Source organism: Impatiens glandulifera, chromosome 2 (assembly GCF_907164915.1).
Source record: "Impatiens glandulifera chromosome 2, dImpGla2.1, whole genome shotgun sequence".
In the NCBI taxonomy this organism is placed as follows: domain Eukaryota; kingdom Viridiplantae; phylum Streptophyta; class Magnoliopsida; order Ericales; family Balsaminaceae; genus Impatiens; species Impatiens glandulifera.
Window position 1 is genome coordinate 25,676,331 of NC_061863.1, and position 72,089 is coordinate 25,748,419.

The 72,089-nt window shown below is 32.8% G+C and overlaps 2 protein-coding genes, 1 long non-coding RNA gene and 1 other non-coding gene across 6 annotated transcripts; 1 reads left to right on the plus strand and 3 right to left on the minus strand.

Annotated features, from left to right (window-relative positions):
* Positions 1 to 12,271: 12,271 nt before the first annotated feature.
* LOC124924578 lies at positions 12,272 to 12,915 on the minus strand. Of its 2 annotated transcripts, none has more exons than XR_007098301.1 (3): positions 12,881 to 12,915; positions 12,651 to 12,736; positions 12,272 to 12,313 (listed from the first exon to the last, which is right to left on the minus strand). It is a non-coding gene; the product is annotated as an uncharacterized LOC124924578 (long non-coding RNA). The 2 variants fall into 2 exon arrangements; XR_007098302.1 differs by having other exon boundaries at positions 12,655 to 12,736; positions 12,881 to 12,911.
* A 3,190-nt stretch (positions 12,916 to 16,105) lies between these two features.
* LOC124926348 (putative ATP synthase protein YMF19) lies at positions 16,106 to 16,908 on the plus strand. Its single transcript, XM_047466554.1, has one exon. The coding sequence runs from the start codon at positions 16,495 to 16,497 to the stop codon at positions 16,891 to 16,893; it is 399 nt and encodes a 132-aa protein (XP_047322510.1). The 5' UTR covers positions 16,106 to 16,494; the 3' UTR covers positions 16,894 to 16,908.
* Positions 16,909 to 22,680: 5,772 nt separating this feature from the next.
* Positions 22,681 to 52,109, minus strand: LOC124924098 (fatty acid amide hydrolase-like). 2 transcript variants are annotated; one of them, XM_047464154.1, is made up of 20 exons: positions 51,972 to 52,057; positions 51,784 to 51,893; positions 51,649 to 51,709; positions 51,321 to 51,511; positions 51,118 to 51,247; positions 50,813 to 50,890; positions 50,592 to 50,739; positions 49,965 to 50,077; positions 49,795 to 49,870; positions 49,268 to 49,339; positions 48,566 to 48,617; positions 46,901 to 46,981; positions 46,745 to 46,828; positions 46,517 to 46,620; positions 46,194 to 46,286; positions 39,245 to 39,313; positions 38,959 to 39,023; positions 38,725 to 38,786; positions 38,046 to 38,141; positions 22,681 to 22,953 (listed from the first exon to the last, which is right to left on the minus strand). In XM_047464154.1, the coding sequence occupies exons 1-20, from the start codon at positions 52,048 to 52,050 to the stop codon at positions 22,888 to 22,890; spliced, it is 1,830 nt and encodes a 609-aa protein (XP_047320110.1). In that variant the 5' UTR covers positions 52,051 to 52,057; the 3' UTR covers positions 22,681 to 22,887. The 2 variants fall into 2 exon arrangements, with proteins under 2 accessions (XP_047320110.1, XP_047320109.1); XM_047464153.1 differs by lacking the exon at positions 22,681 to 22,953 and adding an exon at positions 37,316 to 37,727 and having other exon boundaries at positions 51,972 to 52,109.
* A 10,627-nt stretch (positions 52,110 to 62,736) lies between these two features.
* Positions 62,737 to 62,809, minus strand: TRNAF-GAA. The gene has a single exon. It is a non-coding gene; the product is annotated as a tRNA-Phe (tRNA).
* Between the last annotated feature and the right edge of the window lie 9,280 nt (positions 62,810 to 72,089).

Below are 72,089 nucleotides of genomic sequence, written 5' to 3' on the forward strand. Positions count from 1 at the left end.
GTAAGAGATCATACATGTTCAATTGTGACGAGGCGAGATATGAAAGGCAAACAGCGAGAGAATGAAAGGCAAGCACCATCATGGGTTATTGGGGAATGCATGAAGAGAAAGTACATGGACCATCACCATGACCACATGCCTAAAAAATAATCGAAGACATGCAAAGAAGTTATGGAATAAAGATGAGTTATAATAAGGCTTGGAGGTCTAGGGAAAATGCCCTAATGACGGTGCGAGGAACTGTAGAGGATTCATATGGTAAATTTCCATTATACTTGTACATATTGGAGATGAATAATCCGGGTACCATAACAGACATGCAGATGGATGAGCATGGCCATTTCAGGTATATGTTCATGTCCCTAGGCCTCTCAATTAGGGGTTTCAGAACCGGTTGTCGTCATGTATTGTGCGTCGATGTTAGTCTTCTTAAGCACAAGGTTGAAGGTCAACTATTGGTGGCTATAACATTGGATGCAAATGAGCAACTATATCCTATTGCTTTTGGCGTCGTTGATTCAGAGAATAATAATTCATGGACATATTTCATTCAACAACTAAGAGTGGTTGATCTCGTCTTCGTATCCGATAGACACTCAAGTATTGTCAATGCATTGTGCTTAGTTTTTCCAGACGCATATCACGGTGCATGCAAATACCACATCAAGATGAATATTATGGCCAAATTTAAAATTGATCACTGCCACACAGAGTTTGAATTGTCTTCTCGTGCATACGCAGTCTCAATGTTTAATAGGTATTTTGACAAGATCAAGATTAAGGACCCTTGTATAGTTGTCTATTTGACATATATTGGGATGGAGAGATGAAGTCGTGCATTTTTCCCCGGTAAATGATACAATCAAATGACAAATAATTACGTCGAATACTTTAATAGTCAGAGTAGGGAAGCTAGAAAGTATCATATAACAATCTTAGATGACTATTTAAAATTCACAATACAAAAATAGTTTCATAATAGAAGAGAAAATGCGGGCAATCACAAAGAACGTTTATCTCAATATTAAGTCAAATTGCGATTTGATTTTTTCCTAACAACCTGATTCTTTCTCTCTTACATTACACACCTACTGCAAAATAAGGAATCGTTCGTTGAAAACTATGTCGTCACTGAGTTCAATGGTGCCTCTTTCTGATTATAAGGGACATAGTTAATCATTATTCCTTTGATTCATGGAAAGAGATAGATAAGAACATAGTTTTTCTAATTGATGAAAAATTGAAATGACAATTTTTTATTCTCTAACATACAAAAATGAGTTAGTTTGACTAATTTTTATATGTTTAAGAGTCCAAAAATAATGATTATAGTTTAGAGACGCAAATAAAGAGATTTCGATAATGTATGATGTTTGATTACACACAAGGAAATGACATTAACACTATGTCACTCCATCTCCATCTGTCCTTTCCGAAAATATGATTTTCATATTTCTATTTGTTTTTTCCAACCCTTATTTTTATTTCTAACTGCAGAAAAACAAATAATAATTATATCATACATCTAGTTTCTTAATAATCAGATTTGAGATTTGTACATGTGTACAGTTATATAATGAACTAATCATAACATGTATTATTATTATAAGATAGTCAAATAAATTAGTTATATGTGCATGTTATTATTTTAATTTTTAGGAGAATTATTTTGTTCATTTATAAAAAAGCATTATCAATAAAGGAATTTATAAAATGATTTATTTAGAAAATAATTTATTAATAAAATAATTTATTTATTAGTATTTTAAAATTGAATAAAAATAATTAAAAGATCAATATATTTTATTTCAATTTGATAGGTAGAGGCATAATCCAATTTATTTTAAAAATTTTATTTCAATCAAAACCCAAATTGAATGGGCCGAAAGGAAACCGAATTATTTATAATTTTATTAAGTTCGGGCTTTACTCTTTACCACCCATTTTTTTTTTAAAAAAAATAACATAAAATAAAGTAATAGACCGCTAAATCTAACTAGGCCTAACGAAAAGCCTTAATCCCAAATCAATTGGTTGTTTTATTATTTATTTTACACTCTAGACTCTTGGTCTATTTAGAATAGAGGAATATGATTTTTCATCAACTTTATATTATTTTACTGTATCTATTTTTATTAATATATAATGATAAACATATATATATATATATATATAATATTTTTAATAATATATATAATGATATAAAAAAATTAAAATAAAAGATATTTTAATTAATAAATTATTAATTAAAAAAAATATATAAAGCCTCTATTTGGTTGTAGGTATAACACTATAGGTATAGGATAATAATATGTATAGTAAATTTAATTGGTTGTTTGGTTTCTAATTACGTATTTATATCTAGTACAAATTACCCTAAACTCGGTATAATTTTGTAAACGTATAAAAGTAGGTATAAACTTTACTAATTTTTTCTTCCTTAATTAACCTTACATATAAAATAAAAAATTCTAAACATACCTTCATTTTTCATCTATCATTTTATCTCTCTTCATTCCAAATCCATTTCTTCTTCTTTAACCTATGTGAAAATCCAGTCAATTTCAAGATCAACCGAAGGAGGTTAGCTTATCCTTACTTTTGCAGAAGAAGATACTAGGAGTTAAAATGATACTTTGTAGTTGGACAATGTCGTAAGGGTGATAATAATCTTCTTGAAGATGAAGCGGTTGCTGACTTTTGCCTTCAATTATTAATTACAGTCACTGAATAACCGCGACAGAATTATGTTTTTTTGGCAGTGTGTTTTTGAACTCATAGCTAATATTGTCTATTCAACTTCAATGTCCTATTCTTTGGTGGAAAAGGCTCTTTTTGAGCTACTGAAAATTTGTCATCGACTGCTTCCATTTAAGGAAGATCTAACTGCCGAGTTTCTTAAGTCACTGTAAGTTTAATTGAAGCTCAATGCCAATGTGTATTGTGAACAATGTGTATTGTGAACAGATAATCCAGGAAGTTATGCAACTGAAATGTAATTTAGGTCAAATCTAATGTATGTTGGCGAACGATAACTGTTGGGAAAAACCCTAACAGAAACACAAAAGAAGAAAACAAAAGAAAGAACACTAACAAAATTTGATAACGGAGTTCGGCCAAAATGTTGCCTACGTCTCCGAACACTAAGGCTATCAATTAATAAGGAAAAAGAGATACAAATTTGGGTGCCATAAACCAAAGAGGGGAGAGTTTCTTTTATACACTAAGAAACTTCCCCAACTCCCATCATCTTCCGATGTGGGATTTATGCTAATTGTGAATATAGTTTCTTTTATATACTAAGAAACTTCTTTCACTCCCATCATCTTTGTGGGATTCTAATTGTGCCAAAAACAACAATAACTTCCCTCGTCTCCATCACTGCACAAGATTTGTAGATCTGTTTGTCAGATCCATAGTTCTGATGGGAGGCTAAGTTTTCTATCTAGAAAAATTATGTGGTGCTTCTGAAGATAAAGAAGGTTTAGGAATAGGGGAGATGTGGTTGATGTTGTTGTAGGGTGAGGAAAGTATATTTGGACCAAAGAAAACAAATTAGAAACCATGTTATATTAATGTTGCATATGAGCTTGATCGGAGCAGACGTGATTACTCTCCATATGGTGGATGTGTTTTGATTTGGTGATATTTAAAGTTATAGAAGATTTGTTAGAAATTATGGAAGAAAAGTCACCAAAGGATTGCAGTGACGTAAAAAAGTCTCTTTCATTGCATGTGAAGTTAATATCTAAAGTATTGTTGTATTCCTGAAGGATTTGTGGATGAAATTGAGAGAAAGTAGATATGGTATGAGTTATTAGAATTGATTAAGGGGAGAAGTTACAGAAATTGGTTCAGGATGTTCTGAAAACATTCTTATAGAAATGAAGTCTTGTGAAATACTTCGTCACCCAGACTGCAATCACCCTTTGTGGTAGTTAACATGGTTGAAGAAGATAGATCTAATATTGCAAAAGAATAAGTGTTTTCTAGTAATAAATTGAAAGGTTGAAGCACATGAAAAACAAGTTAAGTATAATATCAAAGATTGTTTTTAATTTCATTTGGTGAGATTACTACACCTCATCATTTAATGAAAAATTTCACCAAGTTACATTTTAAGTACATAAAAGTGTAGACAAAATATTTGGATCTTAATTTTAAAAGTTTTATAGAATGGCTTATACAAATATATAAATTTTGAATTAGCAGGTAATTTCATTTTGGAAAAAATCATGACCATATCTTATATTTAAGATAATCAAATTTGATTTGTATAAATTTTTTTTTCTTTGAATTTATATTGAATCTAAACTAAAAACATTTTTATTTATTAATATTGGAATCCGATAAATCGATCCATACTGATAGGTATATAGGATAGGTAATATGTTAGAAAATTTCACATTATACAATAATCGAATCAGCATAATTCTTCGTAATGATAATAATAATAAAAAATGTAATAATAAAATAAATATATAATAATATAACATTACTATTAATTTTAAAATATTTATATGATAAATAAATATAATTTTTATTGATTTAAATATAATTAATAATAAAAACTAAATAAAATAAATATAAAATAATAATTAAAATAATTTATATAAATGTAAGGGTAAAATAGTCTTTTATTATTTTTTTTACTTTTTTTATATCACTAACCAAACACAAAATTATAAATCATATACAATTTATACACTTTTCTATATTCAATTAAACACATATAACCTATATAATTTATAGGTCTTAATACCCTATATAACTTATACCTCCTTATAACTTGTAATTAATACACGATAAAGTATTTATTTGATCTATATACTCTCTTCCCGTCCATCCATGTCCTCCTTAATTCTTGGATCATTATCTGTCACTAGTAAAATACCCTACGTTGTACGGAAAAAAATATAAATGAAGTTTTTATATGATATTTAATTCAATATGTTTATATATAATAAAAAAAATATTTATATAAAATTAATATATATTTATATTAAAAGAAAATATATATACATATATGAACTTACAATATTTTAATTTTTTATAAACGAACTTATATGAACTAAATATTCTTATATAAATATAAACATGAACTTACACTATTTTAATTTTTTTATTAATTTTATAAGTTTGGTTCTTTTTAATGTTAAAGAATGAAATTTTTTAATGTAAATTTAGTGGTGTTCTGCAAAATGTGTTCATAACAATTATTAAGAAATACTAAATCGTTGGAATAAGCTAAATTTAACCTCTTCAACAAAAACGGTGTCACCCTCCATTACACCAAGTTTAGACAAAGACTTCTATACCAACTTGCTTCTAAGATGTGCTGAAATCTTCTTTTTAAATCTATGTAATTGTAATGAAAAATGATTAGTTATGTTTACATGTTGTGTAGATGAAAGTTAAGATTTTAATTCCATTTAGGCCATCTGGTCCATTAGAGTCATTCCATGTCATCTCCATCTGCAAAATGTGTTTTCATAACTCAATCATTAAGAAGATACAAAATCGTTGAAAGAAGAAAAACCTAAATTTAACCTCTCCAACAAAAACGGTGTCACCTCCTTTACACCAAAATTTAGACAAAGACTTGTATACTCCGCATACTTCCAATACGTGCTGAAATCTGATACAACTAAAATCATTTCATAACACACTCTTCACAATTAACTACATTATAACTGTCACTTTATTCTCGTCACTATATTTAACCATAATATTTTTCTCTCTTGTATCAAAATCTTCTTTCTGAATCTATGCAACTGTAATGAAAAGTGGTCAGTTATACAATTAGCAATTCAAGTTTAGTAATAAAAAGAGAATCCAACATAAAAAATAAAGGGTTTATGTTTTGTATCATCATCACAACCAAAAATATGTTTATAGGTTCATTCATAAACACTTTTGCATTATATTTCTGAAAAAACGTTAATAAATTTATGGATACAAAAAGATGTATTTGGCTGAGATACAATGAAAATAGAAACCTCCCACTCTGAAAGAGAGTAATATTTGAAAACAAATTTGTATCTAAACATTAATATGATACTTCAAATATTCTAGAGACATTAAGATTTCTTTTAAAAAAAGGTAAGACCTTGATTTATATTGTTTCTCTTTGAGCCAATATGAGTTTATAATCTGCATATATCATTTCTAGTGTACCATTTCTCGTGACAACACTCATACAAAAACATTTAATACCATGTCCTTCAAAATTTCCTTGAATGATACTCATTTTTCACGTGCTTCTGGATGATCCATTTTATTATAAACTATCAAACATCTTTCTGAATCTATGCAACTGAAATGAAAAGTTGTCAGTTATATAATTATCAATTTATGTTTAGTAATGAAAAGAGAATCTAACATAAAAAATAAAGAGTTTATGCTTTGTATCATCATCACAAACAAAAATATGTTTATAGATTCATTCATAAACACGTGTATAATATACTTCTGAAAAACTGTTAATAAATTTATAGATAGAAAAAGATGTTCATAGTTGAGATACAATGAAAATTGAGACATCCCACTCTAAAAGAGAGCAATATTTGGAAATAATTTTGTATCTAAACATTAATATAAGATTTTAAATATTTTAGAGATATTAAGATTTTTTTTAAATAAAGGGTAAGAACTTTATTTATATTGTCTTCTCTTTGAGCCAGTATGAGTTCATAAGCTACAGGTATCACTTTGTGGGTACCTTTTCCAGTGGCAGCACTAATACAAAAAATATATAATGTCACGTCCTTTAATATTTTCCTTAAATGATGCTCATTTCTCATATGCTTCGGAAAGATCAATTTATTTATAATCTACCCAACATGGTTTTTCAGAAAGCTCTAGAATAAACAATTATATTTTAAGCCGAACTAAATCATATTCGTATTCTGACTGTTCAGATGAACCATCAATAACTTGTACCTGATTTTCATAATGGTTATAAATAAGTAGCAGCACAGTATGATGACATTAATGAATATATAGTTTCATTTTACCAAAACAAAACATCTTTCTATGTGACTAAGAAATTCATGAATTAAACCAAAACCTTGCTGAGCTCCCTCGAGTAAATCAGGCAAATTTGTGACAACAATTGTTATGTCATAATCGAATTAAACAATGCCTAGAGTTGGAAATAAAGTGATGAATTTTTATATAATCTCATAATTAACCCTAGATTCAATTATAAAAAGGTTTAAAATTGGCTCAAACTTTAAGCAATTAGGAAGAATAAAATTTATTTAGACAACTTTTAGAAATCAAAAGTTGAGAAAATGGTGGAAGGTGCACTCTCCTCTGAAAATTATATAAAAGTTTTATTTATTAAAGGAGATGAGAAAGTAATAATCTCTTTGTCATTTCGTCGAACACTTGGTATCCTACAACTATCACGTCACTCCTCCGATTCTTCTCATCTCTCCTCTTCCTCGTCGTCTTCATCGCCATCGTTGTCTCATCAGGGGAAGAAGACGATGCACTCACCATCTACGATGTCCTGCAACAAAACAATTTTCTGGTAAGTCGTCTACCAAAAAGTGTAACAGAATACAAGATCAATCGAAACTCAGAAAAATCAATGTGTACCTTAAAGATATATGTAGTTACAGCGTGGAAGGTTAGTAGAAGACGACGCGATGAACGTCACATCCTCCTGTGCATCAATCTCATCTGGATTGAATTAAACATTAAAAATAATTGGAGCCCCGAGAAATCTATCCAATAATATAAAGAGAAAATAAAATATAAATTAATTATTAAAGTTATAAAAAGAAAATAAAAAATATTAATTAAAAAGAAAAAAATTAATATATAAAAAAATAATTATGATAATAATAATAATAATTCTCAAATTTTCTCTTATATAATTACTAATTTAATATATATATATATATATATATATATATATATAAAGATGAGAAAATAAATTAGGAAAGTAAATTAATATATATAAATTATGGGTGAGAGAAATGTTATTTGTTTTTAAAATATTTAATTTTTAAATAAATAAAAAATACATATAATTTTTTATTTTATTAAAAAAAATATATAATTTATTTGTGTGAAAATATAAAAAAAAATTAAGGTTTTTATTGGATAACAGGTAGTTTTGAATTTCAGGATTTATTCGAAATATTTAATATTTTGAATAATGAGGTTGATGTTTTATTGGTTATTTTGTGTGTTGTTCTATTATTTGCCGGCGCAGTTGCTATATCTGCACAATTCCCTCTTTATGTGTGGTTACCCGATGCTATGGAGGGATCTACTCCTATTTCAGCGCTTATCCATGCTGCTAGCAGCGGGCATTTTTCTTGTAACTCGTATTCTTCCTCTTTTCATAACCATACCTTATATAATGAATTTAATCTCGTTAATTGGTATAATAACATTATTTTTAGGAGTCACTTTAGCTCTGGCTCAAAAAGACATTAAGAGGGGTTTAGCCTATTCTACAATGTCTCAATTGGGTTATATGATGTTTACTTTAGGTATGGGATCCTATCGAATTGCTTTATTTCATTTAATTACTCATGCTTATTCGAAATTGCATTATTGTTTTTAGCATCTGGTTCGGTTATTCATTCAATGGAAGCTATTGTTGGATATTCGTCAGATAAAAGTCAGAATATGATTCTTATTGGGGGGTTTAACAAAATACGTGTCAATTATAAAAAAAGCCCTTTTTTTAGGTACACTCTTTATTTGTGGTATTCCACCCCTTGCTTGTTTTTGGTCTAAAGATGAAATTCTTAATGATAGTTGGTTGTATTCACATATTTTTGCAATAATAGCTCTGTTCACAACAGGATTAACTGCTCATTTTTCTACTTCTTCTTCCAAGTGCAGGATAACCCCAAGGGATTGTGGGTTTTTTTCTACCAATTGGGGCTCTCCCTTCCCACCCCCATGGGGATGGTTTACAGGGTTCATAATTACTCCTCTTACTACGGGACGCTTCCCTAGCCAACACTTAGATCCGACTCTACCCAAATGTAGGTGTTCTACGAAGTTATTATATATATATCCCAAATTTTAAAAAAAAAATAATAATAATATAGTTGTTTGGGTTCAATTCTTTATAATACATATTTATATAAAATAAATTAGACCAACTTAAGTCCCTTAACAATAATTTGATTTTTTTTTACATTAAATACAAGCTCCATAATTTTAATTATTTATTTTATACCCAACAAATAATTATATGAAAATCAAAATACCATTAATTAATCACTCCACATAATCCACAATCAATAGGATAATAAAAGCTTTATTGACTTTTTTTTTAAACGGATAAAGATTGTTGTTAATTTTCCATTAAAACAATTATGTTAAAAGTTATGATTATTGATTTGTACTTTATAATCTCAATAAAAATTATCCATATTAATCTGTTTTAAGAAATATATAATTTTTCTAGATAAGACTCTCATAAAATAAAAAGTGAATTTTATTAATAAAAATATATTTCATCATAATTATCGTTAATTACATTTAAGAATTATTGAAAATATGATTGAAAAGTAAAAAAAAAACGATTTTTTTTTTTTACATTTAAAAAGTAATCCTTCAATTTTTATTTCTTAAAAATCATTTTAGAAATAGTCTTAATGACTGTTTAAAATAATAATAATTTCTTTAAAATTAATACACAAAATAACTATATATCACCAAAAACAACTTTGCATAACCATGATAGCACCATTATCGCCAAAACCTAATAAAAAAAATCAAAGTTGTTTAATCTTGAATCCAATGAACCCATCATCTCCATCAAAACATCAATTGAAATATTAAAAATCAACATATTAAAGTGACGACTAAAAGGACTTGAAACCAACCAAACAAATCGGGAATTATTATATATATATATATATATATATATATATATAGTCTCTAGATAACTTTGCTCTCATCTGTATTTGAATAACAAAATAAGACTTAAAAGAGACGAAACATAATAGAAAAGAAAAGTTATATTTCAAGAACTAATAAAAATATATGATAAGAAGTTTAGACTTATCATATGTGGTAGCTCAAGAGTTCATACCACATTACACAAATATGGATCTTCTTAAGGTTATAATAATATTTATTATCAGTTAATTTTATTTATAATAATTAGTTATAAATTAGAATAAAACTGAATTAATTAGAGGTTATAATAATATTTATTATCCATTAGTGTGAACATATTCAATGTAATGTAAGTATATTTTTTTTACAATTTAAATCTCCTAAATAGTTTAATAATAATTTCTTTAAAATTAATACACAAAATAACTATATATCACCAAAAACAACTTTGCATAACCATGATAGCACCATTATCGCCAAAACCTAATAAAAAAATCAAAGTTGATTAATCTTGAATCCAATGAACCCATCATCTCCATCAAAACATCAATTGAAATATTAAAAATCAACATATTAAAGTGACGACTAAAAGGACTTGAAACCAACCAAACAAATCGGGAATTATTATATATATATATAGTCTCTAGATAACTTTGCTCTCATCTGTATTTGAATAACAAAATAAGACTTAAAAGAGACGAAACATAATAGAGAAGAAAAGTTATATTTCAAGAACTAATAAAAATATATGATAAGAAGTTTAGACTTATCATATGTGGTAGCTCAAGAGTTCATACCACATTACACAAATATGGATCTTCTTAAGGTTATAATAATATTTATTATCAGTTAATTTTATTTATAATAATTAGTTATAAATTAGAATAAAACTGAATTAATTAGAGGTTATAATAATATTTATTATCCATTAGTGTGAACATATTCAATGTAATGTAAGTATATTTTTTTTTACAATTTAAATCTCCTAAATAGTTTTCATAATTAATATTAATATTTAATACAAATCTCAAATGACTTTTTAGATGAGAATGTTTATTATATTTGAATTTTTTTATAAATAATCAAATTATTTAGATGAAATATTTAATAAAAAAATATTAATATATATAGATGGTAGGTTATATTTATTGAGTTTATTTTTATTAACATTTTTTTAATAAAAATAGGAGTATCAAAAACTAAAATATACCATAAAATTAGTAGATAAAAATAGTACTTGCACAATAAAATTAAATTCATAAAACACATTATTATTTCATTAAAATTATGAGTATTAAACAAATTATTCCAAGTTAGTGTATACATAAGAAATCTAAAGCTAAACACAATTATCTCAAAATTAAAATATTTTAAGTAAACAAACATTTAGACAATAGCTTGCATCTAGAAGTATAATGGCATATAATGGCACTACAACAAAAAGGACTTTCGGCGACGCTTAAAAAGACTTCTGCCAACCCTTAAAAGCGTCGCCAAAAAGATCACCGACCCTTATTCTTGCGTCGCCAAAAGCAGGGTGGGCGTAAGTTTTAACAACGCTTATTTAAGCGTCGGTAACATCATTTAAGCGTCACCAAAAGTATTTTTATTTTTTAACAATTTTATTTTATATTTTTATATTTTTATTATTTTAAATTAAAAATAACATTTAAAATATCATTTTTTACTCATTATTAATATTTTAAATAATACAAAATAAATATAATTCATCTCAATAATATTATCTCTTAAAATCATATTAATAGTTAAATAAAAAAAAATTAAATAAAAGGCAAATTTCGTATACTAAAATAATTATATAAAAATATAAAAACAACAATTACTCCATTAAAATTTTAATAAATCCCACTTTTAGGGCACCAACTCTACGACACCTCTAAACACAAGAACTGATATTTGATCAACAACTTGTAATTAGATTTTGCCTGAATTAATTATGTGGTCTATTTCCTGCAATGAGATTCAAAGAAGAAACATTTCATTGCTCTTGACAACAAAAACAAACAGTAAATACAAAGTAAATTTTCTTTAACTAAATGAAAAAAACAAAGTAAATTTACTTTAACTTGAGAAAAAAAAATGTCAAACACGTCACTCTTTTTCTTAAATACTCTCAACAAAGTGTTTGAAGAATTTATCGCACCAATGTAGTCCAAAAGAGAATCCAACAATTGAGATAAGTAAATCTCTATAACTTACTCAATCTTCACACATATAAAGCAATAAATCTTAATTAGGATAATTAAATCTGCAACTCAACATATGATATAACCTTTTGGCAGCATTAATAATTGGTAAGTAAAGAGATTTACTCAACTAAAGCTAATGTTAACCTGCATAAGTAGCTCTAACACCAATCCAAGTAAAACCAGTCTTTCATGTTCCAATGGAAGTTGTATGTTGTTATATTTTTCTATTGAAAGTAGAGGAAATAAAACTCAACAGTTCCACTTATAAGTATCAACATCTATAATTGGTATCAAGAACTCTCTTGGGACCATACTTTGTTAGAAGACCTTTAATTAGTGAATACATAAACTTCCTTTCATTGAAATCAACAAGAAAAAAATTATAAGAATTATAAATTTAACAGATAAGTTCACATATAACTAGTTATAGACCATAGACCTATATGAACAATAACATTTTTAATCATTGATTATTCTACTGCAGATCTGAGCTCATTTTAAGCATCCTAAATGAATGAAAACAATATCAAATGGACATGAAATACAAATGTATTAGATTACCAACTTTGATGATTTAGAAGTTTTGAAAACTTAATCTCAGGAAGAAGGGATCCCTTGCTAAGAGTTGGACGCTCATAAGGAGCAACCTGAAAGCCAGAAAAGGTCCATCATCACAAGTACCAATAGTGATGACCAAAATGAACGAAACCAAAATCAAATCATCATCACTCCAATAACAAATTAACAATATACATGAAAAAGACAACAGATGCAAGGAAAGTCATACATACCGCTTCTTTAAAAATAATTGCAAGTTCACCTAGCTTAACACCCTGCTTTTAGAACTCTCTAAAAGTATGACCCTACAATAATAATACAATATTGCATCAATTCATTTTGGTGGGTTAGCAAAAAATATGGTGGAAAGAAGAAAGTTTTCAGTCATATGAAGCCAAAATGTGCAATATGTTTGACATCAGTTGGAAGCCAGAAGCCCAATTTCAGTCTCTCGTTCCTCCTTCATAACTACAACACAAATATTGATATATGATATCACCTGAGAATAACATAATTAAGGTATACAATGGATTCGATATCTTCGTCCTATATCAAACTTAATTAGAGTACGATAATATCGAAATTGTGCAACTTAAACCAGTGTTCCCGCCTAGGATGACGTATTTGAAGCTTTTCTCCGCCATTGATTCACTGCTCGTTGGCTGGTTTATCGATTCAGATAAGAAAACAAATTGAAAATGCAGATCAACATAGCTTTTCAATTTTATTGTAATTCTGTTATAAATGGAATGCATAATAAACATGAAAATCACCATAGCGTGGATTTGCAAAGGCTTGTTCGATCTTGGGTTATTGGTTTATTGATTCAGATAAGAAAACAAATTGAAAATGCAGATCAACATAGCTTTTCAATTTTATTGTAATTCTGTTATAAATGGAATGCATAATAAACATGAAAATCACCATAGCGTGGATTTGCAAAGGCTTGTTCGATCTTGGGTTATTTGAATAACCAACGATTATTTCAAAATAACCTTGTTGGGAGTATATATGTTATTGTAAATTAGGGTATATTTATATTAGATAATCTGACATGAATTATTGACTAAATTTAATACCTGATATTAGCCAAAATGTATGAGTTTTGCATCAAAAAACTCTTCTGACATGTATGCACTATGTTCTTTTTCTTCTGCTACAGTATGGAACCCTTGGGCATGCCTTACCTGTTGTATACAATATATAATAATTAACCAACCAGATGGCATGTTTTCAGATTGCAAAAAACATAATAAACTGGATATAATTTATACTTATTATTTCAGGTCCTGAAGACATGTCCTAATGTCTCACACTGCTTAAAGAGTAAGATGATTTTATATCTCTTATGACAGGCTTAGCAAAATAACTCATAAATTGAACATCTTACAAGTTTTTAACTCTACACTCTTTGTTGGATAGCTCTTGTCAGCTTCGAAGAGGTAACAGCCGAACAAAAATTGAAAGCTGCAGAGTTTGGTTTGTCAGTACACACTGGGGATGATTTTCTGTAGTTGGTGAGTTTCTATTTTATATGATCAAATCCATATTAGTACTTCCTCAATTGAGAGAGTTGTAGAGAATCAGGGATATCTAAATTTTAGGTAGGCATATCTTTTGGTTATTGGTTATTGTTGATGATGTTAATAAAGATAGTATGAGCCAATATATTGGCAATTGATTAATGATATGACAATACTAAAGTGTTAGAATTTTAGAATTATTCACTTGGATCTGGTTCTCAGATAAAGTAAAAATTTCATGGGTAACTGGTCAATTGGATCTTATACGGTAGACATTTGAAGGTTGCACGATTTTCGGTGGTGTATCCCAACCAATACAAATTTCATATCAAATATATTTAGTTTTGTATACAAAAATTCATTAGCAAGTTTTGAGTCATCCATATCCATTCAGATACCAAAGTTCTTAACAAATAAAATGAGATGCTAACTCCACTAACTAGGTGAACTGTTTTATAACAATGTTTTATAACGATGAAGTGAGTATATATTAGTTATACTGACAGTATCATCCATGTCTGCAACTTAACAGAAATTATCCATCACAACAACAAAAACTCAAACATATATTAAGAATTATCAGTGCACGGGTTAATAAAACTCCTCTGCCTCTCTGTTTTAATTTTAATTTGATTGAATTGAACTGTATACTACTATTTTAAAACAGCTCTCACTTGACCTAGATTTTGAGCTAAAGATAAGGATTATGGCAGAATTTGAATCTTCTGGTCTGCTTTCAGATCTAAGAACAATACAGATAATATAAGTTCAATTCTAATATAGCCTAATTAATCAATATTAGCAAGTTATGCAGATCAGGGCGATCAAATCAAACAAGGACGAAACTATGATCTGGATGCTGATAAATACGTGAAGAATAGGAGATTGACATGTAAAATGAATCGTTTAAATGATATAGCAATGGAAAATAAAGAAATAGAGATTACCGGAGAAGAGAAAGCATAGGAGAAGTTAGCAGCAGGATAAAAATGATGCAAATTTACAAAGAGAAGGATTTTCTGCTTTCGGTAAGCACCAACTTTATGAATCCACCCGTCGTTCTGCAATTTAGCTTTCGAAGCTCTTTATCCAGATCCTTAGTCATACCTTGAATCTCTCCCTCTTCGACTATATGACCTAAAATGAGAAACAAATGGAAAAAGAAAGGGGAAGCGAGAGCAGGAAGGGACCGTGAGTGAGATGGAGAGCTTCCAAAAGCCCAAATTGCTGCCTGTTTAAACCCTAAAAAAACTTCAGCCTCTTGTGAACACTTATAAAATTCTAAAAAATAACTGTCAATTAAATTAATTACTCAATTTCAATATATTATTTAATATATAAGTTTTTGTTTCTTTTTATATTACTTAATTTGGTGAACGTAAATGAGTTAAAATCTATTTTTAAATTAATTTTAATATTATTTGATTTAGAAAAATTCCAAATTTATATAATATATATTTAGTTAATTTTTTTACATATAAATAATTAAATAAAATTAATTTTAAATTTGAATCATTTAAATACAAAATTATATATATATATATATATATATTATTTTCATATATAATTAATAATTAAACTAATTTATTGAGTTAAAAAATAAATAATTTAAATTATATAAAAGTTATCCTATATAATAAAGGTTGGCAAAATTCAACTTTTGTTTAACTTTTGCCAACGCTTAATATGCGTTGGCAATGATGTGTGGCAGAAAGCATGTTTTGTTGTAGTGTGGCTGAAAGTACCTGAAATAAACCAAATAAAATCAAGAATTAATGTAATAGAAAAATTTTAAAAATCTTTTACAAATGAATTTTATGATAAAATGATCTAAATTTTACTAACTTACCAATGCTCACACCTTCAGGCATGCATACCAGGCTTCCCTTCCGGTTCAGGTAAAATTTGAATCACAGAAAGCGCCTTTCGGGTGCCTACTTGAGGCTGATGCGTATGCAGCGGCATCTGTATTTTCGCATGTGGTACACATAGAAAGTATTGCAGAGACGGGCTGGCTAGACTCTTATCGAAATTTCGTATAGTATAGAAAGATGTTTATGGTCTATCTGATACCTATCTATCTAGTACGATCGATCCAGTCATTCAGTCTCTTCGCCAGGTCTTTATGGAATTCTATTCTATTAGAGCAGGTCGGTCTAGGTGGTTGCTATTGCTCCTGATAAATTCGTTCTTTCGTTTGTGCATCTTTCTCCCATGCTTTCCGTTGGTTAACAACCAACCACAGCTCTCTATAGTTCTTTACTACTCGTATAGGCTTGACGGAGTTAAGCTGTCTCGAGGGAATCATTTTTTCTCAATCAATCATGCCTCAACTGGATAAATTCATTTATTTTACACAATTCTTCTGGTCATGCCTTTTCCTCTTTACTTTCTATATTGCCATATGCAATGATGGAGATGGAGTACTTGGGATCAGCAGAATTCTAAAACTACGGAACCAACTGGTTTCACACCGCGATAACAACATTCGGAGCAATGACCCCAAGAGTTTTGAAGATATCTTGAGAAAAAGTTTGAGCACCGGTGTATCCTATATGTACTCCAGTTTATTCGATGTATCCCAATGGTGTAAGGCCGTCGACTTATTGGGAAAAAGGAGGAAAAAAACTTCTTTCTCTTCTTTCTCTGAAATAAGTGGCTCACGAGGAATGGAAAGAAAAGGGTCAGGGATTTGCCGACGGAGGCGACCCCTTTTCTTCTAAGAATAGGAAAGCCCTCTCATTATGTGCTGAGTCAGCCCCCGCAACCTTCATGATTATCACCAAAAACAACTTTGCATAACCATGATAGCACCATTATCGCCAAAACCTAATAAAAAAATCAAAGTTGTTTAATCTTGAATCCAATGAACCCATCATCTCCATCAAAACATCAATTGAAATATTAAAAATCAACATATTAAAGTGATGACTAAAAGGATTTGAAACCAACCAAACAAACCGGGAATTATTATATATATATATATATATAGTCTCTAGATAACTTTGCTCTCATCTGTCTTTGAATAACAAAATAAGACTTAAGGAGAGACGAAACATATATAATAGAGAAGAAAAGTTATATTTCAAGAACTAATAAAAATATATGATAAGAAGTTTAGACTTGAGCTCAAGAGTTCATACCACATTACACAAATATGGATCTTCTTTGAAATAACTGAAAGCCTCGTTCTCCCTATGAAAATGACAACATTACGTCTACAAAAACTTAAGAAAAAATAGACATTGCATCAATAACAAATAAGAATGAAAGAAGAGAGAGAAATATATATATTTAAGAAAGAGAAAATACCTATGATAATGATATTGATTATTTTGGAGAGAGCGTGATTAATATATATAATATTTTAGACGAGAATCATTAGGTTTATTTTTAAAATAATTAATAAAAAAATATTAATATATATATATAAAAGAGTAACAGACATAGAATAATTAATGATGAAAGTTAATAGAATTGATGAAAAAATATATATTTTATATATTATTAGTGTGAATATATATATGGTAAGAGATAGAAATACAATTAATTGATAAAGATAAATGAAGAGAGAGAAAAAAAAAAATATATATATATATATATATATATATATATATATATAAGAAAGAGAAAATACTATAATGATGTGAATAATTTTGGAGAGAGCGTGATGTACACCTCCAACCTTTTAAATTAAGCGTTATTAGATATATATAGATTCCGTCTCACAGTATAAGTACAACAAAACCATTGTAACAAAATTCAAATAAAATAAATATTTTTAACCTTCAAAGTAATATAAATGATTTCATTACCTCAAGTTCCAAAATCAATTAATAGATTTTCTTTAATCTCTCTATTCTAAAATAACACAATATATCAAGGGATGGATGGAGTTGTTATAAAATGCTAACTTTAGATAAAAACAATTAAAGTTTTGTTTGTTTGATATCAAAATGATTCTCTTTTGTGAAAAGCAATATGCCTTATATATAAGTAGGTTCGGTTCGGTTTAACAAATTCAAGTCCTACCGATTTATTAAAAAAAATGAATTCAATTCTTCTATGATTTTTTAGAGGTTTCTTAAGTCGGTATAATCAATTTTTTGGATAAATAACCTGGTTGTTAATTAGATAATGTTCGTTTGAGCAGCTGAGATCTGAAAAACAAATAACCCAACACCGAACTGAGCTAAGGGTTATGGTAGTTAGTTAAGGACACTATTTTCCAAACACAAGATAGACTGAAGCAATGGTTCTTGGCCTAGACTAGAAGACCCTTGGTGTTATAAAATTAGGGTAGCTAGTTAAGACACTATTTTCCAAAGAACAAAATATCGAACTAAACCAAAGGTTCTCGACTCAAACCGGGACACCCTTAGTATTGTAAAATTAGGGTTGCTAGTTAGGACACTATTTTCCAAATAACACAAACTCATTTGGCAACATAGTTCAAAGTTGGTTGTTGTACGTGTTGATGCCTATTGGAGTTTTAGAAATTCTAGATCTCAGATCATAAACAATCAAGATTTCTTATGTTTGGGTGTTTCTTCCTTTGGGCAATTTGAAACTTTCAAAACTATGTATTGTTTGATAATAAGCAATTATGTTATATTCAATGCTTATTTGTTTTATTGCATAATCTATAAAGGAATGACAATCATTTCTTTAAATACAATCCTTAAATACATCTAAGAAAATAACACATTAATTTATATCCTTTTATATATATATATATATATATATATATATATATATATATATATATATATATATATATATATATATATATATATATATATTAAACAAAACGTGTCTTTCCGTTACGTCGACACGACACAGCTTGTCACAAGTGCACAATGGTAAATGATGGTGATAAAAAAAAGTATTTAAGAACGTTTGAGTAAAATCACCCTCTCGTTTTGATTAACACAAATTTCTTTAATTTCTTTATAATAGGTCATTTATTTATGGGAAGAATGTCAATTTTGTTTATAAAGTTAGAGCGAGATGTTAATTTTGTTTATAAAGTCGCAAAATTCTAATTTTGTATATAAAGTTGTCAAAATGTGTCAAAAATAAATAAAATAACAGCAGCCATTTAACGGGATTAAATTTGTAACCACGTGGTATCCACGTATTTATTTTATATATTTAATTTTTTTTAAACGAACCTCAGTAAATAAATCAATAAATCCTAATTACCTCGTTTTTATTTTATTTAAACGAGTGATGTTGTGTGCTCCGGTGAAGATGAAGAGAAAAGTCAGAGAAAGAGCTCTGATGAGAGCTCGACATGCGACCTGCATTGTGGTCGGCGTCTCGTTGGAGAAGAAGGTGAGAGAAGAGAGAACATAGCGGTTGTGAGTAGAGCTCTGCGAGTGTTTAAAACATATATAAAATTGGAGGGTTACGACGACGGTTGCTTGTAAAGAGGGTGAAGATGGCGGCGACGACCACTGCTGGTGAAGAGGGCGGCGACGGCCACTGCTGGTGAAGAGGGCAGCAACGGCCATGGCTGATGAAGAGATTGACGATGGCGGCTGCTGGTGAACTGGCTAATTAGTTCGGTAAAAAAAGACAGGATAATTTTATTATTGATTTATTTACTAAGGTTCGTTTTAAACAATATATATATATATATATAATAAATACGTGGATGACACGTTGGTACAAATTTAACCCCGTTAAATGACTGCCGTTATTTTTTTTTTTTTGGACATATTATAACAACTTTATATACAAAAATAGAATTTTGTGACTTTATAAACAAAATTAACACCCGCTTGAAATTGACATTCTTCCCATTTATTTATTAGGTTAAGCAAACTCATACATAAAATCTACCCCACATCAATTATATGAAAGGATAGTTTCTGAAGAGATAGTCAATAATCTCCACTTCCCCACATATAAGAGGCATTTTGTATCCAGAATGTTCATATATAATTTTTGAAGACGATAATGTGTTGTCAACCTTCCCCGAAAAGCAAGTCAAAGAATGAATTGATTTTGTGGAATGTTTTTTGACCACGCATTACGATGACAGTCAATAGGTTGTCCTGTAGTGCGAGCAATATCCCAAGCCAAACCCAAATTGAATTTTCGGTCCACCTTCCAAATCTAAGAATCCCTACTGTCGTGAAGTTGAAGAATATTAACAAGATCAAGGATTCTGATACCCTTGAGAATTCACTTGAGAAGTGTGTTATATTTCCCGTTTTTCACATCATAGACCGTAGTAGCTAGCTTTACAATCTCTCCTAATTTGGACCCGCTCGAACTTCATATTTGAGAAGATTGGTTGGACTATGGGTTGTACCAAAAGAGGGTATCTTTGCCATCACCAAAATAAGTATGTATCATCTTGCCTGCCCTTTGTTTGAACTTGAGGTGAAGAACTTTTTGAGGGATCAAGCCATGCCATTCTTGATTGTGCAAATTCAATTACTAGTTTAGTGTTTCATAAATTTTGAATTCACTCATCGAATCCACAGTAAATCTTGTTTTTTGAAGGGCCTAAAATTATCTATAAGAGATAATCTCGTTCCATTGCACACATTTATCATGTTAATATCCCTTTCTCCTCTTGGACTACAAACATGCTCCCAAAAATATTATATTTATATTCTTAGCTAAATCTCGTTTAATATAGACGGTAAAAAATCGAAAAAAAAATCATATTCCATTTTTTTTAAGTTTTGTCTTTACCTTTTCATTGTTGAAAATGTTTGTTCCGTAGTGGCGGTAAAATAAATATAACTTTAAAACTAAATAAATATTTTATTATGAAAAAATAGAAATAAAAATTAAGTCATGCCGATAAATTCTGAAGATTCAAAACATAATTAAATCAAATAAATTATAAATATCATAATTAAGTTAATCAATATATCAACTAAGAAAATGTAAATAAGAAAGAAAAATATATATTTTTTTAAAAAGGATGTGATTCTAACTTTTTAAGAATTAGAAAAATAAATAAGAGAATTTAAATGAAAATAACTAGATAATAGATAATTAGTAATAATAAAATTTAAAATATTCTTCCAAAAGATTTGTAGATAAATTGTGAAAGAATCAATCATAAAAAAAAATGTAGAATTAGGTTATATCTTTTAAATATATAAAGAAAAATTAAGACTACTTCTGTACATAAATCCCTCATCCCAATTGACTTTCTAACTCTATGTCCATGGCCGTCGAAGTAACTCGAAAGATTATCGAGTGAGTTCATTCATTCCCTTCCTTGAAGGAAAATTTGATTAACCGAATAACTAATTATATCCATGGTAATTCTTTTGACCAACTCATTTGTCCCGCTTAAGATAATCGTTTTGTGGTCCATCTCATGAACGAGTTTTTGACTTTCTGAATGAATGGCATGCAACGCAAAAATGTAATTATTTGGACGAAAGAGGAATTTCAAGGTAACAAACCGAGACGGTGCCCTCCTAGATGCCGAGAATATGGTTAGATTCCCACTTTTATTTCCTCCTTGACACCACCCTAGAACAACAAAAGATTTGTAACACTAGAAAAAAAAAGAGTTAATAATTCATAACAGTACTAATAAAATCCACGTTAGTATGAGTCGCAATGAGAATAATCATAGAATAAAAACGTAACCATTTGTTACTTACCAAAAATAAAAACAAACATACCATCAACATATGTTATGCCACACCTAATATGCTGACAGCTCCCAATATATTAAAATGGTTCAATGTCCAATTATGAAACCCTAGTGGCCACTTCCTAAAATAAAAAGAATTCAGCTTTAAAAAAAAATAGCCCAGATATATACGAGGCCTTTGGGACATTATGTTAGGCATTTGTCCCATCAAATAGCCTATCATGTACATTTAAGCTCTTAATTTAAATTTTGTTTGGTGGGTAAACCAAAAAAGTCTTTTTATTAGGTTTCTCTCTTTATAATAATGAATAGGGAGTTTCACAACTAATAAATTTAATAGAAACTTATTTATTAATTAGATGTGTGGTCCCAATCTAAATTGAAGAGTCTATTTCTATAAGTCTTATAGTGTTTAATTCTTTGAATAGGCTAACACACATACACACATTGAATTGAATGGTTATGTTTGTTCACCGCGTCACTCTTGGTAGGTGAAATAAAATTAGTATTTTAGTTATCCTCCCGTTCTGGTTCTAGGAGATCTAGAATTGCTCAAGCTATTATATGATCTACCAAAAATGATAATTCAGATGGAGAACATCTTCTTCTTTATCAGACTGGTGTCGAACATTCATCCTAGAGAAAATATTAACTACTACCACAAATTCACAGAAATTGGAACCTTATATAATAAGGATTGTATAGGAAGAGAAACATATAAAATCATAACACAAACAACAATAATCTTCATTTATAACACCCCATAAATTACGCTCATTTCTATTTTATTTCAATGCAAGCTTATAACACACCATAAGTTATACCCATTTTATAACACACCATAAGTTACACCCATTTTATAACACCCCATAAATTACACACATTTGTATTTTATTTCAATGCAAGTTTATAACACACCATAAATTACACCCATTTTATAACACAACAATAAAATGAATTTGAGATCCTTAAACAAACAAGTAAGTAAACCTTTTGTTTTTTTTATTAAGAAATTGCAACCGATCGGTCGAATGACATGGTTACTCTCCTTAGCTACTCATTTCTTCATTCCAATAAGAAATCAGCTGGACCTCTTTAAAATGTCATAAAAGATTTTAGGTTTCTTCTTAGGCTCCATATTGAGTTCCTGCATGTATTAATGGTGTTTCATTATAATATAAGCCATTGCATTAGTAAGACAAGAAGATTATAACATGTGATTCCCATTTTTATAATCAAGCAATATCACTTTTCAGCCTCAAGTTTATTTTTTATGAGCTCACTTTATATATTTTGAATGTACCTCAAATACAATGCAAGAACTATAACTATAGGTTGTTTGAGTTGGATTTGAATTATAGTCTTATGTGATATGATATTAAAAATTAAAATATTTTGATAACAAGTGATGAGTAAATTCTACTAACTAAATTGTTTTTGATGAATTGGTTAAATGTAGGAATAGTAGTACCTCAACTGCAGCAGTTAAACGCAGAATTGTAGCTTCGGCCCAAGGGCGACCTATGAATTGAAATTTTATTAAAACTGTTTTTATTAACTCTATCATAGTTAATGCAACTTTCTCTTTTTTTTTATGAGAATGCCCGGTTATTAAGACTTGAAGCCTTTACAGACATGTTATCTATCATTGGGCCGAGTCTTCAAACAAAAGAAAATTATATACTGTTAAACAAGGTATGTTTCAAGTAAAAACTTCCATATAAATAATGAAAATTTAGAAAATGTAAAAACAAATTCAACTGGGCCCTTGTATAGATTTTAAACTGGCAAGTCTAAAAAGAGGGTGGCTCTCATACCCAGTTGTTGGGGCCGGTCACAATTAATTGACATCCACTTTGTTGAATATCTCTGTGTGATAGTACATCAGCCTTCGCCTGTCATAAAAGACACACAAGTGAGAAGTAATCTAGAAAGAAAGAAAAAAAATATGTTAGAAATCTCTCTTGGACACTACATTGTGTGTCACACTATAAGCCAAAATCTCTATTGGGTTAAAATTAGACACAGAAGTGAAAAGATGTAGTATGCTTATTTGATAATAACTATTCAAAATTAAATAAATAAATAAATGCCCTGATTAAGGAAAAATGAAAAATATATTCAAGATGGAATTATATATTTTTGCATTATTACATCTTGTTTTATTCCAATATTGTAGCAATTTGGTATTCAAGATAAAATTGTGTTTATTTGATATTATTACGGCCGGTATGAGTTTTAGTTTTCATAGTAATTTAGGAAATAAGTTTGAGACATATTTGTTCTTTTTTATATTACATTATTACAGCTTTTATTATTTCATCTTTTTATCAGTTTAGGAAACAAGTGTGAAGAGTACTCTTACACTATTTTCACGTTTGTTTTGAATTTTTCACTCTTAAAAAATGGGTCTGATGACTCAAATCAACATGCTGATCACCATAGGTGTAAACATCACAATTTGAACTGTGTAAATATTTCTTCACTTAATTAAATATTTATTTGAATTTATTAAATTATTAATCACTAAGTACTATTATTAACATATTATTTTCATTTTTCTAATCAAGCAATATCACTTTTCATCTTGAGTTTATATATTTTTTTATCAGCTCACTTTATATGTTTTGAATGTACCTCAAATACAATATGCAAGAACTAGATTGTTTGAGTTGGATTTGAATTATAGTCTTCTGTGATATCATATTAAAAATTAAAATATTTAGATAGCAAGTGTTCAGTAAATTCTACTAAATAAATTGTTTTTGATGAATTGATTAAATGTAGGAATAGTAGTACCTCAACTCTCAACTGCAGAAGCAGCCAAACGCAGAATTGTAGGACCAAGGGCGACCTATGAATTGTAGACCTATTGGCAGTCTTTACTTATCATATCCAACCTGATGATCAGTAGATTTTAAACATGTTAGGGTGTTGTTAGGTAAAAAACATAAATATGAAAAAAACATTAATATTAGTTGGTTGAAGATCTTAGTACATCTACAAGATTGAAAATACTAAGTTAATCTAATCATTAATGATTTTAACTGAATTTGAAAATTGTTATATTATCAGAAAAAAATGGGAGTGTTGTTACAAGGATTCAATACTACCCAATCAGAAAGAAAAAAATGGAATTTTATTAAACTGCTTTTATTAACTCTATCATAGTTAATGTAACTCTCTCTTTTATTTTATTTTTTTGTTTCTGAGAATGTCCGGTTATTAAGACTTGAAGCTATGACTTTATGGACATTTTCTCTATCACTCACGCGTATTTTGCTCACTCACGCGTATTGCTCAATGAGTAGGAGTTTCCTACTAGGCTTAATGGAAATATAATGTGCCAAGAATTGCTCACAAGTTTATTTTAATGAACCTATTGGATAGGGGCTCCTATCCATTAAATCCATTGCAGCAAACTTCTTGGAAAGTTACTGCATTGGATTTCCATGAAACCCTAGCAGGAAACTCCTTCTCAGTTCTGGTTCACGTCATCTTCAAAAAGCAAAAATATAAGTAAATAAAAATCGTGAGTGAAGCAACAAAACATTACAATACGCGTATATTTATCATTGAACTATTCTCAAAGAACGTGGCAGTACCCGTCTCAAAAATGTTTCTTGATGTGGGATCATAAAACTTATATGTTGTAAATGGATTTTTAAAACCAAACGGGATGCTAATGGTAATGTGGAGAGGTATAAAGCACGTCTTGTAGCTAAAGGTTATACTCAGAAAAAGGGAATTGACTATAAAGAGACTTTCTCTTTGGTTTCTTCGAAAGACTCTTTTAGGACAATCATGGCTCTAGTGGCACATTTTGATTTGGAGCTTCATCAGATGGATGTAAAGATAGCGTTTCTGAATGGTGACAATGATGAAACAATCTATATGGTACAACCTGAAAGTTTTGAGGTCGATGACCCGAAACAAATGGTTTGTAAATTAAAAAAATCTATCTATGGACTAAAACAAGTGTCTCGCTAGTGGTATCACAGATTTCATCAAATAATTATTTCATACGGTTTTGAAATGAATGTAGTTGATGATTGTGTTTATCAAAAGTTTAGTGGGAGTAAATTTATTTTTTTGGTTTTGTATGTGGATGACATTCTACTTGCCACAAACGATATGAGCTTCTTGCACGAAACTAAGAAATTTCTTTCGAATAACTTTGAAATGAAAGATCTTGTTGAAGCATCTTTTGTATTAGGGATCCAAATATACCGTGAAAGATCTCAGTATATTCTTGGGTTATCTAAAAGGAGCTATATCGATAAAGTGCTTGAACGATTTGGCATGCAGAATTGCAAACTAGGAAATACCCCAATTGCCAAAGGAGACAAATCCAGTCTAAATCAATGTCCAAAATCAAGTTTAGACATCCAGGAAATGCAAAAGATTTCATATGCTTCTGTAGTTGGAAGTCTTATGTATGCACAAGTATGTACACGTCCGGATATTGCGTTCATAGTTGGTGTGTTAGGCAGATATCTCAATAATCCTGGAATGGATCACTGGAAAGAAGCTAAAAGGGTGATTAGATACCTAAAGAAAACAAATGATTATATGCTCACATATAGGAGGTCAGACCATTTGGAGATCGTTGGGTATTTTGACTCCAATTTTGCGGGTTGCCCAGACAGTAGGAGATCTATATCTGGCTGCGTTTATACATTGGCTGGAGGAGCCATTTCTTGGCGTAGTGCCAAAGATACACTTGTTACCAGCTCTACTATGGAGGCTGAATTTGTGGCATGTTTTGAAGCATCACATCAGGGAATTTGGTTAAAGAATTTTGTCACAAGGCTGCGCATTATTCCGGGGGTCGAAAGACCTATTAAGATTTTTTGTGACAATAATTCAGCTTTTTTGTATTCCAATAACAATAGGAGCTCGTCAAAGTCAAAGCATATTGACATTAAGTTCTTACGTGTGAAAAAAAATGGTACAAAGTGGTCAGATTTGCATCGAGCATTTAGAAACAAAATATATGTTAACACCTAACTAAAGGTGTAACACCTATGGTATTTTACGGGCATACTGCACGTATGGGTGTGTTACAATTTAAGGAAGCTTCATTATAGTGGGAGAGTATGCTACAATTAATTTTTTTGTCAATTGTGCGATGTTTTCTAAAGCACTTTTCTGATCAGAAATAAAGTTTATTTTTGACACTTTTGTACATTATATTCAAAGATAACGTTCTCATTAAGTTTGGACCAGAGAAAATTGACATATTCAGGTTACATTAATGTGATTTTCTCTCTACATGTTTGATAATTGATCTATGTCGTTTGATTGCAGTAGTATCACTGATTATTGTTAGTTTAGCCATAAATATGACAAATGCTTCTTTAGTCCTATATTGCTATGATTGATGGACGAGATTGTTATAAGCCCTTTATTTTTATTGACTGATAAATTGAGCTCTTGAAGAATAATGTGTTCATTCGGATACATATTAATTCCAGTGGGAGATTGTTGGATTTTGGATTTAAATATATATGTAGAACATATTATTAGATTAAAGTCATGGGCTTAATGATTATGAAATGAATAATTGTAGATACACGTTTAGTATTTGTTTATTTGGTGACGTGACAAAACAAGTATTAATAATATGGTGGGCATTCTTATATTGTGGGCTTTAACAATATATGGGCTTCAACTAGGGTTAGGTCCCTGAGACAAGTATTATTTAAGAAACAGGAGAGGGAGATTCAAATAAGAACTCTCACGCCTTCTCTCTCAACTCTCCTTCGTTTTCTTGTCCTTTGATTTCCCCCGTCAATATCAGAGGAGAACGGATAATACTTAGTCTTGGAAGACCTAGCCGTTCCTTTCAAGAACAGATCAATCCGGATCTACAATGGGATCATCTTCAGGTACGCTTCCGTTGCATTATAATTATAGTCTATATTAATGATTAGGATAATGATAAACATTCTATCAGGACTAACTTCTGGATCATACAATTTAGGGGGTAATATAGCATCTCCATGTTGTCTGCGTGAGTATGTCACCAAATTCGGTCCATCCAGTCTACCAGATTTCAAACATGGTTCTCCACTAGAAGGTGCTTTCCTTTCCTCTTGTAAATATGATTCTCCACTATAAGGTGATTCCCTCTCCTCTTGTCTTGGAAAAGTAAGAGGGTCGATGGGAGTGGAAGAAGACTCCATGTTTATTTCTTCTTTTTCTAAACTCTCCCCCTGAAGAGGTAAACATGAGTTGGAGGTGTAATAAGGAGTTGACTCCCAGAAAGTGACATCATGACTAACAAACACTTATTTAGTGGGAGGATGATAGCATTTGTACCCTTTCTGAGTTGGAGAGTAACCGATAAAGACACATTTTAGAGCCCGAGGATCTAACTTTCCACGCAATGGAGCAGAGTTATAAACAAAATAGACACATCTAAAGACACGAAGTGGGAGAGGATGTTTTAAAGTATGTGGGAGAAATGATGTTGGAGTCTTGAACTTAAGAACAATAGAGGGAAGACGGTTAATTAAATATGATGCAGTTAAAACTACATCTCCCCATAGGAAGCTAGGAACATGCATAGTAAACATAAGAGACCTAACAACCTCCAAAAGATGACCATTCTTTATCTATGCTTTCCCATTTTGCTCAGAAGTTTTGACACATATAGTAAGATGCACAATGTCATGAGAAGATTAGTAAGACTCAAAATTCCCATTAATAACTCTATACCATTGTCGGTTCGTAAGATTTGTATAACAGCTTGAAATTGTGTATAAATCATAGCATGAAATAATTTAAAGCATTCAAATACTTCATTTTTGTGACGAAGTAAGTAAATTCAGGTGAGACGCGTATGACAAACAATAAAAGTGACAAACCATCTATAACCGGAACGACCAGTAACCCGAGACAAACCCCAAACATTAGAATGAATGACAAAAAATGGAGTCATGCTCCTTTGATTACTAATAGGGTAACTGGAACGTTTGTGTTTCGCAAGTTCACATGGTTCACACATAAAGTCAGACCTACTATATTTCTTAGTTAAAGTAGGAAAAGGATGTTCTAATACACCAAATGAGGGATGACCACAACGTCTATGCCATGAATGCAAAAATTCTAACAGAGAGTTAGTTGATACTTGGTGGACCATCGGTGAAGAAGTAGGCACATCCTCTAAGACATATAAGTCATTGCAAACTTTACTCCTACGAATCGTCTGACCGGTTGTTATGTCTTGAAAAACATAGTGAGAAGGGAAGAATGTGTTAGGATCGGGGACGCCCTTGGAGGACCGGGGTGTTTCCGGTTTCAGAAAGGGTGGCCGCTTACAACACACACACCACTTTGGTGATAGTCCGGTTAAAGACTAAAACCGTTCTCAGCACTGCACAAACTGTCACAGACTCTTGAACCGAGTTCAAGGGCGGAAATGTCTGTTTCAGGTTGAAGCAACGTATGCGACTTTTAGATGATGTTTTAGAAGGAGTCGGTTTGATGGATATGAGTGACCGGTTTATGGAGTACTATTAGTTTGAGGTTAGGTAATGAAAGCAACGAAAGAACACGAGACAAGGATTTTTATGGATGTTCGGAGCAAACTCTCCTACGTCACCCCTTCTTCTCAGATTATGAGAAGGATCTCCACTAACTTTTGTAGTTACAACAACACTGTCGGTCGAGCTCAACTTCGCTACTCGCCAGTTACACCAAACTCACTCTTTGATGTAATACAATAACTCAACACAACACAATACAGAAAGCTTCCGGTTTCAGACACACCGGTTTGGAATATAAACGTTTATCTCTCTAGAACTTATCGCTTGACTTGTATTGAATGATTTTCTTGCTTTTTCGATTCACATTAAATGAAGACGCTTCATCTTCCTTATATAGCTGAGAAGAGCTAACGGTCACTTTCTTCTCTCTCTTTCGGATTGGTTGATCATTATCACGCCTGTTGCAGAGAGGTTGCTTGCACGTTTCACCTTCCTCAACACCTGGCAGTCATGCAGGCAGCTCTGAGTAGAAGATGACATAGCCGGTTTTCAGATTTGGACACGTGTTGGACATCCACCTTAGGTTGTCAACTTCAGATCAATAAAGCATCGTTGCTTTCCTCGCATGCTTCCGATCGAATCCGATCTTCTTTTATTCTTTCAAGACACGTTTCTTTCGTCATGGTACGTCACTCTTGAAGTTTGAATCTTCCGGTTTTGTGTTTTGTGCAGTATGATCCGGCTGGTATGTAAGCTTTTGTCTTTACTGACCGGTCGCTTGAGAAAGTGAAAACCGGTTCCTCTGATCTTTAACTTGATCACTTGAAACTGGTTTCTTTGAAGTAGCAGCAACCGGTTTTGATACGCCAACCGGTTCATACGGTTTTGATCTGTATCTGCACATGAAAGTTGACAACTGTTTAGTTCGTCTGGCCGGTTCCAAAAATTAACTTACTTAATTTTTCTATCAATTTCTCCCTTTTTGATTATTTAGAATAAATATTCAAAACACGTAATGTGTGGCCGGTTTGAAAATTAACTTACTTAATTTTTCTATCAATTTCTCCCTTTTTGATTATTTAGAATAAATATTCAAAACTCGTAATGTGTGGCCGGTTTGAAAAACTTTATTTAGAGACTTGAGTGTGAAGAAAATGTTTCAAAGACGTGTGTTTGATTTTCGAAGAGGGTGTGTGAAAACTAGCGAAGAGAAATATGATAAAATATCCGAGTTCAGAAACATAGTTAAACAAAGACTGTTTTGAAAGACGAAAATAGAAAGATTAAGGCTTGGATGGTCCCCCCTTGTGAAGCTCTTTTTCCAGTTCTTTCTCAAGCTGTCTTCTTTCTTCCTCTTCTCTTGCCTTCCACTTCCTGTCGCGTCTTTCAGCGTCAATCAGCATTCCGGCCCATACGCTTTTGATTTGTTCTAAACCGGTTTTGATACGCCAACCGGTTCATACGGTTTTGATCTGTATCTGCACATGAAAGTTGACAATTGTTTAGTTCGTCTGGCCGGTTCCAAAAATTAACTTACTTAATTTTTCTATCAATTTCTCCCTTTTTGATTATTTAGAATAAATATTCAAAACACGTAATGTGTGGCCGGTTTGAAAATTAACTTACTTAATTTTTCTATCAATTTCTCCCTTTTTGATTATTTAGAATAAATATTCAAAACACGTAATGTGTGGCCGGTTTGAAAATTAACTTACTTAATTTTTCTATCAATTTCTCCCTTTTTGATTATTTAGAATAAATATTCAAAACTCGTAATGTGTGGCCGGTTTGAAAAACTTTATTTAGAGACTTGAGTGTGAAGAAAATGTTTCAAAGACGTGTGTTTGATTTTCGAAGAGGGTGTGTGAAAACTAACGAAGAGAAATATGATAAAATATCTGAGTTCAAAAACATAGTTAAACAAAGACTGTTTTGAAAGACGAAAATAGAAAGATTAAGGCTTGGATGGTCCCCCCTTGTGAAGCTCTTTTTCTAGTTCTTTCTCAAGCTGTCTTCTTTCTTCCTCTTCTCTTACCTTCCACTCCACCGCCTCCTCCACCAAAACCAGTCTGCGCCAATTTTGGGTTCAGCAAAAAGACTCCCGGTCATTCAAGCGTATGGGCCGGAATGCTGATTGACGCTGAAAGACGCGACAGGGAGTGGAAGGCAAGAGAAGAGGAAGAAAGAAGACAGCTTGAGAAAGAACTGGAAAAAGAGCTTCATAAGGGGGGACCATCCAAGCCTTAATCTTTCTATTTTCGTCTTTCAAAACAGTCTTTGTTTAACTATGTTTCTGAACTCGGATATTTTATCATATTTCTCTTCGCTAGTTTTCACACACCCTCTTCGAAAATCAAACACACGTCTTTGAAACATTTTCTTCACACTCAAGTCTCTAAATAAAGTTTTTCAAACTGGCCACACATTACGAGTTTTGAATATTTATTCTAAATAATCAAAAAGGGAGAAATTGATAGAAAAATTAAGTAAGTTAATTTTCAAACCGGCCACACATTACGTGTTTTGAATATTTATTCTAAATAATCAAAAAGGGAGAAATTGATAGAATGTTACCGAGCAATTTAGAGACTCTGTAATACGTTTAACATATAAAAAATTTGAAGTGAATGATGGAACATGTAAGACAGAGTTCAAAGGTAACTTAGAAGAAATCTGAATAGACCCTTTTTCTAGAATATGTATAAGGGGTCCATCTGCAACCCAAACTGTATTCTGTTGAGATAAATAAGAGCTAAACAAACTAGAAGAATTTGTCATATGGTTAGAGGCTCCTGAATCGATGATCCAAGAGTTAGAAGAAGACTGTGAGCTTGTTAAGGCAAAAGCCATCTCGGAATGGGCAGGATGAGAGGATGTGGAAGAAGCAGAAGAGTTGGATAGCAAGTTGCGAAGAGCACTCATCTCCGAAACTGTCAAAGGAACCTCCGTTATAGGTGGAGGAGTATCCATACTAGAAATTTGTGTCTCCACTGAAAGGTGAATAACTGCAAGCAATCCTCAAGAACAAACCCAATAGTAATTAGAGAGGAAGGGGAAAACGAAAAAGAAACACTAACCCTAATTCCATAGCTCTGATACCATGTTACGAATGAAAGGATTCAATAATAGAGTTTTCCATAATTACAGTCTCTCCAATAGATGGAGACTATATATAGAGATAAGAGGTTTAAAACTTAATGCATCTGGGTCTTAATAAATATATAGGTCTTAATACTAATACCCTAAATATATAAATATTATACAATATTAACCTATTATTTTAACGAATTATATCATACATCTAGTTTCTTAATAATCAGATTTGTACATGTGTACAGTTATATAATGAACTAATCATAACATGTATTATTATTATAAGATATCATAACATGTATTATTATTATAAGATAGTCAAATTAATTAGTTATATATGCATGTGTTTAGGTCAAGTTATTCATGTATTTATTTTAATTTTTAGGAGAATTATTTTGTTCATTTATAAAAAGCATTATCAATAAAGGAATTTATAAAATGATTTATTTAGAAACAAATTCATTAATAAAATAATTTATTTATTAGTATTTTAAAATTGGATAAAAATAATTAAAAGATTAATATATTTTATTTCAATTTGATAGGTAGAGGCATAATCCAATTTATTTTAAAAGATTTATTTCAAACAAAACTCAAATTGAATGGGCTGGAAGGAAACCGAATTATTTATAATTTTATTAAGTTCGACTTTACTCTTTACACTATATGCAAACCCATTTTTTTTAAAAGAATTAACATAAAATAGAGTAATAGACCCCTAAATTGAACTAAGCCTAACGAAAAGCCTAAAACCCAAATCAATTTGTTATTTTATTATTTATTTTACACTCTGGGACTATTCATTTTTAGAATAGAGGAATATAATTTTGTTCATCAACTTTATATTATTTTACTGTATCTATGTTTATTAATATATAATGATAAACATATATATATATATATATATATATATATATATATATATATAATTTTTAATATTATATATAATGATAAAAAAAAAATCAAAATAAAAGATATTTTAATTAATGAATTATTAATTAAAAAAATATATAAAGTGTTTATTTGATCTATATACTCTAGATCTCTTCTTCTCGTCCATCCATGTCATCCTTAATTCTTGGATCATTATCCGTCATTCCGTCTCATAGCACAAGTACAACAAAACCATTGTAACAAAATTCAAATAAAATAAATATTTTTTACCTTCAAAGTAATATAAATGATTTGATGTACCTCAAGTCCCAAAATCAATTAATAGATCTTCTTTAATCTCTCTATTCTCAAATAACACAATATATCAAGGGATGGAGTTGGTATAGAATGCTAACTTTAGATAAAAACAATTAAAGTTTTGTTTGTTTGATATCAAAATGATTCTCTTTTGTGAAAAACAATATGCCTTATATATAAGTAGTTTCGGTTCGGTTTAACAAATTCAAGTCCTACCGATTTATTAAAAAATTTGAATTCAATTCTTCTATGATTTTGTAGAGGTTTCTTAAGTCGGTATAATCAATTTTTTGGATAAATAACCTGATTGTTAATTAGATAATGTTGGTTTGAGCAGCTGAGATCTGAAAAACAAATAACCCAACACCAACTGAGCTAAGGGTTATGGTAGTTAGTTAAGGACACTATTTTCCAAACACAAGATAGACTGAAGCAATGGTCTTGGCCTAGACTAGAAGACCCTTGGTGTTGTAAAATTAGGGTAGCTAGTTAAGACACTATTTTCCAAAGAACACAATATCGAACTGAACCAAGGGTTCTCGACTCAGACCGGGAGATCCTTAGTATAGTAAAATTAGGGTTGCTAGTTAGGACACTATTTTCCAAATAACACAAACTCATTTGGCAACATAGTTCAAAGTTGGTTGTTGTATGTGTTGATACCTATTGGAGTTTCAGAAATTCTAGATCTCAGATCATAAACAATCAAGATTTCTTATGTTTGGTTGATTCTTCCTTTGGGTATTTTGAAACTTTCAAAACTATGTATTGTTTGATAATGAGCAATTATGTTATATTCAATGCTTATTTGTTTTATTGCAAAATCTATAAAGGAATAACAATCATTTCTTTAAATACAATCCTTAAATACATCTAAGAAAATAACACATTAATTTATATCCTTTTATATATATATATATATATATATATATATATATATATATATATATATATATATATATATATATATATATATATATTTATAAAACAAAACTTATCTTTCTGTTGCGTCGTCGACACGACACAGCTTGTTACAAGTGCACAATGGTAAATGATGGTGATAAAAAAAAAGTATTTTAGAACATTTGAGTAAAAATCACTCTCTCGTTTTGATTAACACAAATTTCTTTAATTTCTTTATATTACGTCATTCATTTAATAGGTTAAACAAACTCATACATAAAATCTACCCCATCAATTATATGAAAGGGCAGTTTCTAAAGAGATAATCAACAATAGTCTCCTCTTCCCCAACATATAAGAGGCATTTTGTATCAGGAATGTTCATATAGAATTTTTGAAGACGATCATGTGATGTCAACCTTCCCCGAAAAGCAAGTCAAAGAATGAATTGGTTTTGTGGAATGTTTTTTGGGCCACGCATTACGATGCCAGTCAATAGGTTGTCCTCTAGTGCGAGCAATATCCCAAGCCAAACCCAAATTGAATTTTTCGTCACTTTCCACTTTCCACTTTCCAAATCTAAGAATCCCTACTTTGGTGAAGTTGAAGAATATTAACATGATCAAGGATTCTGATACCCTTGAGAATTTGCTTGAGAAATGTGTTATATTCCCCGTTTTTCACATCATAGACCGTAGTAGCTAGTTTTACAATCTCTCCTAATTTGGACCCGCTCGAACTTCATATTTGAGAAGATTGGTTGGACTATGGGTTGTACCAAAAGAGGGTATCTTTGCCATCACCAAAATAAGTATGTATCATCTTGCCTGCGCTTTGTTTGAACTTGAAGTGAAGAACTTTTTGAGGGATCAAGCCATGCCATTCTTGATTGTGCAAATTCAATTACTAGTTTAGTGTTTCATAAATTTTGAATTCACTCATCGAATCCACAGTAAATCTTGTTTTTTGAAGGGCCTAAAATTATCTATAGGAGATAATCTCGTTCCATTGCACACATTTATCATGTTAATACCCCTTTCTCCTCTTGGACTAGAAACATGCTTCCAAAAATATTTTATTTATATTTATATTCTTAGCTAAATCTCGTTTAATATAGACGGTAAAAAATCGACAAAAAATCATATTCTATTTTTTTTTTTTAAGTTTTGTCTTTACCTTTTCATTGTTGAAAATGTTTGTCCCGTAGTGGCGGTAAAATAAATATAACTTTAAAACTAAATAAATATTTTATTATGAAAAAATAAAAATAAAAATTAAGTCATGCTGATAAATTCTGAAGATTCTAATATTTAATCAAAAACATAATTAAATCAAATAAATTATAAATATCATAATTAAGTTAATCAATATATCAACTAAGAAAATGTAAATAAGAAAGAAAAATATATTTTTTTTTAAAAAGATGTGATTCTAACTTTTTAAGAATTAGAAAAATAAATAAGAGAATTTAAATGAAAATAACTAGATAATAAATAATTAGTAATAATAAAATTTAAAATATTCTTCAAAAAGATTTGTAGATAAATTGTGAAAGAATCAATCATAAAAAAAATGTAGAATTAGGTTATGTCTTTTAAATATATAAAGAAAAATTAAGACTACTTCGGTACATAAATCCCTCCTCCCAATTGACTTTCTAACTCTATGTCCATGGCCGTCGAAGTCTCTCGAAAGATTATCGAGTGAGTTCCTTCATTCCCTTCCTCGGAGGAAAGTTTGATTAACCCAATAACTAATTATATCCATGGTAATTCTTTTGACCAACTCATTTGTCCCGCTTAAGATAATCGTTTTGTGGCCCATCTCATGAACGAGTTTTTGACTTTCTGAATGAATGGCATGCAACGCAAAAATGTAATTATTTGGACGAAAGAGGAATTTCAAGGTAACAAACCGAGATGGTGCCCTCCTTGATGCCGAGAATATGGTAGATTCCCACTTTTATTTCCTCCTTAACACCACCCTAGAACAACAAAAGATTTGTAACACTAGAAAAAAAAGAGTTAATAATTCATAACAGTACTAATAGAATCCACGTTAGTATGAGTCGCAACGAGAATAATCATAGAATAAAAACGTAACCATTTGTTACTTACCAAAAATAAAAACAAACATACCATCAACATATGCTATGCCACACCTAATATGCTGACAGCTCCCAATATATGAAAATGGTTCACTGTCCAATTATGAAACCCTAGTGGCCACTTCCTAAAATAAAAAGAATTCAGCTTTAAAAAAAAAATAGCCCAGATATATACGAGGCCTTTGGGACATTATGTTAGGCATTTGTCCCATCAAATAGCCTATCATGTACATTTAAGCTCTTAATTTAAATTTTGTTTGGTGGGTAAACCAAAAAAGTCTTTTTATTAGGTTTCTCTCTTTATAATAATGAATAGGGAGTTTCACAACTAATAAATTTAATAGAAACCTATTTATTAATTAGATGTGTGGTTTCAATCTAAATTGAAGAGTCTATTTCTATAAGTCTTATAATGTTTAATTCTTTGAATAGGCTAACACACATTAAATGGTTATGTTTGTTCACCGCGTCACTCTTGGTAGGTGAAATAAAATTAGTATTTTAGTTATCCTCCCGTTCTGGTTCTAGGAGATCTAGAATTGCTCAAACTATTATATGATCTACCAAAAATGATAATTCAGATGGAGAACATCTTCTTCTTTATCAGACTGGTGTGTTGAACATTCATCCTAGAGAAAATATTAACTACTACCACAGATTCACAGAAATTGGAACCATATAATAAGGTTTGTATAGGAAGAGAAACATATAAAATCATAACACAAACAACGATAATCTTCATTTATAACACCCCATAAACTACACCCATTTCTATTTTATTTCAATGCAAGCTTATAACACACCATAAGTTACACCCATTATATAACACACCATAAGTTACACCCATTTTATAACACACCATAAATTACACACATTTGTATTTTATTTCAATGCAAGTTTATAACACACCATAAGTTACACTCATTTTATAACACAACAATAAAATGAATTTGAGATCCTTAAACAAACAAGTAAACCTTTTAATTTTTTTATTAAGAAATTGCATCCGATCGATCGAATGACATGGTTAGTCTCCCTAGCTACTCATTTCTTCATTCCAATAAGAAATCAGCTGGTCCTCTTTAAAATGTCATAAAAGATTTTAGGTTTCTTCTTAGGCTCCAGATTGAGCTCCTGCAAGTATTAATGGTGTTTCATTATAATATAAACCATTGCATTAGTAAGACAAGAAGATTATAACATATGATTCCCATTTTTCTAATCAAGCAATATCACTTTTCAGCCTTAAGTTTATTTTTTATCAGCTCAATTTATATGTTTTGAATGTACCTCAAATACAATGCAAGAATTATAGGTTGTTTGAGTTGAATTTGAATTATAGTCTTATGTGATATGATATTAAAAATTAAAATATTTAGATAACAAGTAATGAGTAAATTCTACTAACTAAATTGTTTTTGATGAATTGGTTAAATGTAGGAATAGTAGTACCTCAACTGCAGCAGCCAAACGCAGAATTGTAGCTTCGGCCCAAGGGCGACCTATGAATTGTAGACCTATTGGCAGTCCTTGCTTATCATATCCAACCTGATGATCAGTAGATTTTAAACATGGTAGGGTGTTGTTAGGTCAAAAACATAAATATGAGAAAAACAATATTAGTTGGTTGAAGAAGATTTTAGTATATGTTTACTTTCAACATCTACCAGGATTGAAAATGCTTGAGTTAATCTAATCATTAATGATTTTAATTGAATTTGACAATGGTTATATTATGAGAAAAAAAATGGGAGTGTTGCTACATGGATTCAATACTACCCAATCAGAAAGAAAAAATTGGAATTTTATTACACTGCTTTTATTAACTCTATCATAGTTAATGCAACTTTCGCTTTATTTTTATTTTTTTTGTTTCTGAGAATGCCCGGTTGTTAAGACTTGAAGCCATGACTTTACGGACATGTTCTCTATCACTGAGCTGAGTCTTCAAACAAAAGCAATATTTACAACCTTTAAATAGCACTTGCGTGCACTTATTCAGATTGGGCTTTTGGAGTAACATAAAGAATATACCGGGGAAACTTATACACTTAATTAGAAATAGATGGAAAGTGTATGAGTAATCATGTCATTCTTAATTTCTAGGATGGAGTTTCAAAATACAACTTACAGGGACAGATATGGCTGGAAATCCAAGAAGATTTGCTGTTATAACAAATCGCATAAGATTACCTGAAAATTGGAGATAACATTATGAAAATTCCAGAAAGCATAAAGGATGCCACTAAATGAAATAAAAAATAAACATTGCTTTTTGTCGGAACTAGTTTGTACCTAAAATTATAATTAGGTCATCATTTGTGGATTATACTAATTGCAAGTTTAATGTACATGTTTCATTTACCTGTGACCTGCAAATTAGTCTCTCCATATTTAAGAGCATCAGATGGTATTACTGGCGCCGTCATACTGAGTACATGAAACAAATATTTTTTTTATGAAAGTTACCACATGAAGATCTCATGATCATTTCTTCCTCAAATAAGGAAATTATAGTCATAGAATATGTGCACATGCATACTGTTAAACAAGGTATATTTCAAGTAAAAATCTCAAGATATAGAATGAAAATTTAGAAAATGTGTATAGATTTTAAACTGGCAAGTCTAAAAAGAGGGTGGCTCTCATACCCAGTTGTTGGGGTCACAATGACATCCACTTTGTTGAATATCTCTGTGTGATAGTACATCAGCCTTCGCCTGTCATAACAGACACAGGAGTGAGAAATAATCTAGAAAGAAAGAAAAAAAAAATGTTATATGTTGGAATGTTAGTTTTGGGATAGTTTGGGGGGTTATTTGTAAGAGTGCTTTTATGCCTCTATATAACTCTAGTCTTTCATTTAGTAAGAAGTGCTTTTTCTTTTTTATATAAAACTACTTGGTATCAGAGCTAGGTTTCAGATCTAGGGTTTTGTATCTAAAAACTGTGCAACAGCCGCCAGCCTCACCAGACCTCCGCCGCCCCTATCAGGACCTACGCCCACCAGGGGCGCCGCCGCCTTGCTAGGGGGAGAACTGACCCGCCGGTGAGGGTTTGGATCTGGTCTCCTTGATGTTTTGAGATCAAGAACGGGTTAAAAGGAAGAGGAAGAAGTTCGAGATAATGAGTTTTAGATCTTACGGGTTAAAGATCGTGTGATCGTGGTTTTGGGGAAGAAGAAAGATTTGACTCAATCTCGTGTAGATCAGAGTCGGATCGATGACAGGTGAGGGTTCGAACATGGGTCTTGCGATGAAAGAGGCCTTGGAAAAACTGAGTGGTGATGAGATCGCAATGTTGATGCGAGCATTCAGCTTTGCCTCTAGTGACACGGCACCGAAACCAACCCCAGCACCAACACCTAGGGTGGAGCTTCCCCCGATTGATGTGAAACTCGATGGTCCAGCTTCGTATCTGCGCTGGTCACGTCGAGTGCGATACACACTAGTAGGGAGGAAATTAGAGGGGCACTTGACTGGAGCGGTTACTAAGCCGGTTGAGGGTACTCCAGCATGGGATGATTGGAGGTCCATTCACATGCTGGAGTATGTCTGGCTCTTAAACTCGATGACTACACCGATTGCGGCCAATGTTGATGGTATGGAGGATGTGCGGTGTGTCTGGGAGAAGCTGAAGAAGACTTATGATGGAGTGGGGAACAACCTGAGGGTTTACCAGGTCCAAGGGGAGATCGCTGCTTGTGTACAGGGGGAAAGGACTGTTCAGGAGTATGCCATAGAGCTGGAGCGCTTGTGGCTGGATCATGACTACTGCACGAGGACATTGTGTTGCACTGATCCTGCGTGCAGGAAGACTGAGGCTTGCATGCAGGATAGGACCATGGGGTTTCTCAGAGGTCTGGCCCCAACCTTTGAGCAGAGGACTGCAATGTTATTGGCTCAGCCGAAGATTCCCTCGCTTGAGGAGGCAGTCTCGGCCATGATACAGGAGGAGACCCGGATTGAGCTCCAAGCCGGGGCAGGGGGACTTCCAGGGGTGAAGTCAACCCTAGCTGTCTCCAACTCAGGTGGTTCCAGGTTTAGAGGTGAGACCCGGGAGTGCTACAATTGTGGAGAGGTAGGCCACTGGATATCGGCTTGCACCAAGTCACCAATGTTGATGCGAGCATTCAGCTTTGCCTCTAGTGACACGGCACCGAAACCAACCCCAGCACCAACACCTAGGGTGGAGCTTCCCCCGATTGATGTGAAACTCGATGGTCCAGCTTCGTATCTGCGCTGGTCACGTCGAGTGCGATACACACTAGTAAGGAGGAAATTAGAGGGGCACTTGACTGGAGCGGTTACTAAGCCGGTTGAGGGTACTCCAGAATGGGATGATTGGAGGTCCATTCACATGCTGGTGTATGTCTGGCTCTTAAACTCGATTACTACACCGATTGCGGCCAATGTTGATGGTATGGAGGATGTGCGGTGTGTCTGGGAGAAGCTGAAGAAGACTTATGATGGAGTGGGGAACAACCTGAGGGTTTACCAGGTCCAAGGGGAGATCGCTGCTTGTGTACAGGGGGAAAGGACTGTTCAGGAGTATGCCATAGAGCTGGAGCGCTTGTGGCTGGATCATGACTAATGCACGAGGACATTGTGTTGCACTGATCCTGCGTGCAGGAAGACTGAGGCTTGCATGCAGGATAGGACCATGGGGTTTCTCAGAGGTCTGGCCCCAACCTTTGAGCAGAGGACTGCAATGTTATTGGCTCAGCCGAAGATTCCCTCGCTTGAGGAGGCAGTCTCGGCCATGATACAGGAGGAGACCCGGATTGAGCTCCAAGCCGGGGCAGGGGGACTTCCAGGGGTGAAGTCAACCCTAGCTGTCTCCAACTCAGGTGGTTCCAGGTTTAGAGGTGAGACCCGGGAGTGCTACAATTGTGGAGAGGTAGGCCACTTGATATCGGCTTGCACCAAGTCACCAAAGGCGAGGAACTCCGGTGGACGTGGTCAGTCTGGTGAGCGCGGTCGTGGCCGTGGCCGTGGCCGCAGAGGAGGTGGAAGAGGGGGCTACCGGGCAAACCTGATGGTAGCAGATGAAGATAATGGAGATGGTGTGCAGGAGGAGGAGCTCTCTGCGGAGGATCAGGAGCTCTTGAGATCCTACTCCCAACTTCTTAGGAGAAAGGGAAGAGGTGCGGCAGAGAATGCATCTACCTCGGGTAACATTGCCACTTATGCTCATTCAGTTGCAGGTACTAGTGACACCCATGCTCTTGCCTCTATATCTACCGTTGGTTCACCATGGATTATTGATTCTGGTGCTTCCAGACATGTTACGGGTACTGTTGGAGAATTTTCTTCTTATACTCACCTGGAAATCCCTGAGAGTATTCGAACAGCCGATGGTACGGCCCAACCCGTAGTGGGTAAGGGTACTGTGCGATGTACTGACTCCTTGACTTTGTCCAATGTTTTGCATGCTCCATCTTTTCCAGTAAATCTCTTATCCATTAGTGCTACTATCCTCCAACTGAAATGTGTTGTCACTTTTGATATTCCCAAGGTGATCTTCCAGGAGAAGGGAACGGGCAGGAGGCTTGGGACTGGCACATGGCGTAATGGCTTGTGGTTTCTTGAGAGAAAAGAGATGGACTCAGCCCTCGCATCTGTGGTGGAGAGATCTGGAGGAGTGAGGAGTAGTGTGGAAGACTTGTTGTTGCTCTACCATAGGCGAATGGGTCATTCTTCTTTTAATCTGTTAAGTCGTTTATATCCAGCTATGTTGAAAAAAGCTAATAAAGAGAGACTGGTTTGTGATGCTTGTGAGTTTGGCAAGCACACTAGGAGTTCGTATGTCAGTACATGTAGTAGGAGCACCTGTAGTTTTGATTTGATACATTCTGATGTGTGGGGGCCTTGTTCCACAACTTCTGTTAATGGTTTTCGATATTTTGTGTCTTTCATTGATTGCTTTTCTCGTACTACTTGGCTGTATTTGATGAAAAACAAGAATGATGTGTCTGCTTGTTTTAAAAATTTTCACAAAGGGGTTCAGACTCAATACGGGGCAGTAGTGAAGGTATTGAGGTCTGACAATGGGACAGAGTACACAAACAATGAGTTCAGAGAGTACTTATCCTCTCAGGGAATCCTGCATCAGACCACGTGTCCGTACACACCAGAACAGAATGGGGTGGCAGAAAGAAAGAAAGAACAGGCATCTCCTTGAGGTAGCAAGAAGTATGATGATCTCAATGAATGTACCAAAGTACTTGTGGGGACAGGCAGTCCTGACAGCAGCGAGACTGATCAATAGGATGCCCTCACGTGTGTTGGAGTGGAAGTCCCCGCTTGAGTTATTGAAAGGTGAGATTAGTGATAGTCTCCCCTTGAAGGTATTTGGTTGTGTGTGCTTTGTGCAGAACAACAGACCAAATGTGGGAAAACTTGATCCGCGAGCGGTTAAATGTATCTTTGTGGGATACTCGGCTACTCAAAAAGGCTACACATGTTGGAGCCCAGTGGAGAGGAGGTTTTTTGTTAGTATGGATGTCACGTTTCGAGAACATGAGCCATACTATTCTTCCCAGGATACATCACCCTTTGGAGACTCGCTTGATAATGGAGGTATGAGGCGAGAGGGGGAGAGTAGCAGTGGTAGTGAGAGGAGGATGGTGGGCGTGAGCGATGTCCCTTGTGCACCGACAGGTGAGGAGGTGCCAGAACGAGGCGGGGATGACCCCGATAACGGTGGTACTCAAGCTCAAGGGGAGCTGCGAGTATACATGAGGCGAAGGAGGCAGATTGAGGATACCATGCCTACAGTGCCGCTTGTGTCAAGTCCCTTGTCCCTGCCTACCCCGACTTCTGAGACACCACTCGCTGAAGAGGAGTACACAGGTGATATGATTCCTCCCTCTTCCATTCCCACTCAAATGTCCGTAAGGAGGACTCCTCGCCTCAATGCGGGAGTTCCCCCTGATCGATACGGTTTCCCACATGATATTGCCCAATTTGTTTCTTACTCTCACATCTCACCTGCACACGGAGCATTCATTGCATCTCTGGACATTGTCTCTATCCCTAAGTGTTGGCAGGTTGCTAAGAAGGATCCAAAGTGGAAAGCCGCCATGCTTGAGGAACTTGAGGCTCTCGCAAAGAACAAAACCTGGAAGCTTGTGCCATTACCACCAGGGAAGAAGGCGGTTGGATGCAAGTGGGTTTTCACTGTGAAGCAAAGTCCAGAGGGTCGGGTTGAGCGTTACAAGGCCCGGTTGGTGGCAAAAGGGTACAGTCAGACGTACGGTATTGACTATGATGAGACTTTTGCACCCGTGGCGAAGATGAGTACAGTGCGGACACTTGTTTCCTTAGCAGCGAATGAGAGTTGGAGGTTACATCAACTTGATGTGAAGAATGCTTTTCTTCATGGTGAGTTGTTGGAGGAGGTATACATGGAGGTCCCACAGGGTTTTGGCACGAAACAAACGGAGGGTAAAGTGTGCAGACTTAATAAATCTCTTTATGGGCTGAAGCAGTCCCCTCGAGCCTGGTTTGACAGGTTTAGGAGGGCTATGGTAGGCATGGGGTACCGGCAGACCAATGCAGATCATACAGTGTTCTTCAGGCGACATGAAGTTCACATTACGATGCTGGCAGTGTATGTGGACGACATGATTATCACTGGTAATGATGAGGGTGAGATTGCATTATTGAAGAAGAGGTTGAGTAAGGAGTTTGAAGTGAAAGACTTGGGGCAACTCAAATATTTCCTTGGGATTGAGATAGCTCATGGTGCAGAGGGGATTGTCTTATCTCAAAGGAAGTATGTGCTGGATTTACTTACAGAGACAGGTATGCTTGGGTGCAAGCCTGCGGTGGCCCCGATCGATCAAAAGTCTAAGCTAAGTGCTGAGGCAGGAGAGCCAGTTGATAAGGAGAGGTACCAGAGGTTAGTTGGTCGCTTGATTTATTTGAGCCACACTCGTCCTGACATCTCCTTTGCGGTGAGTGTGGTGAGTCGCTACATGCATGACCCTAGGGAGGGTCACATGGATGCGGTGTACCAGATCCTGAGATACTTGAAGAGTGCACCAGGCAAGGGGTTGATCTTTCGCAAGAATGGGCATTTGAGTATTGAGGGATATTGTGATTCAGACTGGGCTAGTTGTGCCGATGACAGGAAGTCCACGTCTGGATATTGCATGTTTGTAGGAGGCAATCTGGTCTCCTGGAAGAGCAAGAAACAGTCGGTAGTTGCGAGATCCACAGCTGAGGCAGAGTACAGGGCTATGGCTTTAGGTGTTGCAGAGATGATATGGTTGAGAGCTCTGTTGGTGGAGCTCAAAATGGACCAAGAGGCACAAATGAAGCTGTGGTGCGACAATAAGTCAGCTATTAGCATTGCTAATAACCCTGTGCAGCATGACAGGACCAAGCATGTGGAGATTGACAGATTTTTCATCAAGGAAAAACTGAATAGCGGACTACTTAAACTAGGATATGTAACTACAAGAGAGCAAGTGGCTGACTGTCTCACTAAAGGGCTTAGTTCGTTAGAATTGTCGAGACTATGTGACAAGATGGGCCTTGTGGATATCTTTCGTTCGTAGGCTCATCTTGAGGGGGAGTGTTGGAATGTTAGTTTTGGGATAGTTTGGGGGGTTATTTGTAAGAGTGCTTTTATGCCTCTATATAACTCTAGTCTTTCATTTAGTAAGAAGTGCTTTTTCCTTTTTTATATAAAACTACTTTATAAAACTCTCTTGGCCACTTCACCAAAATCTCTATTTGGCTAAAATTAGTCAAACCCTATTTTCGGCTATCTTTCTTGGGCCATCTACATCAATCCACACAAAATTCATTCAGCATAAAGGACCCTTTAGGCCATGTCTCTTTTGGGCTACACCTCATTTGGTGGTAGAGCACCTCAAATTGACCCACACAAAAAAAAAAATATCTGACATTTAGGCTGAAACGAGAATTTGACCATCGGTTCGGCGATTGTCTTTAATAGTCACACATTTTTTTAGTTGAGTCAACATCGCCTCCTGTTTAGGCTGGAATTTACCACCTAGCTGGAGGGGGAGTTTGTAAATAACCACTTAAGCTTGCTTAATCCAAAGCCACCTTTGCCTTTCAAAGAATAATTTACTCGAACTGGTTGGGAGTTGTTTGTCTTTCCAACAAAGCTCATTATGTTAATCTAGGTAGTTGCTTTTATCATTTATTTAAGTCTTCTAATATAGCCTATAAACAGTAACATCCTTTGTAATGCAAAATCAATCCAAATATATCAAGAAATCATCTTCACAACAAAATTCTACAGGAACATATGTAAACACAAGCTCCTGCATAGTTGTTGTTCAGAGATATGCAGATATCTGTATAATGTAGAGTGAAGATGGAACATTTAACAAGAACATCATCCACCTGTCTGGAATGTACAGAATGGGGAGCAAAATTCATTCATACAAATCACAGACCAGAAACTGCTCTTTTACAGTCTAGATTTGATCTTTAATGTATGCACTTATTGGTCAAGTAGTATAGTTTACTTAGGTTCATGTATTGATCTCTCACTTATTTACATATTAATTGTATCATGCAGTTTAGATGTAGTATGCTTAGAGACTATCTTACTCACCTGATGCGCTGGGCAGCAACATAGTCAGAAGCTGTGAATGACTGGAAAAGGGCCAGATTAGTGCGAGTATCATAACTAAGTTTCACATCATTCCTACAGGAGAGCAAATTATTGACAGTTTACAAGTGATACTAAATGGTATGGTTCAGAAAATTAGTTCTGCACTTATATAAGTGCAACAAATAAGTTTAGAAGAAAGAGTAGCTTTGCAAAGATTATTGAAGTTATCAGAAAATGTCATAAAATTTGTGTCTTTTATCTCCTTAGACCTAACTGCAAATCAGGAACTATTATACAGAGACAGAAGAAAGGAAGAAGAGTACCCATCATTGCAATGGGGAACGAGGGAGCAAAGTGATTCAGAGCCTATAGACACCATATGAGCAGTGCGCATCTCATCCAGCTCAGGTACTACGATTTCCATCATCTAACCATGAAGATAGAAGGATGAATCAGTACTATAATAATTCTTTTTCCTTTTGCTTGATGTTCATCATAATTTTATTAAAACAATTTTGTACATTGCATACAAATGTTTTTCATGCACTTACTTTGCAACCATACTTTTCTATAAGCACCTGAAGAACTCTGTCACATTTTTCAGAGATTTCAGGAGAAAAAACATCATTAAACCACTGCAGCAAAAATAAGATTATTAAGTGGCCTGGTTTCTGAAAAGGCGACAAAGAATCAAGCGAATGTATTACCTTGGTGTACTTCCCTAATTTTATTGAAGCCAGAACATCTATGTTCTCACTTGACGATAAATCGGGCAAACATGGAGGGGACTGCAAACAAGTTTGAAGTGCATTAATTATCATCCAAGGCTCCATGAAAGTAAGGAGTCATAGTTTAGAGCAAACGAATTCACATTTTCAAGCCTCCTGAGATATTTAAAAATATGGAAGTAATATAAATATTTTCATATGAAGTTGAAAGCAGAGTTTAGAAGTTTTATTAGAGAATCAATCTGTTTGTCTTACAAGGATGCTATATAATGAAATCTAACCAAGTGAAACCCACAAAAAAATTATGACTAACTAATATGAAATTATTGGAATAGATAAAAGTATTTCCTTGTTATATATAAAATATTCTTCTTGTATATTTTCATGTTATCTGTGGTTAACATTGGATTTTATAAACATGGTCTAATTACTTCTTTAGTACAGATTTTGGACAGGAATAAAATTAGGTTAGAAGTTCATTTCTGTAATGTTTGAATTAAAAATTTCTGTTAACACTAGTCCTTGTGATAAGCATCTATACTCATCTTTTACTAGAGAGAGTAAATAATTTGTTACATTGTAGTATATAGTAGTAGTATAGCCTAGCATGTAAAAGAATAAATCAGTGAAAACTGTTTTAATTCCAAGGTCAGATGGCCAGTGGTGGTTAGAGTATATTTCATTCTTGTTAATAATGTGGCTGATGATGTGGACAAGCGGTTATGGGTTGGCAGTTAGCAGCAATTAAAGGGAAGAGTAAGGTATAACAAATTAGAAAGGAGTCTTAGTCTTTCTCCATTATTCTCCAAGTTTCATCCTCTCTTCTATTGGTCATTCTCTTCCTTCTCCCTTATATTCATCTGAAAGTAGTCAAGGAACTTACATAATTTGATAGGGAAGAGTAGTTGACTATAGCCACTTAGAGGATGAGGAATATGGAAAAAGAAAGAAACATAGATGGACGGACAATGGATGTCAATAAAAAAACTACAATGTGTTATTAGGTTTTATTATTTGTAATATGATAATAATGTTGTATCCTGCCCTGGGAGGCTGGGACACATGTTTTCTATCGAGTGGGTGTCTTTGAGTACAATAGTGGTAGCTGTAAGAAAAAAAATGTTAGGCATCACAATGAGCTACTGCTGGTATGTAGGGTGAGCAGTCTACTGGTTTTGCTTTCAGTAGAAATATTGGGTTGGAAGGGGGTTTGTAATTTAGTAAGATTAAAAAATACATACAAAGTTAGAACATATGCAAACTGAAAGAACAAAACTAAAGATGCTCAACTACCCCCTTTATTTGGTCCACTTTTCTTTCTTAAGCTTTCAACGCACTGTTCTTCAAATTATTGATGTAATCTATGATATAAATATTAATTTATTTTCCTTCTCTAAATAAATTATCATTGGTGTGCTTTTATACTTATCTTTGAGACTCTGAAATGTTGTTTACGCATCCAATATGTCTAGGTATTTTAGTCATATTCAACTACATACTTTATCTAATTCATAAAACACTGTTTCTTTTGTTTGTACAAAAAAGTTAAGCTAATAGGTTATATGACCATTTACAGGAATTTGGAACAAAATCTACACCAATATTGGAACTAAGCATTGAACATGCAATATGTCAAAACATTACCGGTTTCAAACTGATTCTATCTGCAGGAGAGGAACCAAGTATCGCTGAATACCTTCAATATAGATCAAATTTGTAAAAACATCTTTCAAAATCTATGCTAAGTTATTTCTGAAATCTGAGCAGCAATAAAATTTATAACTCAAATAAAGAAACTTTAAAAAAATAGGTATTTTTTGTAGTCATCAGTTTCTTCTATAATCAATTCTATTGTCACTGCTTATAAGGAGTAATAACTGAATAAATCAATGAGCTGCAAGAGGTTTAACCTACTAATCTTTCACACAGCTGTTTATCAAAGAAGAGGAAGAAGACATTGAATAAACAAACATATATGCTAAATGTAGACATTAATGAAAAATGGCCAATTGTCTTAATGCATACTTTAAAAAAAATGTTGGGTGTCTATGGTAGGCACTGCTTTGAGGAAATAATGATGATAAATATTTTGATTCTTGAAATCTTCTCATATCTAGAGAGGCTGATCATGGTATGGATGCTAACAGAGAAGATTATTTAAAGGCAAGAAGCAATGAACAATTTACAAAAACTCATTGTCAAGGTAGCAAAATGGGAAGGCCGACAAACATAAGACAGTCGGATATTCCAGATAACTTGAGAAACAAAATGGGTTTATCAACACTGTGCGAACTGCAAATATATGTCAATCCCTGCCATCTAATACAATAAGCCCAAGCCACTTACACAAGAATGACATCTTCAACATTTGATGCAATTGGTCCTATAATCTCCACTGTTCCAGCATCACACAAGGCCCTAAAAGAACAACTTAGAAGATAAATCATCTAGCACAGAGAATGCTATTATCATTAATTTGGTAAATTAACTAAATGTTATCAACTAAGTTAAGTTTTCTTGAATTGAATTTATGAAGTTAAACTATCATACAGATTCCATGATAATTTATTCAAGCTAATATTCAACCGGTAAGTGGAAAGATGTGTGCAGATTTCTGAGGAAGACATGGATAAAAAATTATTGGCTGACTGCCCTTGCCGCACAAAAAAAGAATAGTTAACTGACATGATATCAAATCAATAGAATCACAAGGCTCGTCAGATACATTAAACTGAATGCGCATACAAAATTATTTAATATTAGTGCCACACAGACCATAAAAAATTGTTAGTTAATGATGAGTTTGTTTTCCGGAATACATGATCTTTTCACCTGGCAAATAGTACAATCACAATACATTTTAAAGTATTTACCCATTCATGTCTGTCCGTCCATAAGTAGTCTTCAATCCCACCACACCACAGAGAGAAGAAGGAATACGAACAGAACCTGTCTTTTGCGATAATTAATGGAAGAGTTAGTCAATGATTTCAAGTAAAAAATTAAAGGCCATAATTAGACATGATATATGTGTCTGCTTGACCTCCTCCATCTGTTCCTAGTGCAGCTGAACAAATGCCAGCAGCAACAATTGCTGCAGGACCTGAAGAAGATCCACCTGTATACCTCTCTGGAGCATGTGGATTTCTAGTTGTTCTGTCATTATCATAAATTTTCATCATATTATAGTAAATTGAAATAAACTATTTATCAGAATATGTATATACATATATATATATAGAGAGAGATAACGAACTCACACATCAGAATGACATTTGACAAAGGTGAAGGGTTATCTTATGTATGACTGATCATAGTAATTTTTGTGCAACCAAAAATGTGGGATAATCCAGTCTAGCATTTCAAAAGCGAAAGAAATAATATATGCCAGCCTTCCCCAGTAGAAGTATTCCGCATATAATAATATCCTTTTGGAAGAATATGTAACCCTTTGATTTTTTATATAATATTTCATTCTCAGTTGAACCATAGCTTTGATACTCATTTTATAGTTATTATACCTTGTTGTTAAGCATGAATGCAGCCAATCAGTTCTGCGCGTTTATGTATAGATAAAGTGATATTGGCCTACACATGATTTGAAATATTCCCAATTGTTCCTAAACCTAGTTCAGAGCTTGTATGTATAGCTAATGTAACATAGGCTTACCCATGATTTGAATTATTCCCAGTTGTTCCCAAACCTAGCTCGTGCATGTTTCCTTTCCCCACAAAAACCACACCACAGCTGCGCAATCTTGAAACAGAAACTGCATCCTTCTTAACAGGACGCACTGCATGAAACCATGTCGTGCCTCCTGATTGACAAAGGAGATGGTAATTAATTGTTTTAACACAATACAAATGACCAATCAAATGTGTAAGCATTACCCTTTGATGGATGAGGTAAACAATCTATATCATCCTTAATGGTCATGAAAATTCCATCCAAGATTGATAATGGATTTCCTGCACAGTTTTAGCTACTCAATATTAGGAAACATCTACCCTTTTTTTCTAGCAAAGCTCCCATGCTATGGAGTTCAGGATCAAGGATAATTATCTAATTTAAGAAACATCTACAATTTTTCATAGCAAAGTATCCACGCACTAAATTTCAGGGGCAACAATAATATGAAATTTAGACAAAAAAATAAATGAAAACAAGCTGAATACTGTAAAGGCAACTGACATACCTTCCTTAAACCTTAGTGTAGAAGCAGTTGCTTGCTTTCTTACTTCTTCAGGATCAAAAGAGATTAACATGGGCATTGGAGGCTCATTGTTGGCAAACTCTTCCATTACTGATATGATACGCTCAGCAACCTATACTACCATAATGAGATTCCTCTAGTAAAAACCATCTTGGAATTAGACTGTTATCACAATGGCGACTTACCATAGATGGAGTAGTAAACTTAGACCTATAGGCATATGCATAGTCGCGTATAGTCCAGTAACGGAATGATATATTGGTGTGATCCACCCAACAGGTAGCAGCATCATAGTGTTTGAGACACTTGAAGCCTAATCCAACTCGATCTTCAGGCTTCCCATCTTCTTCTAGAGCAATAACACTGGGCTCTGGTTCTGAAGTCAAATCACAAATGCATAATGACTTAATTTTTCAAGTATCGCATACTTATGACTTGATTTAATTTAAAATAGTATTTTATCTCTATCAAATAGTAACAAGAAGATTGCAATTAATTATAACATAAACAAACCTTGAGGAGGAAATTCAGGTTTAAACATAGGTATCTCCGGCATCACACTTTTCTTCAAAATCTGTCAATTTGAGGTGGTCAGATACAGGTTAACTAATTTAAAAAAATATATATATTTGAATCCTGTAATGAGACCTCATCAGTTCTATTTTGCTTCTTTATATGCGATATGATCAGAGGACCAATAGCTGGCATTTCAATCAACCTGACGAACAACTTGAGAGTTGTTCCAGTCAAATGTGGAGCTGCAATAAAATCATCTAATTAAGCAACCGACCGACCAATACACTATTGAATTGTAGCAGAGAAGGGAAACTACAGACCTTGAATAGCCTCGGTTTCATACTTGATTTCCGCAAGGTCAACTTCGTTCGCCGGCAACATCACTCGGCTCTTTCCCATTTTCTAACCGCTGATAAGCAATATCAACTCTCAGTTTTCGAATCAACTAGACAAGAATCAAAGGCATAACTTCAGTTCGATTTCACGTACCTGATACCTCTGGCTCGCTCTGTTGATGAGAACTGCAATAGAATGAAAACTTCAAAGCAAACACACAAGTTGTTGTTTTCGCGGTTTGCTGTCATATTTATTGAAGAATTCATTATTAATACATTTTAATTTTTTTTACCTATTTATTTTCATTATTCAAACCCTAAAAATTTGTATTTTTCGTCTCCTTTAACTTATTTTCTATTTTATTATTTTTCCAACAAATATGAGAGGAGACTAAAGCATTTATGTTATCAAATGAATTATTTTAATTAATAAATTAAGTGATATAAATAATAAAAAAAATAAATAAATAAATATTTAATTATAATTAATTTATAAAAAAAAATTCTAATATAAAAGAGTTGTACGATCTTGATCTAAATGGAGAAATCTCGTATAATTCCAGAATTAGCAAAGTAAGATATTTACACAAATTATCATTACCATTTAATTATATTTGGGAGTTTAGTTAATTAAACTATTAAAATATATATCTTTTAAATATACATATATATATTTGTAAGGGTTAGTTGGAAATTTTAATTATGTTGTGGTTGGAATAGAAATTTAAACTATTGTCATAGGTAAATTGATTCTGAAGCTATATATAAAGAAAATGGGGAAATTTGATCAAATGAAAAAAAAAAAAAAAAAAAAAAAAAAAAAAAAAAAAAAAAAAAAAAAAAAAAAAAAAAAAAAAAAAAAAAAAAAAAAAAAAAAAAAAAGTGTCATTCCCATATTTAACCTCAAAAAAATCCATTTTTATAAAAAAAAATTCTTTTTATATTTACTAACTTTTTCCTTTTTTTTTTCCCTTTTTTCTCTTCCTTTTCCCCCTATTTCCTTTTCCCTTCCCGTTTTCCTCTATTCACTTTCCCCCGCGACCAATGGCTTCCCCACCCCCGCGACCATTGCCCGCCGACCATTTCTTCCGGTCCCTTTCTTCTTGCCGAGTAGCCGGACGATCGCCAAGCACCAGCCGGACGTTCTTCCTTTCTCGTTCTCGTTCTAATCATTCAGAGACTGAGGTTAGTTCTCCTTTCTCGTTCTAATAATTCAGTTTAGTTTAGTTTAGGGATTGTTGATTACTGTAATGTGTCTAGATTACTGAAGTTTAGTTTAGGGATTGCTTCATTTCGGAAATGCTTAGTTAGTTTAGGGATTGTTGATTTGGGAAACCCGCTGATTTTAATGAGTATGAAGTTTAGTTTAGTTCGACTACTTCATTTCGGAAACCTAGATTACTGATGATTTTAATGGTTTTAGGGTTTAGTTAGGTTTGAAATACTTAGTTAGTTATAGGGTTAGTTTTACTGTTTTAGAATAATCTGAATGGTTGGTTTGTGAACATTTTCACATGGGGCAATTGAATTGTGTGGGCTTGGCCGTGAATGGGGCGAGGATCGTGGGGCTTGAGCGTGGGGCGTGGGTTTGGGCGTGGGGCGAGGGGTGAGTGCGTGGGGTAGGGCTTGGGCTTGGACGTGGATCGTGGGGGCGTGGGGATTGTGCGTGGGGCGTAGGCTTAGGCTTGGGCTTGGGCGTGGGCTTGGGCGTGAGCTTGGGCGTGGGCTTGGGCTTGGGCGTGGGCTGGGGCGTGGGGCGTAGGCTTGGGCGTGGAGCGTGGGCTTGTGCGTACCACGCAATATGTAAAACCAGTGTTCTAAACGGCGGTAGGCGGCGGCGGTGCGGTTAGTGACTGCCTACTGCCTCGGGTGCCTAGGCGATTGAATATAATATAAATAAATTTAAATATAAATATAATAAAGATGTTTTATAATTACTATTTTTGGCATTTTACCTAACATAGTATTCCTTAACATAGTAACATTTAACAAAAATAAGTATGTAAGCATAATTAATCTTCTAAATCTTCAATGTATGCACCATCAGCTACATTCATAATTCTCTCATCATCGGACTCAAAATCAACATTTTCTTCATGTTCCTCTTCTGATGTATCTAAATCCTCGTCAAGTTCTCTAATAGTGATTCTCCTTTCACTCCTCCTTGGTCTTAGTACTTCATCTGCCCCTGAAGCCTCTGCCACCATCTTCCAAGTAAGTCCTGAACCTGGCTCAACCTCATCTTCATCGCCACCCTCAACAAGCCAATCTTGAGCTTCACTAGCTTGAGAACATAAAAGCAAATCTCCACCAGTTTCTCTTTTACTTTTCTTCTTCATAAGATTGGCGTTGAATTTGACATATACTAGATCATTCAACCTTGATGTCTCAAGTCTATTCCTCTTCTTAGTATGTATCTAATCAATTATTAAATTATAAATAAAAATAATAATAGTTAATGAATAATAAAACTATAATTTATAAAAAAAATACCTACCCTTCAAATTGGCTCCAATTTCTTTCACACCCCGATGAACTAATAGTCAATGAAAGAAATCTCATTGCCATTCTTTGCAAGTTTGGAGTGTCACCACCATAATTGGACCACCATCCAACTTCAAAAATAAAGAGGAAATGAATAAATGGTAAAAGTGACCTATAATATGTTAAGTGTTAATGGATAATAATAAGGATAATTGGATAAGAGATTTACCCGGATCAAAATCATGATACACATCCACCTTCTCATATGCTGCAATCGCCATTTTCCTACTAAAATTTCCAGATTTGTTCTTATACTTCAACAATTTGATATAGCTTAAAGTAGATTTAACTGATAACCTAGCTATAAGTGAGAGATACCTTGATTTAAGTGAAGAATAGAATATAATGGAGGTGAGAATGAGATTCACAAGTATTAGGTGAGTAAGAATTTAACGATAAGGAAGAAGAAGATAAGAGATAGAAAATATAGAGAGAGAAGTTAACCTTAGAGGTTTCTGTAAAAATGTCGGGGTACCCCTTGCAGATTATGATCTCCTCTTTATATACCCATCCTCTGCCATAATTAACTTCCCGCTAATTCCATATATTTTGCTAATACCTTATTAATACTTATTTATTTCCTTAGAAATAATTATTTATTAAGTATTCCATATTCTGGCTAATTGCCTTATTTATAATTATTTATTTTGCATAATTAAAAAGAAAACTGCTGACATGAGTTACGTCTACCCGTCAGCTTATTTTAGGGTTAGGAAACCTAACCCTAACAATCCCTTGTAACATTAGCCTCCCCTTCAACGTTTGTTCGACCACGAACAACACAATTAAAATGAGAAGCTGATTTGTTGCCAACCAATCCGAGTTCTGGGAATTCTGATTCCAACCAAGAGTCATCCTCCCATGTAGCATCATCGTCCGTTGAATTAGACCAACGAACTAAATATTGACCAATGCTGTGTCCATCTTTCCAAACAACTTTTTCATCCAAAATAGCAATAGGAACAGCTGTTGACTGAGTTTGTAGGGATGGAACATGTGGCATAGCCACTGCATTTCCTACTTTCTTTTTAAGTTGCGACACATGAATCACATTGTGCATCTTAGCTGTAGCAGGAATATCCAATTTGTAAGCCACTTGTCCCACTCGCTCTATAATTCGGAAAGGTCCATAGAACTTTGGGCTAAGTTTATGAGTCTTCCCTCTGATTGACGTATGTCGATAAGGCTGTAGTTTAACGAACACCCAATCATCCACTGCCAAAACACAGTCCACTCGTTTCTTGTCTGCTTGTTGCTTCATTCGATGTTGGGCTCTGTGAAGATGAAATCGCAACAATTTAAGAGCTTCCTCTCTGGCTGATAAACTTCTATCCACTGCTTCTACTCTGGAATCACCGACCAAGTAAGGATAGTGAACCGGAGGTGGCTGACCATAGACAATCTCATATGGTGATGATAGTGCAGCCGAATGAAAATTTTTATTGTACCACCATTCGGCTAAAGGAAGCCATTTAGCCCATGTTTGCGGTTTTTGACCAGCCATACATCGCAGATATGTCTCCACACTTCTATTTACCACTTCTGTCTGACCATCGGTCTGAGGATGATACGCTGTTGACATCGCTTGGGTAATTCCCTGTAATTTGCATAATTCCTTCCAAAACGTACTGACGAATATCTTATCTCTGTCGCTGACGATAGTGAGTGGCATACCATGTAACTTGAATATATGATCCAGAAAGACCTGAGCAACACTACTTGCTGAATAGGGGTGTCCCATACTAATAAAATGTGCCATCTTTGAAAGCCGATCAACTACGACTAAAATAACTGTATGCCCTTGTGATTTTGGTAATCCTTCTATAAAATCCATAGATATGTCACTCCAAATAGAATTAGGAATCGCCAATGGTTGTAGTAAACCCTTCGTTCCTTGATTTTCCCATTTTTGTTGCTGACATTCCAGACAATTCCTAAGAAACTCCCTTACATCGCGCTCCATACCACGCCAATAATATGCTTGTCTTAGTTTCTGATATGTCACCATCACACCTGAATGACCTCCCACTGATGAGTTATGCATTGTAGATATTATGTATGATCTGAGTTCCTTATCAGCGCCCACCACGATACGTCCATCTTTTCTCAACTGCCCATTGATAAACGAAAAACTCTTAATACCTTGAGGATCGGATTGTAACTTATTAACAATTTGCTTCAGATTCATGTCTTCATCCCATGTCTTAGCTATTTTCTTTAATAATATCGATGAGAATTCAGATAACGCTAGACAAGTTCCCTCTGAATTGATTCTAGATAGTGCATCAGCAGCTACATTCTCCTTGCCTTTCTTGTATTGCACCGAAAACTCAAAACCCAACAGCTTGTATAGCCATTTCTCTTGACTAGGGTGTTTAGTCTTTTGCTCCAACAGGTGTTTCAATGCTTCATAATCCATTTTTATGATGAATGGTTTGAATTGTAAATAACTTCTCCATTTCTTGATAGCATGTAATACAGCTAACATTTCTCGTTCATAAGCAGATAAGGCCTGTAGTTTTGGACCGAGCCCTTTACTGATGTATGCCACAGAGTGTCCTTGCTGCATCAAGATCGCCCCCAAACCAATGTTACTTGCATCAGTTTCAACCACAAAGTTTTCCTCGAAATTAGGTAATTTTAGTACTGGTGGATTCATCATGGCCTTTTTCAGTTCCTCAAATGCCACATCGGCTTCTTCATTCCAAACTAATTTTCCCTTTTTCAATAAGGATGTTAGTGGCCGAGCTATAGACCCATAATTCTTAACAAACCTCCTGTAGTATCCTGTCAAGCCCAAAAATCCTCTAAGTTGTTTTAAGGAATCTGGAGTCGGCCATATTTTAATAGCTGATATCTTCGACATATCTACAGCAACTCCCTGCTGTGAAATAACATGTCCAAGGTAATCTACTTCCAAACAAGCAAAGACACACTTGGAATGTTTCAAAACTAAATGATGTTGTTTCAGTAACTCGAATACCAATCGCAACTGTTTTAAGTGATCTTCCCATGTTCGACTATAGATCAAAATATCGTCAAAAAAACTAGTACGAATTTCCTCAAATAAGGCTTAAAAACCTCATTCATCATTCGTTTGAAACGTGGAAGGTGCATTTGTCAAACCAAAAGGCATCACTACAAATTCGTAATGACCCTCATGTGTCTTGAATGCAGTTTTATAAATGTCTTCCTCCTTCATTCTGACTTGATGATAACCAGATCTTAAATCTAGTTTAGAATAAATACAACTACCATATAACTCATCCATTAGTCCTTCTATTAATGGAATTGGAAATTTGTCTTTAATAGTTACCTCATTTAAACGTCGGTAGTCGATGCATAATCTCCAGCTTTTGTCCTTCTTTTTTACCAGCACAACGGGTGAAGAAAATGGACTATAACTTTTGCGTATCACTCCTGATTTAAGCATCTCTTCTATCATGCCTTCCATTTCATCCTTTTGAAGAGCAGGATATCGGTATGGCCTTAAGCTAACGGTTCATGCTCCTTCTTTGAGATTAATTCGATGATCATAATTACGAGTAGGTGGAAGTGTTGTAGGTTCTCTGAATAATTCTTCAAACTCTATTAACAGTTTCTCTAATTTTTGTTCCTTGTCAGCCTCTGGTGAAGATATTATTACGGAATACAATTCTGATTCACACCCTTCTGATTCCCCAATACTCAGCATAGCCACATTAGCGCCCTTTCGAATAACCTTCCCTAATGTTCTGCCTTCTATCATGGAAACCAAATTGGATGTATCCCCGTGTAGCTTCCGCAGTTCACCATTAAATGAAAATTCCATTATCAGATTCTTGAAGTCCCACTGAATTCCACCAAGTGTCACCAACCATTCTATTTCGAGTATAATGTCATACTTGGGAATGGACAATACTCGTGCATCGACATTGAAATCTATTCCCTGAGCTGACCATTGTAATCCAAGACATTTGGTAGTACTTACCAATTGATGACCGCTTGCTACTGTGACCATTAGTTTAACCGCCGGAGACGTTACAAATTTTGTATTCCTGATCACTCGTGGGTTAATAAAATTATGCGTACTTCCCGAGTCTATCAGAATATATACGTTGTTTCGTCCTACCGTTCCTTGCACCTTCATGGTATCAAATGTATTTGATCCTTCAATTGTCATTGCAACACCATCTTCTAATTCGTCCACGGTTTCAACCAATTTTTCTTCCTGATTCTCTTCCTCGAATAGTTCATTTATCATCGCAATGGCACCCGCCCTGCATCTATGACCATACTCCCACTTCTCTTCACAATAGAAGCACTGGTTGTTTTTCTTTTTCTCGTCATACGCTTTCTGATCTAAATTGACTTTTCTTGGAATAGTATTTGTTGGTCTATTGTACTGGCCTGTACTATTAGAACTGCTCGCAAGGTTTGTCGATGTTCTATTATACGGTCCATTATTATTTCCTCGATTCAGGAAAGATGCAGCCTTCGGAGTTGGCAGTAATGGACCTCCCTTGTTTGCTAAATAGCCTCGCCGCACTAACGAATCAAAAACAGCATCTTGTAATTTCTGATTAGTTCGTTCTTGAAGTTTAGCCATTCCCATCGCTTCAGTTAAGGACTGAGGTTTCTGTATCCTGATTGGATTGGCTATTTCTTCTTTGAGTCCATTTAAGTATCCCTTAATGGAGTACTCTTCAGTAAGATGTGGCAGTTTATATGTAATATCGAGATATTTCTTACCGAAATCCTTAACTGTTGTCGTCTGCTTCAAGTTCTTCTATTCGTCTAGTGGATCATCCAATTCGCTTGGACCGAATTCCTTCAAAACTAACTGCATCAGTTCGTTCCATGTCATAGCTCGCCCTGGAAGTCGGTGTTGTAAATATGAGCTGAACCAGCAACGCGCTCGACCGGTCAGATGAGCACATGCATAATCCATCTTTGATTCTTCTGATGTTCGGTCTATTTGAAAAAACATCTCGACTCCGTAAATCCAGTCATCCACCTCTTCGCCGTTAAACCTTGGAAAATCAATCTTTGATAGCCTAGTTGGAGGTTGATACCTTTCCTCGTTATGAACTTCCCGATGTCTGACATCTTCGCCTCGTCTGCGATCACGATGATTATCACCTCGGAGATTTTGACCTTCATCTAGTGGTACTTGATTATTCCCAGTTGTACTTAGTCGGTTGATTGCATCGCTCATTGAAGCCATCATAGCTTCCATCCTTTCGAATCGGGCCTCTTGAGCCAACAGTCGTTCGTCTTGCGCTTGATTACGGCTGCGGATTTCATTCAACTCCCCGTCGATACGCGTTTCCACCATATTGCCAAGAACTTGCTCTGATACCAATGATATAACTTAAAGTAGATTTAACTGGTAACTTAGCTATAAGTGAGAGATACCTTGATTTAAGTGAAGAATAGAATATAATGGAGGTGAGAATGAGATTCACAAATATTAGGTGAGTAAGAATTTAACGATAAGGAAGAAGAAGATAGGAGATAGAAAATATAGAGAGAGAAGTTAACCTTAGAGGTTTCTGTAAAAATGTCGGGGTACCCTTGCAGATTAAGATCTCCTCTTTATATACCCATCCTCTGCCATAATTAACATCCCGCTAATTTCATATATTTTGCTAATACCTTATTAATACTTATTTATTTCCTTAGAAATAATTATTTATTAAGTATTCCATATTCTGGCTAATTGCCTTATTTATAATTATTTATTTTGCATAATTAAAAATAAAACTGCTGACATGAGTTACGTCTACCCGTCAGCTTATTTTAGGGTTAGGAAACCTAACCCTAACAATCCCTTATAACACAATTCTACATTGGAGATGATAGATTGCATATTCGTATCGGTAGAAAAAACTTTCTCAACACAATTCAAGAACTCATTCATAACATTGGCATCGTTATGTATGCTTGAATCTTTGAAGTAAAAAAATGGATTCAATAAATAAGTAGTGTAATGCAAAGGGCTATCAAGTCTACCCTTGGACTTTGTATCAACAATCTTCAAAATAGGGATGGCATTTTCTTCTTTTTTGAAGTTTTTTTTTACCTCTTCCTTGGCTTGTTTAAGTGCTCCAAATAAAAATGTCATTGAGGGTATTTTGTCACCATCAACAAGACGTAGAAATTTCACTAAAGGGGTGAAAACATTCAAAGCCAAAGAAACCCCATTCCAAAATGAAATGCTTGTTACTGTAGCCTCCGCCGCTTTACCTTTCACAGTAGTCCGTAATTTTGTTTTGCTCCACTCATCAGATGTAAACATAAGTCTCAATTGATCTTCCTTTCCTTTGAGACTTTCCAATGTCAAAAAGGAGGTGGCAAATCTAGTCACCCTAGGCCTCACAATATCCCTTTTCTTAGTATATTTCCTCATAATTGCCAAAGTTCTATGATGTGCATATATAAATATTGTTAGAGCTTTTGCTTTCTCTAGCACTCCACTAAACTTTGATAGTTTTCCTATTGCTTCAAGCATGAGATTAATTGTATGAGTCGCACAAGAAGTCCAAAAAATATGAGGTTGTTTTACCTCGGCCGCCATTTAGAACATTGTGTAAAACTAATTTAATAATTTTATTAATAAGCAGGGATAGCTCAGTTGGGAGAGCGTTAAACTGAAGATCTCAAAGTCAGGTGTTTGATCCACCTTCACCGCAAAAGTTTTTTTTTCTATTGGAAATTTTAAACAGAGTAATGATATATATAAGCATTGAAATGATTTTGATATGTATGAATTAATCTTTCAAAAGGGTTGTGTGTGCAATTTTTCTTGGGCCAATACTCTAGAATTGTTTACGCTCATACTTATTTCGATAATATTGTGGCTCATGGTGGTTGGGATGATTGGGACCACATTAGTAACAAGAACAAGTATGCATCTTTAATATACAAATCTTAAAAATTCATGTACTTTTGATGCATACTATATTAATTGTTGAATTTTCTATATAGGACTGTCTTTTTCGGGGTGTACAAGTGTTATGGGTCTAGGGTGAAAGCGGTTCGTGGAGTGTCTTGGGCTAGAGAATTGGACTATGAATTGGCTCATCCATTTCTGGCCAAGAGCTTTGTCAATGGAAGGCACTGGATTGCACCTTTAGATACTTAATACAACAAATAATTAATTCAATTTCATTATTTATTGTTTAGTCATTTATTTGTTTCATTGATTCTTTCATAGATGTTGAATTAGTATAAATAGAAATGAATGGTGTTTGTGTGACTTATAAAAATTACATTATAATCTTCTCAAAGTCATTCAAATAGAAAGTTATTAAACAAGCCATTTGATAAATTTGATTATTGGTTTTAACAATTTTGGGATATTCTTTATTGGCAAAAGAGCTTTAGGGAAAATGTGAAATGTTTCTAGTTTTGAAGTTTTTAACATCAATATTAAGAGGATGAATAATTAGTTTCTAAGTTTCAAACCTATTTCTTCTGTCTATGTTTTGGTTAATGATGAATTTTGTTTATGTTACGCACTTGTTGTTTTCCTTTGGGCAAAAAAAAACAACGTATTTGTTGCTTTGTGCTCTCAATAATTTCTAAGTAAACAATCTTTATATATATACAAAAAATACAAGATTTATAAGATATAAGCGAAAGAATTGAGATTCCTTTTCAAGAATAAGAATGTATGTATAGTATACATGATTTGCACAATCCCATCAGTGGATTCAATTTACAAATTGTTGAGAGAAAGAGACAACTGAGAAAATAAGAACCTGACTTATAATCCCACCATTCCATTACACACTGGAGGCTTTTCTCAAGTGCAGCAAATAGTACAACATATATATTACACAAAAACTAGTAATTTGTTCAAATTTCTACTTCATAAAGCTCAAATTTGTGTTGCAAGTAGAACAACAAAGCTCCATAACTGACCCTCAATTGGACACTGTAATGCCTCTTTCTTTTTGCCAAAACCAGAAGACTTTGTACATGTGTTGTTGTTACATAGATATGTATAATAAAAGATGTTATAGTCGATTAATGCAATCACAAAAACAAGAATATAGATTTAGCAAGTTCATCCTAGATTAAGATTACCTTCTTAGCTCATATTAGAAACTTGAGTTCACATTGGAGATAATCAGAATGTTGGGTATTTTCCCATTTTCAATTCCAATTTTGTAAGTTCTGTTTCATTAATTATAAAGTAAAAGGCAAAGAAAAAAAACTTTGCGGTGAAGGTGGATCGAACACCTGACCTTCAGATCTTCAGTCTGACGCTCTCCCAACTGAGCTATCCCCGCTTATTAATAAATCTATATTAAATTTGTTTTACATATTGCGTGGTACGCAATTAAATTGCAATTAAATCCACGCCCCACCCACGCCTAAGCTCACGCTCCACCCATGCCCAAGCCCACGTCCATGCCCAAGCCCACATCCACGCCCAAGCTCAAGCCCACGCCCAAGCCCAAGCCCACGCCCACGCTCAAGCTCACGCCCAATCTCACGCCCAAGCCCACGCCCGCACTACCCCACGCTCAAGCTCACGCCCAATCCCACGCCCAAGCCCACGCCCGCACTACCCCACGCCCCTTGCACAACCCCAACGCCCCACCCCCACGATCCACGCCCCATTCACAAACCATTCAGATTAAACTACATTTCTCGGATCAAAACATTTCAAACCAAAACAATAGAACTAACTAAGCATTTCAACCATAAACTCTAATTAAAGCCTAAATCCTAAACTAAAACCCTAAAATCATAAAACTTCATACTCAACATGCAAAAAACGGAAAAATCATTGGGGAGTAGAACTAACTAAGCATTACTAACCTCAGTAATGCTGGGCGAACGTCGGGCTCAGCGTCTCCAGGACTTGGCGATTGTCGGGAGTCGGCCTGTTTGTGATTCTAGGGAGTAACGGCGGTTGGGACTGGAGCAATGTCGCCGGGGAAGATAGGGGGACGGCGACTGTGCTTGGCTGGGGCTGGAGCAATGTCGCCGGGAAGAGATGGTGAGAAAATGGGAAGGAGAAATGAGGGGAAAAGGAAAAGGAAGAAGAAGAAGAAGAAAAAAAAAGAAAAAAAAAGAAAAAAAAGAAAAAAAAAGGAAAAAGGTTAGTAAGGATAAAAAGGGGAAATTTTTATAAAAAAATTTAAAATAAAATTTAATATTTTTGAGGTTAAATATGAGAATGAATTTTCGAGAAAATATGACATTTAGGTACCAAAGGCATGTTTGTCATCATCATTATTCATTATTTTAATTTTAAAAAATTACAATTTAAAGAATAATAAATTAAATAGTGATAACTTTTCAAATATTTATTCTATTATATAAAATATGGTAACATTCTATTAATTAAATATTTCTATTAATGGTAGATGAATAGGAACATTTAAACTAATTACATAAATAACCATATAGTATATAATAATAATAATTAGTTGAAATTGAGATTAAAATTTTTGTAAATAAGAATATTACATATGGTATTAAAGTTTGAATATTTTATTTGATTTAGATTGTAACTACAAATTAAGTGGTAGTTGATTTTCTTCCATTCTTATCACTTGCCTTAATGTTAAGATACTTAGATTTTGCATGTGTAAGTTTTGAAGAAAAAAAATATTTTTGTATCACAAAATATGACACTTTAAAACAAATTTATTCTTAAAATAATTATATATTTTAAAGGTATATTTTATATTATATTTCACCAATCTTGTAACCTACCATATTAAATAAAGAGAAATAACTGAGAGAGGAGACGAGAGAATGAATGACGTGGCACAATCTAATTGGTTGAAAAAATTAAATAAATTTTCTTTTTTCTCCCACTTTTTCATTTCTTCAGTGATCACACTGCATTTCATCTCCTATTCCCTCCCCAAATTTCCTATCCTATCACTCTTTATAAATAAATTATAATTAAAATAATAATTTTAAAAAAATGTTCTTAAATTTAAAATAATATACATTCGATAATAAAAAGAATATTCATTATATAAAAGTTAAAACGAAATTGATAAATAAAATTATTTAAATATTGATATAAATATTAAGTATTATAGGAATATTATAATATTTCTTTTTCCTTATTTAAAACATAATTAAAACAATTTAAAAAATACTATATTTCCTTGTCTATTTTTTAATATATAATATAAATTTATATGTATAGAAGTATTCTAAACTCATAATTATATATATAACAATTCATATACAATATATATATAATTATATTTTTTTTATAAAAAAATCATACTTTTATTATATTTTATATAATTAAAATAAAAAATCAAATCAAAAAATATTTTCTCTTTTCCCTATCTATTAATTATTTTTATATTTCTATCCATTAATGTATCTCTTTCGTCCTCCCTATTAATTTTTAAATATATATTTATATATTTTTGTGAATTAATTAATATATATTTAAAATAGGTAATAATAAAAAGAAAATTTAACTTCAAATAATGAGGTTAATTCAATGGGTTAATTCGCAGATAAACAGAAGCCATGAAATTTGAAACGGTGAAATTAAAAAATAAGATTAAAAATGATAAATAAAACTTAGAACCTAATCTTATAAATATAAATCTCTAAGTAACTAAACTAATATGGTTTATATTTTAAATTTTATTTTAAATTTAACATCAAATTGATATATGTGTACATTTGTACATTACGTTTATATAATTAAAAATTTTATAATAAATTTTTATAATTTGTTTTTAAGACCTAAAATATATTTTATTAATTAGATAACATTTTGAATTAATGTGAGTGTAAATGAATATGAATAACTTGTTAATGAACTCCAAAAGTTCTGTAGGAGATATTGAAATATGGATATCTACACATTTTACATATTTAACACATTAATTTTTTAAATAACATATTTAACACATTTAACTTATTAAATTAATTTAAATTAAAATAAATAAATTAATAATCATATTTTATAATTTTTACTGACAATATAATTTAATATATATATATATAATTATAAATATAAATAAATAATTAACATGAGTGTGTCAAGACACGACATGACACGTGAAAACGAGCATCGACACGATAGTCATATCTAATCAGAATAACATGAAACACGAATTTAAACATGAGTTAGCATGATACGAATAAACTTGTGTACACGAATAACACAACACGAAAGAGCTCGTGAATCATAATATTTTAAGTGGGTCAAGACACGATATGACACGCAAAATATTGTGACACGACACAATTGTGAGTCTAACACGACTTTCCTGAATCGAATACGAACGTTTATGCACGATGTCTACCTCTAGTAAAGACTACTCCACTAGTCTTCTTATTCTCCGATTTCCATTTCCAACTAAAATATACATATAAATACAAAGAGATTGCGAAGAAAAGGGAAGCAAGTGCCAACATGTAGTAACATAAGAAAAGTCACTGGTTATAGCCATAACATAGAGAGTTGCGGCTACAAATACAAACGACGAGAATCTTAAGATAACGCCACTAACTGTTCTTGGCATCCCCTATATATCCTTCATCCTATGTCTTAGTGGCTCATTTCCGTCGTCCTCCAGTGGAGGAAGCGACACTTCCACCGAGTGATCTGACGGGAGGCTTACATGCACCACTCATCAACTCCTAAGATATGCACTCTATCAAATTTGTTTGTCAACCTATCAAATTTATTTGTCAACGGAAATAGTTTTCATCCGTTCTTGTTATACGTATCTTCATTGTTCATTATCCAAAATATTTTTTTTCCAAAATTATCCGCCTCTTTGTTCAACTTTAATCCATAAATTAAAAACCAGAATTCAAGAAAGAGAGATGAAGAATTTTTGTGTGTTATTATAAAAAACCAAATGTATTTGTTACAACTCTTATTTGAGAATGTGGATCGAGACTGGAGTTAGGCATCGTGTATAAACGTTCGTATTCGACTCGGACATGTAGTGTTAGACTCTCAATCATGTCGTGTCGTGTCGTGTCTTAATCTTATGCGTGTCGTATCGTGTCTTGACCCACTCAAAATATTATGATCCACTGGCTCTTTCATGTCGTGTTATTCATGTCCACGAGTTTATTCGTGTCGTGCTAATTCATGTTTAAATTCGTGTTTTGTGTTATTCATATGTGTGTCATGTGTGTAAGTTGTCGTGCTAATTCATGTTTAAATTCGTGTTTTGTGTTATTCATATGTGTGTCATGTGTGTAAGTTTGATTTTCCTTGTGATTCATGACAATATCATTTTCTCAAAACTATTTTCATTCGTATACCATTATTGTCATTTTTTATCTATCAAGCTATAACAAATAAACTGCAATGATCAAGCTAAAGAAAACGAATGTGACCCCTGCAAGCTTAGATTGGGTACGGGTTCCGATATAATTGTATATCGACGATTGAATCTCTCAAAGCTGGAAGAACTATTGAATCGGTCAAAGCTGGAAGAACAATTGAATCGACGATTGAATTTGTTAGCCGATACGATACCTGAATCCTGAATTCCTTCCTGACCAGCTATCGATCGATGACGAAACTTGAACGTATTTGTACTCCGTAGACCTGGGCAATGGGTTGGGTAAATACGAACCGACACGATCCGACACGATCCAACACGATATTTGTACGAAACGACACGATACAATATTATCTCACTCGGGTTTGGGGTTGACACAATACAAGTACGAGACAACACAATCACGACACGATTCTGAGTTTATACGATCATAACCGGTTACGAGTCGACACGGACACAACACGAGTATAGACACGACACGAGCACGAGTATACACACGAAACGACATAAACATATTTAATCACATGACCTAAGCTACTCACACTAACCTTCTCTAAACCTATTACATTTTTATTAAATTAATCAATTATTTAATTTCATAAATGTAATATTTATAATTAAAATTAAATATACTAAAATACAATATTAAAAATATTAACTTAAATAATATAAATAAAATAAATAAATTATATGAATAGAAATGTGAGTCTATTAATAATTCTCTTCGCTATTACTTTTATTAATTACTTATTAAATTTATAATTATTTATAATTTTAATTATTGTTAATACATTAAATACATTAAATAATAAATATATGATAATGATTTTAATTTTAATAATATAATAATATATATTTATAATTGCTACCAACATTTCCCACTTTTTTTTCATTTCTTACTCAAACTACTCACCTCTACATTAATATATCAAATTACCACATTTTTCCGAATCTCTTAGTAATTAATTACATATTTAATTGTTTATCATCAAATTATTTAAAAAAAACTTAAATCACTCCAAAATTTTACAAGTTAATAAGAAACTTTACCTAACAAAAAAAATATAAAATTAATATTATTTATTAAATAAAATCTAATTTATAAAATTAATATTAATTCAAAAAATGCAATAGCGAAGATCTATAAAAATTTATTTTAACCAAAAAATTCTCAAACTACTTTTAATTATATTAAACAAAAAAAAATTAATAATATATCAATTCTAATAACTTTTTCCTAAAAAAGAATTCATTACTTGCAATAATAATTAAAAAAAAATCTTAAATCACTCTAAAATTTTAAAAATTAATAAAATATTTTAAAAAAACTTTATTTTATTATAAAAATCTACACTACTTTTAATTATATAATAGTAATATCATATACCAAATTAAATAATTATGTATAAATTCTTATTATATATTTTAAAATTTATAAAATTTCACATTTATCATATTTAACTAACTTAATATGTATTTTTTAAATAAATTAATAACTTTATAACAACAAATTAAACTAATTTTATTGGAATAATTATTTTATATTTTAAAACATATTTTAAATAATTGACATTAAAATTATTATTTATGAAATTATATGTTAAAATTAATATTGATATATTTTACATATTAAATAATCTTTTAAATAATTTAAATACATTTAACTTATTAAATTAATTTAAATTTTCTAAATTAATAATCATATTTTATAATTTTTACTAATAATATAATTTAATATATATATAAATAAATAATTAAATTGAGTGTGTCAAGACACGATAACAAAATCTAGTCGGAATAACATAAAATACGAATTTAAACACGAGTTAGTACAACATAAATAAACGCGTAGACACGAATAACATGACACGAAAGAGTCCGTGAATCATAATATTTTGAGTAGAACAAAACACGATACTACACAAATAAAATTGAGACACGACACAATACGATACAATTAAAATTTTAACCTGACTTATCCGAATTAAAATCAGACATTTATGTATGATGTCGGACACTACTCCAATGCTTTTACAATACTGACGAATTTGCCTAGAGAAAGAAGAGTTATAAAATTTATTCGAGCAATAATGTTATATACAGACAGAGGAAGGAAGAGTTATAAAATTTTTTATATAATAAAAAAACTTGGCCCAACATGGTCCTTGTCAATATCACTTTCAACATGCATTTTCTCTTTTATTAATGAATGAATACCCATATACTTAATATCTGTTGGTATCTTATGGTGGAGTTCGAGTATTTTAAATTAAGGTTGAAGTCGGGAATAAGGACTGAAAATGATTATTCGATCGGGTTCAGGTTCAGAGAGGGAGAGTGTATAAAACCCAAACCTGATACCCAAAATATTAATATTAAATATATATATATATATATATTAAAATTAAATTGACTTTTCAAATTTCAAATTAATACCATCATTATAAATTTATATTAAATATATTCATTAATTAGTTATACCAACCCTCAACTACCCATTCCCCATGCCATAATTAATTTAATTTATATTTCTCATGACTCTTAATCTTCCTTTCTTTAATAACAAAATTTTTTTCTCTCTATTTATTTTTAAGATTAACATCTCTTATCTCTATTTTGTTTCAACCTTTTCTCTAATTTTTGTTGAACTTCTCTCTAATTCTTGTTGAAGTTCATGCATGTATATTGTTCAATTTCTCTCTATTTTGTTTTAAGTACTATTTTTATATGTATTTTTAATATTTAGTATTTAGTATATTTAGAAAATAATAAATCAAAATTCATATTTTAATCGAGTAATGGGGTACTCGGCGTGTATCGGGTACCCGACGAATCGGGGATGAGAATACAAATAAATATACCCGTCGGGTTCGGGATCGTGGATGAATAATAAAATAAAAATTGAGTTCGGGATTGAATACTTTACTACCTGACGAATAAAGTACCCGTTACCATCCCTAATTATAATGTTTCAAATATTTCTGTCAAAATAAAAACTTACTTAGTATTTAAGTTTGGTAATATAAACCACATTTTAAAATGTATTAGAATTACATATTTAATTTAACTAATAAATTTAGTTTTTAATTTTTTATATCAAAACATAATTTATATTATTTTTTAACACATAATAATTAGTTTTATTATAACTTAATAGGTTCATGATAGCAGTTGAGATTATACATGGGCAATGGTCGTGTAAATACGTACTGACACGATCCAACAAGATATTTGTACGAAACGACACGATACAATATTATTTCACTCGGGTCTTGAGTTGACACGTTACGAGACAACACGATTATAAGTTTATACGATCATAATACGGTTACGAGTCGACACAGACACACCACGAGTATAGACACGACACAAATATAAACACTACACGAGCACGAGTATACACACGAAACGACATAAACACATCTAGTCACATGACCTAAGTTACTCACACTAATATTCTCTAAACCTATTATATTTTTATTTAATTAATTAATTATTTAATTTCATAAATGTAATATTTATAATTAAAATAAAATATACTAAAATACAATATTAAAAATATTATCTTAAATAATATAATTTAAAATAAAATATAAATAAATTATATGGATAGAAACGCGAGTCTATTAATAATTCTCTTTGATATTACTTTTATTAATTATTTTTTAATTTTTAACTATTTATAAATATAATTTTAATTAATAAATTAAATAATAAATATGTAATAATAATTTTAATTTTAATAATATAATAATATATTTATAATTGCTAACCACATTTCCCAATTCCCACATCTTGTTCTCCTTTATATTGAATTAAGTATTTTTATTTTAGTTTATATTAGGTTTTAGTTATAATTTTTTTTTTCCTCTTATTATCAACCTATTTAACCATAGAGATTTTATATTTTTAATTTAAATATTTGATTAATTATTTTTTCATTAATTAACATAAGAAATTTAGAAAATAAAAGAATAGATGAATGAAGATCAAAGCTAGTTGTTGTTGTTAGAAAGGGAAATTTGACGAAATGACCCTAAAGATTGCATTATTTGTATATGTGGTCACCGCCTAATTTTTATTTATTTGGTGACTACTTTATTTTTTTGACGAAATTACCCTATCGCATAACGCGAAAGAATTTTTTTTTTATCTAAATACTCAAATTTTTTCATTTCGTTATTTTCTTTCTCTCTCTTCTCTCTTCTCGCGGCGACTCTTCTCGCGACGGCGACGACGGCGGAACCCTAGAACTAGATGTTAAGCTCCCTGAAATGGGGCAGCAATCATCAGATGGTGGCTCTCCACATCCCATGGATGTTGAGATAAGCCAGAGATCGAGATTAGCAAGAAAAATGACAATGGAAATTTAATTCCGTTAAATTTGAACAGGATTTTTGTTGATGAATCTTGGGAGGATGATGATGCATTAGATAGTAAGCAATTGGACTCTCTGAATGCTAATGCTGAAGCTGTAGTTGATAATTTTGAGAAACGTGAAGCCTCTGTGGTGATGGTGGTGGATGAGAAAACTCAAGCCCCCTGTTGAAGAAGCTATAATCGAAATACTTGCACCATCTGTAAAAAGAAAGCCTGGTGAGATTTTTATTATTATTTATTGTTATGCATCTTATGTGTATGAAATCCATTTGTTGGTGGAGTATTATTATAGTCATTGTCTCAACTGATTGTACGAAATTGTTATACTTACTACCTGTAATATTAAGAACTGAAGCATGACCTTTTGATTTTCTTTTTTCTTTTGACAGTCAGTGCCTCCATCTTCAAAATCTCCTAGGCCTTGTTTGATGAAGGAATACGCCCTTATAGTGCGTGCATGTTTGAAAGAAGAATGATGAGCTGGATGTTGTTATTTTTTTATTATTGTAGTATTTTTGTGTGGAAGAAGCAATGGAGAGTAGAAATGTTGTTTACAACCTACAATGGCCTAAAAACGGAGGTAGGTAGGTTTCTTGTGGCTAAGTTTGTCGATCCTTAGGAAGTAAAAACGCGAGTGGAATCTCATCCTCCGACGATTCCTCCAACTGTTGTATTAGTCCCATCCCATCGTCAAATCCAATAACAGGCTCGTCCAGCGATTCCTCTGCTCCCACCACCACCCTCAGCTACAGAAGCAGCAGTAAAGAAGGAACAACAACTGCTTCCTCTAGCACCATCAGTTGAAGAGAAAGTTGTGGAGGTTCCAATCTTGACACTGAAAGACCTTTAAGGAAAATTAAGGCAACACCTCGAATCTACTACCTGCCTT

Bases quoted from the DNA above. Each gene is read 5' to 3' on its own strand.
- LOC124924098 (XM_047464154.1), bottom strand. From the start codon at position 52,050: ATGGGAAAGAGCCGAGTGATGTTGCCGGCGAACGAAGTTGACCTTGCG. The intron at 51,248-51,320 runs GTAAGTCGCCAT...ATGGTAGTATAG, and splicing joins AGTTTACTACTCCATCTATG to GTTGCTGAGCGTATCATATC. The intron at 38,787-38,958 runs GTAAATGAAACA...TCCAATTTTCAG, and splicing joins GACTAATTTGCAGGTCACAG to GTAATCTTATGCGATTTGTT.
- LOC124926348 (XM_047466554.1), top strand. From the start codon at position 16,495: ATGCCTCAACTGGATAAATTCATTTATTTTACACAATTCTTCTGGTCA.